General features: G+C 39.9%; 1 protein-coding gene and 1 pseudogene across 1 annotated transcript; one reads left to right on the forward strand and one right to left on the reverse strand.

Moving 5' to 3' along the window:
- Positions 1 to 28,702: 28,702 nt before the first annotated feature.
- LOC127646288 (uncharacterized) lies at positions 28,703 to 37,080 on the forward strand. The gene is made up of 4 exons (XM_052129813.1): positions 28,703 to 28,825; positions 29,099 to 29,452; positions 34,355 to 34,461; positions 35,944 to 37,080. Exons 1-4 carry the CDS (start codon positions 28,762 to 28,764, stop codon positions 36,142 to 36,144), a joined length of 726 nt encoding a protein of 241 aa, XP_051985773.1. The 5' UTR covers positions 28,703 to 28,761; the 3' UTR covers positions 36,145 to 37,080.
- Positions 37,081 to 37,337: 257 nt separating this feature from the next.
- On the reverse strand, positions 37,338 to 60,492 carry LOC127646103 (mitochondrial Rho GTPase 1-A-like; annotated as a pseudogene).
- Positions 60,493 to 61,126: the final 634 nt, after the last annotated feature.

Below are 61,126 nucleotides of genomic sequence, written 5' to 3' on the forward strand. Positions count from 1 at the left end.
CACCTCATAGATGGAAATTGGCCACATGAGGCGGGGGAGCAGTCCAAACTGGAGGCACCAGAGCTTCAGTTTCCCTGGGAGAGCAGTGCTGTTGATCTGCTTCAGGCCACTGATGGTATCCTGCTTTAGTTGTTCCACCTGTTCAGCGTCTTTGAGCTCTGTGTTGTACCACCGACCAAGGCTTTTTATGGGCTTCTCCAGGATAGTTGGTATCGGCTCGTCATTGATGTGGAACCTCTCATTTATTAGAAATAAATAAATTGGTAACAATAATTTAATGTGCAATGTCCATGTCCTTTTTAAAGGAACCACCTTACAATATCAACATTACATACAGCGAAGACTGCATTTATTTATATATATAACCAGTGAGATCTTTAAGTAATTACTAAATGTTGCTTTTAAACCAGGTTTGAAAATACTGTACTGTATTACCTAGAGTGAAAATAACAATGTGTGTAACTTGTGTCAAGACATTATTTTTACTATTATAAACTGTCCATTTATACCCCTTTCATTTTTGTGAACCTATTTATGTCACAGTATATCTATGGTGTTGCTGTTTATGTCTCATTTCATGTATTGCATGTATTACGTCTCATTGCTTGCAATATTTCCATGCCTTCAGGCCTCTGCATTGTCATCTGGAATCTTTTTTTGTTATTTGCCAGGCTTGTTTACTTGCATTACTGGCATTTATTACATGTGATCAATTTTCCTTTTGCCTGCTCTGAGAATGTCATCTTTATTTGTAATTTCAGTTGATCCCCTCTGTGTTTATGATTGCATGTGCTGCATTAGAAGCCATTGCCAACAAACTATATACACCCTCCTGTGGCATCAGTATTACTGTGCTGCTGTGTTTTTTTTTTTTTTTTTTGTCTTGTTAAAATTGTACATAATGCTGTTAAATAACGACACTCTATGGTGAAAAAGTATTTTTAGCAATAAAATATATATAAAATATTTTTTGTTACTGACCATTTTATGAAATCTTTACAGCTTTTTGTAGTAATCATTTTATAACAGCTGTAAGCTGCTCTGTTTTATAGCTCAACATAAGTTGTCCTGAAATTACTGGCCACCATGGCTTTACAGGACGTATTCTGTCTGTCTTAGCTGATACTACTCTGGCAACCCTACATTTTCTGGTAGCTTTAATGTAATAATATACAACCTGGCTGTGAGTGTTGACCGTCAGAAGACATCTTAACTAGTGTGAATTCTTTCTTTGAATTGTGAATTATTGAATTTTATTGAATTATTGTTATAACCATCTATATTATGAATTATTGTCATTCCCTCTGAAGCTGCATTTTTTTCTACTACTGTTTTTACATTACACTAGACTTCTGCATTGTGCATTTGAATTCTGACTAGAGTCTAAACTGTTAAGCTGCATTTTATTTTGTATCCCTCCACACAACAGACAAACACTTGCTTTACAAACCTGATTCTTTCAGTATCTGCAGAGCCATCATTTTCCGCTCTTGTGCCATTTCCAGGTGTTCCAAAATGTAAAACTGGAACACCTGGAAATGCCCTCACTATTGCCCTGGCCATCTAAACAATTTAATTACATTCTGTCCATTTAAAGAAGTGTTCACATATTCACTATAAAAAAGTGTTAAGAGTTTTAAATAATTTGTAAATAAGATTTAAATTAAAAAAATGTAAACGTGAAATTCAATAACAGAATGTCTTGTACTTTTGTAAGTGACACTGTGAGATGGTGTCCTCTCCACCCGAGGTGAAATTTGTCTGTAGACAAAACATCTAATATTTGAGTTTTGGGGGGCTCTTATTTTGGAATACAACATCAGAATGTCCTGAAAAATTGTAGTTGACACCTTGAGAAGGTGTCCTCTCCACCTGAGGTGAAATTGGTCTGTGGAAGCTAGGACTTTTATTTTTATGATTTTCTGAATGTATGGACAAAAAAGGTAATATATGAGTTTTGGGGGGGCCCTTATTTTGGAATACAATATATCATGCAGTGACAGGTTGTGAGGTGTGCTAAAATCTTTCTTTCTTTCTTTCGTTCTGTCTTTCTTTCTGACAGACAGACAGACAGACAGACAGACAGACAGAATAAATGAATGAATGTGAAATTGCCTTCGCAGGAATTTAACCTGTTTTTAGTTCTGACGGTCATACCGCAATAGCCAGTGTATACGCGCACCACGAAATATAGGGGCGGCTAGTTTGACCGCTCATTTCAACGTGGCGGCTGGCTTGACCGCAGTATAATTTTCATGAGGGCAGTATCCAAATGTGAACACATTGGACACAGACAATGGCTTAAAAAAAGTGGTAGAGATAGCATATGCAATGTTTATTGCTTCTAGGGTAAACAACTGTCCTGTTTTACATTTACGTTTGTAACCCTGGTGATTTTCCCCTAAAAGTTAAGCAGGAGTATTAAAGACCTGTTAGAAATAAAAGTCTTCTAAACGATAGAATTATTATCAACCTTAAGAACCTTCACTACCGTCTTTGCGTCTTCTTTTCCACACGGAAAAGCCTCAGGCCACTTAGTAAATCGATCAATAATCATGAGCAAATACTTGTGATTTCCACATGGAGGCATGTGTTTGCGCACACACCAGGCAAGCATCCAATATCAACAAAGTATTTCTTCGAACGTTTGCAATGCAGTATGATTGATTCAAATTTTGTATCACTTTCTCTTTTGACACATGTGATACACCTTGTTAAAGCAATCAGTTCTGCGACTTGTGCTGATTTATGTGGCAGTGAATACGCTTCAATTACTTTATTAGGCAATTCAACAATAGCATAACCACACAAATATGTACTGTCGTTTGGCTTAAAGCAGGATCCATCAATATACCAATGGATTCCCTCCTCCAGGACAGACGTGGAAACATCTGGCCTGCAAGCAGTCGAAATTTGGATCCTGTTCAGGCAGTCGTGATCGTCGCTCTCAAATTCACCTTGTGTCAGCAACCTATGCAAATGTACAGTAGGGCCATGAATAACAGAAGTTACTTTCAACATTACATTAGCAGTAGCTAACAATATAGCCTCATAGCCGGAACGGCATTGGGCAGTCATGTGTTGAGTCGAAATATTATGCATAATGGCTCCCACCTGATGAGAAACATGTACAATGAGAGGATGTGACAAAACAACCTTTTTTCAGCATCCTGTATCATGATTGCTGTGGCAGCCACTGCACGCAAACATAACCACTGAATCAAGGGTCTTGGATAAATAAGCTATTGGACAGAAAGTGCCCCCATGCTCTTGGCCTGCGGCTGTGCCACCACTTTCGTACACGTATAGAAAATTGATCACGTTTTCTTTACGTTCGTCCCGTAGTTTATCAAAAACTTACGAGGTACTCACATAACTACAAAAGAGGAAGCTCATGTCTCTTTTGTGTTCTTCCCGCATTTCATTAGAAACACGAGGAAAATCCTCCCGCATTTATCAAAAATACGAGGAGACCGTACACCCCTCAACGATAAATAAACTTGATCATGTCCTTTATCGCCCTTCCCGCATTAATTAAAACACGAGGTGTCACCAATCCCTGGTGACCATACGGTCTTTCAATAACGCAATACGGCACTATCATAACATTATAATCATATACTTCAAAATGATTTCTCAGCAAACAGTAAGAATCAACCCCTCATTAAAAGGAAAATTAGATTCTTACCGTTTGGAGAATCCCGGACGAGCCCCCAATTGTTAGAAATAAAAGTCTTCTAAACGATAGCATTGCCTTTTCTCTCCGTCTTTTATTGAGTCGTGAATGAATCAGTACAAAGCATCCAATGTTGAGGAGTGAATAAAAAGTAGCTCGCTCTTCCACTATATGGCATGCAAAGTTATACTGCAATAGTCAAAGGGGAGTTCATAACTCTAGCCAATAAGAGCAGACATTACCTCATACAGATATCACAGATAACAATTCCATATGGCAAAAGTAGCTTGTGAGCCTGCTCGGTCCTGGAGAGCCTGTCGGACCCTTTGCCATACACACTAATACAATATACACAAACAGAGTATAGACAGAGAAAGAAAAGGAGGGGGCTCCTTACAACTCCAAGTTAATATGAAACAGATGTTTGATAATGCACACACAGCATTTCTTTCCTGGACAGAGCTGAGATAGAAATAACATTTCTATTTCTTACAAGACCCTTTCTAATAATGTTTCTTGGGTAGCCTACTAAGTTCATATTTCTTTACGATGTGTATATGGGATCTGCCCCTTTAAGAGCATCGTTCTGTGGTAGAGATTGGTTGTAATTTACATGTGCAAAACGTGGGTTTTACAAACCAGTTAGGGTTTGTCCTTTATTCATTGGAGCATAATTTACTAAGCCCGCCTGATACCTATGTAGCCTAATGTATGTATGATTGGTTCTTGGAAGTGGGGAAGGGAAAAAGAGAAAGGAGAGAGTAGGGATGGATGAAGGTGTGTATTGAAACGCGTGTCGAAGGTGTGTATGTGTGAGAGAATCGTGATTAATCCGACCAGGATTGGTTGATTTTATTTCTGATTAAAGACAAGCCTTTAAGCAGTTTATTCAGCAGAGATTTTGTTTAGCAAGGGTTCGCTGGCTGTAAGCAGAAAGCTGAGTTATCTTTTAGTTTGTATACACTTGTGTGAGTTCCATACGAGTTAGTGCTAACTACAAACGAAATAGTGACTGAGTATTTAAATACTAAAGCGGATTTTATCAACGTGAATAACGGTGATAAGGAGGAGCTGCACGACTGCACATCCAGGTACCGCCCTGAATCGCCGATGGGTTCAGGGTTCCCCTGGCAACGAGGGATCATAAGGAGGCCAGGACGCGAGCAACGATACAGGCCTGCAACGAGGGGTAAACCATCATGCTCAACGAATTGTGGATTTTTTTTATTTTTATTTTAATCGGATTACAAACCACCTGTGATTGTGGTTTGGTTACAGCGCAAGCATACGAGGGAGAAGATTAAAGATTCTTGAGCAGGATATAGGCAGTGTAATATTGGCAATATTTTTTAAAAGCTGGCATTAGAGTAGCAGACAGCAGCTAATGCCAGAGTAGAACATGATTATACAGGCACATTAATGGTCATATTGCTTGGCTGCTTCTCAAAACATTGATTATTGTTGACTATAAACCGAAATAGCAAAGTGTACGTTGCCAGGTTGAGTCCTCACAAGGACTTTTTTTTTATTATTGTTATCCTTTCTCTCTATGCTTCAGATGGGGACTGGTGTTGCGAGCCCCAGTGCCGCTCCTGCCAGTGCAGAGACACAGTCTGCCTCTAAGCCTCTGTTCCCTAGCTCTGCACAAGTATGCACTAGTAGTTTATGTACTTCTCTGAACAGCAGTGCAGCATGCAGATCAGACACATTTATTTCTGCTCTTAGTAGATATGCATACGCATACAGAGGTGTGGTGTTTATGTGGCTGATTAGGAGGGCATTTAGGTGTATGGAAATTTTGTACATTGGATTTGGTCCTTTCATTTGGAATTTTAGCCAATTTTTTAATTCAAACTGAAATTAATGTTGACCCCATTTACTGTATATGTTTTTGTTCATATTGTGAACAAATTATCTTCATAATCTTTCAGCAATGTAAAAAAAAATTAACTATAACTTGCTATGACTTTGCCATGGAAGCCGGTTTCCGCCACAGTTAAATAAAAAAAGGTGATTTTGTAAGTCAATATAATAAGATACTAAGTCATTATTGTTATGAATGGAGGCAGCGAAGCAGACGAGGAGAAGCGGATCCAAAAGCAGTTTAAACTTTATTAGAAAAATAAACAAGGCGGGTACACAAAACACGGGAACAAAGGAAAAACCCTCAATGGGGAAATAAAACTAGAAAACACGGGCAGGGAACACATACCAGGCTAACAACAACATTCAACGAACGACCAGGGGTGAACAAAAAGCAGGGCTTAAATACACAGTGAGTGATGACTGAATGAGATACAGGTGAAAACAATGAACAAAATGGCAGTGAAGATGGCAGGTGGATTCTGGGAAGTGTAGTTCTAAACAATGACAAGTGAACACGAAGGCTAACCAAAAGACAAAAGTGAAAACTAAGGAATGCAAAGGTGGCAAACAAAGGGCAACAGTGAAACAAGACAAGGAATTCCAAACATAGCCCCCCCTCAAGGATCGGATTCCAGACGATCAACATAAAACAAAAAATGTCCATTGACTGGGGGGGGAGCTTGTGGTGGGCAGACAGACCAAGGGGGGCAACGACGGGCAGACAGGCAGTCCAGGGGGCAACAAAGGGTAGACAGGAAGTCCAAGGGGGCACAAAGGGCAGGCAGGAAGTCCAAGGGGGCACAGATGGCAGGCAGGAAGTTCAAGGGGGCACAAAGGGCAAGGACAGGTTCAGGTGGTCTGGGAGCTGGCCACCGGGCAAGGACAGGTTTGGGGAACCTGGGAGGAGGCCACTGGACAGGGACTGGGTCAGGAGGCCTCGGAGGAGGCCACAGGACAGGGACTGGGTCTGAGGGCCTGGAAGGAGGCAACAGGACGGGAACAGGGTCAGGAGGCCTGGGAGGCGGCCACAGGACAGGCACTGGGTCAGGAGGCCTGGGAGGAGGCCACAGGACAGGGACCGGGTCAGGAGGCCTCGGGGAAGGCCACAGGACGGGAACAGGGTCAGGAGGCCTGGGAGGAGGCTACAAAGGCGGTGACCTGGAAGGCTCTGGCGGTGAAGCCGTAGGAGGCTCGGGAGGCGGAGCCGCAGAAGGCTCGGGAGGCGGAGCCGCAGGAGGCTCGGGAGGCGGAGCCGTAGGAGGCTCGGGAGGCGGAGCCGAGGGAGGCTCAGCTGAGGGAAGCTCTGGAGGCGGAGCTGAGGGAGGCTCTGGAGGCTCAGAGGCCTCAGGGGGTGGAGCCGTGGGAGGCTCAGGAGGCAGAGCCGAGGGAGGAGGAACCATGGCAAGCTTGGGAGGCTCAGGGGGCAGAGCCGCAGGAGGCTCGGGAGGCGGAGCCGTAGGAGGCTCGGGAGGCGGAGCCATAGGAGGCTCGGGAGGCGGAGCTGAGGGAGGCTCTGGAGGCTCAGAGGCCTCAGGGGGCGGAGCCGTGGGAGGCTCAGGAGGCAGAGCCGAGGGAGGAGGAACCATGGAAAGCTCGGGAGGCTCAGGGGGCAGAGCCGTGGGAGGCTCAGGAGGCAGAGCAGAGGGAGGCTCGAGAGGAGGAGCCCTGGGAATCTCGGGAGGAGGACCCCTGGGTGGCTTGGGAGACTTGAGAGGCGGAGCCCTGGGAGGCTCAAGAGACTTGAGGGGTGGAGCCCTGGGAGGCTCAAGAGACTTGAGGGGTGGAGCCCTGGGAGGCTCGAGAGGCTTGAGAGGCGGAGCACTGGGAGGTTCGAGAGGAGCCCTGGGAGGCTCGGGAGACTTGAGAGGCAGAGCCCTGGGAGGCTCGGGAGACTTGAGAGGCGGAGCTCTGGAAAGCTCGGGAGGCGGAGCTCTGGAAAGCTCGGGAGGCGGAGCTCTGGAAAGCTCGGGAGGCGGAGCTCTGGAAAGCTCGGGAGGCGGAGCTCTGGAAAGCTCGGGAGGCGGAGCTCTGGAAAGCTCAGGAAGCTCAGAAGGCGGAGCTCTGGAAAGCTCGGGAGGCGGAGCTCTGGAAAGCTCGGGAGGCGGAGCTCTGGAAAGCTCGGGAGGCTCGGAAGGCGGAGCTCTGGAAAGCTCGGGAGGCTCGGAAGGCGGAGCTCTGGAAAGCTCGGGAGGCTCGAGGGGCGCAGGCTCTAGGACGGGCATGACCATTGGCGCTGGCTTTTGGTCAGTCCAGGCTATTGGCATTAGCCCGGGAACGGTCGAGGCTACAGGTGCTGGCTCAGGGACGGTCGAGGCTACAGGCGCTGGCTCAGGGACGGTCGAGGCTACAGGCGCTGGCTCAGGGACGGTCGAGGCTACAGGCGCTGGCTCAGGGACGGTCGAGGCTACAGGCGCTGGCTCACTGACCTCTGAGGCGACAGGCACTGGCTCACTGACTGTGGTATGCGCTGGCTTGGGTTCGCTGACAATGGCTGACGAAGGCTCTGGCTCACAGACCGGGGCAAGCGAGGGCTCTGGCTCGCAGACCGTGGCTGACGAGGGCTCTGGCTCGCAGACCAGGGCAGGCGAGGGCTCTGGCTCGCAGACCGTAGCTGACGAGGGCTCTGGCTCGCTAGCCGTGGCAGGCGTGGGCTCTGGCTCGCTGGCCGTGGCAGGCGTGGGCTCTGGCTCGCTGGCCGTGGCAGGCGGAGACTGGGGAGCAGAAGCCTTTCCTCTTCTCCTCCTCCGCCGGGCAGACGAAGTGGACCGTGCAGGCTCACTGACCAAGGCAGGCATGAAGGGACGAACCACGGGCGAGTGGAGGGTTATTACTGTGGGAGGAGTGGCAGAGTTCTCCTCGATGGCGCCCACAGTTAACGGCGAACCGCAGGCCAGCAGAGTCTCCTCCACGAACGCGTGGAGCGTCCAGCCGCGCGTTGCCTGTGGCAACCGCTCCTTGAGCGCACTGTTCAGGCTCGCCCAGAAAAACCCCACCAGGTCAGAGTCAGGGAATTCGGTGGCACTCGCAATCGCGAGGAAATCGCGGATGTGGTCCTCCACCAGACGATTTCCCTGACTAAGGCTGAGCAGCTGACAGCTCGCTTTTCGAACCGCTGGTTCCATGTTTGGTCGTTCGTTCTGTTATGAATGGAGGCAGCGAAGCAGACGAGGAGAAGCGGATCCAAAAGCAGTTTAAACTTTATTAGAAAAATAAACAAGTCGGGTACACAAAACACGGGAACAAAGGAAAAACCCTCAATGGGGAAATAAAACTAGAAAACACGGGCAGGGAACACATACCAGGCTATCAACAACATTCAACGAACGACCAGGGGTGAACAAAAAGCAGGGCTTAAATACACAGTGAGTGATGACTGAATGAGATACAGGTGAAAACAATGAACAAAATGGCAGTGAAGATGGCAGGTGGATTCTGGGAAGTGTAGTTCTAAACAATGACAAGTGAACATGAAGGCTAACCAAAAGACAAAAGTGAAAACTAAGGAATGCAAAGGTGGCAAACAAAGGGCAACAGTGAAACAAGACAAGGAATTCCTAACAATTATTATGAGAAACTTTCTCATAATAATTACTTAGTATCTCGTAATAATGACTTAGTATCTCGTAATAATGAGAAACTTTCTCATAATAATGACTTAGTATCTCATAATAATGACTTAGTATCTCGTAATAATGACTTAGTATCTCATAATAATGACTTAGTATCTCATAATAATGAGAAACTTTCTTATAATAATGACTTAGTATCTCGTAATAATGAGAAACTTTCTCATAATAATGACTTACTGTGCGCATGCGCAATGTGCTCAGTCAGACGAATTGTGTGTTTCAGATCGAGACGGATCACACAAATGACAACAGCACAACTCTTTTGAAAGTAAGTATAGTTTTATAGCAAGAGGTTTGCAAATAAGAACAATTTAGCGCGATGTAAGTGCTGGGCAAGTGTGTTGACTTGCGAATCGGTTTCACACCACAAGCGAGGTGTGCATTATTAAAATAAATATATAATAATCTCGTTTATAATACCACAGTTGTTACACCTCAAGGCATTTTCAGGTTTTAATTCCTAAAACGCTCTTGTGAGTATAACTACGTTCTTACGCCAGGGATTCAGGGGGTGAACCTCATTGCGCGCTGTTTTTAGTTCTTCACCTAGGGTCTTGCGTACAAAGTCTCCGTTACGGATTCGAAAGCGTCACTTTAGACCTACTAACGGAGGTTTATTGGAGTAACGCGTGTGTGCGTGCGTATGAGCGCTGGAAAGAAAGTGTTCAGACCTGCGTGTGTACCTGTGGGTTCGAGCTGTTATGAATCAACTGGGGATCGTTTTAACTGTGGATGTGCGCTTGCACACTGTGGTAAAGTTAGTTTTACGTATACTGTTACAATGTGATATGTAAATAAATAATAAAACAATGTGACAAGCAATACATCTTGGAAAAATTAACCTAACATTTATATACTTGCACTGTTTTAAAAAGATGCCCATCCAAAAACGTAGGTTTACATTCCATGTTTAAAAAAAGTTACTCTGGGTGCTTTTGGATGTTATTTAAATAAAATACTTGATTTTAAATTTGTTATTTAGGTGATGGCTTAAATTTCATAACTGACATATGTTTGTCTACAGGATGGAAGATCTAAAGGGATTCTTGAGACAGAGGAATGTCCCTGAGGAAACAATAGAGACACTGGAACATGAAACGGTGAAACAGATACAGATTAACACAGATAATGTTCATAAACGTTTAAAAGTATTTTGTTAGAGATTAACATTTTAGCTCCAAACTCAAATATAAGCCGCCAAATCCATTCTTGCACTGACATTGGTAGTATTACAACATGTTGCACAAGTAATTGATTAATCGAGTACTCGTTCAGCTTTAAACATTCGACTAGAAAAACTTGATTTTCATTTGTGCCAGCTGTGGGCAACAATGAAACTGCTTTTCTCACTAAAATCTTGCAGTTACAACTAAATGTATTGGCTGGCACTGTACACTCCTGAGCACAAAAAAAACGGGTCAAGCCCAAAATGTCAAAACATTAAGTGAGGAATATTAGCAAGAATTAAACAAATGCTCTCCTGAGACCTTCTGTGCCACCATTTGCTCATTAACTGTTTGGGGAAAAAGCTGGAAACGGGGAAATGCACTTGTTTTTTTACCAAATTTGGGGAAAAAAAAATTATATTTCTTGTTGCTTAGTATCTCAAAAATATTATCGGTGAAGAAAAAACATATGTGTGAAAAACACTTTGTTGTCAAGTCACTTCATAGACTTCAATGTATTCTGCAGTGCTGATGCGAGTCATGTGAAAGATTCTTAATGTGTATAAATATCACTCACTTTTGCACATTAATCATTGTTCTTCAGAATCACAAAAGTGACAGATTGTGGTTTCATAATGTCGAATTTCTCCGAAAGGTGAGCAGTTTAGATCCCTGAAATTATTATTATTATCATGCATTTATTTATTTTGTGGAATTTGATCATTTTCCACGGCACACCTGACAATCTTTCACAGCACGTGGCACAGTGGTTGGGAAACACTGACTTAAGCCAATTCAACTTTGAAAACATCAACATCAGACATCAAACAACATCAGCAAGATGGACAGTGCTGTTTTGTCACAGTATAAGCTTACATTAAGCAAAAAAATAAACGGTAGAAAGGAATAAAGGTAAATCGTCCTCCACCTGCAGCCTTGATCTGTATTTGCTTTTAAGCAGGGTCAAAGCTGAAAACCCGCACTCACATAAGTAAGAGGAGGGAAGGGATGAGGAATTTCATAGCCTTTCGAGAGAGCCTGCTGGAGATACGTAACAATATTTATTTCACAAAAATGTAACCTGAAAAATTTAATGAAATACAGAAATAAAGAAAAGAAAATCTTAAAGAAAGCCCAAATGTTAGTTTGGGATTTTTTTGAAGCATTTACCTAACTGCAACAAGAAATATAAAAAAAAAACTATTTTGAATGTCTCAATTTACATGCTCATTTAATTGCAATTAATGTAAGTAATTTTTTGTACAATTAATCGCACTGAATTAATGCAATTAATCGCATGCCCACGGACCATAATAAGGAAGATTCCTGAGAAATGCAAGCTTGTAGTACCACCTAGTAAGTGAAATTTCAGCTGTATGAGCAACGCACAGTTTATACAGTGAAGAAAACAATTTAGTAGGCAGAACAACATGCGTTAAGTTCTTAGTGCTCAAAACACTTGGAGCGCAAATGCAATCTAAGGGATCTCAAGACGTGTTTAAAGATTGAGTATTAAACTATATTTAACTTGACACAGTGACCTAAACATTTTATGTTTATGATGCAACACACCCGAGACATCTGATGTAGGTGTAAATTAAAAATTTTGTATGGTCTTATCTATGATTAACTCTTCTGCTACAGGAATGTAATGCATTTTAATTATCTGAATATTTGTTTATTTTATATATATATATTTTTTTTATATTTAAAGATAACTATGTATCATTATTTCATCATTATATATTGAATTATTGTTATATGAGGGGCTTTCTCAGCAAATATTTGTAAATGCGATTAATTAATCGGGACACCATGTAATTAATTCGATTAAAAATTTTAATCAATTGACAGCCCTACTTTATTTACATCGTTACTGATTTGGAGTGCACACAAGTTAGTTTCGTTGTGTCTGTTATTTATATTTGTTTCAATTTGAGTTTAAGTTTACCGGTGATGAGTGGCGATGGTCTTCAGACAAGGATGGCAGAAGCAGCATATTGTGGTGACGAAAATTAGAGTCCGGGCAGGATGAGGAATTTAAGCATTATTGGTTCCGTCCACACATACCATTTTGCTCAGATTGCATGGGGGAGGAGGAAAACTGATATCTTTATTAATTGACTTCTTTAGTTCTATATTTATGGTATCTTTATAAAATTTGCTTTTCTTCAATTTTGATTTCATAAATGTATTTGTTGATTTGATCATGATTTAAGTAGAGTTAATTGTTAAATGTAAAGTTACTTTGTTTTCCTTCTTGTGATGTAATGGGCCCATCCTTTCCTTTATAAGCTGTTGCTTTGTTCATTACAGGGGACAGCTTTAGTTTGTTAGTTGTTTTCTATTGAATGTTGTGTTATCTTATTTTCTTTTTGTTTGTGGATTTTGTTATGTTGTTAGAAATTTATGAGTTTGTAAGTCCTTTTTTATTTGGGTTCAAATAAAGACCAATCTTTTCAGTTAAGAGCTTGTGTTCTTTGTTTCTGACCCTCTGTCCCTCACAGTAGGCAAGTTCACAGTAGTTTAATTCGCTTCTTATCATTCAAATTCTGTTAAAATTCACCTCTGGTGCCGTTCTAAATGCATGAATGTGAACCGAACTATTGAGCATCTACATCTGAGATGCTGTTCTTGAGTAGCGCCCAAATATTGCGCACCACTGTGAAGGGTAAGTGACATTTTTGGAAAATGTTATCAAGGTTTTACATTTGCCTATAGTAAGACTATATAAGTGAATTTCCCCATTTCCAGCTTTTCCCCCCAAACAGTTAATGAGCAAATGGTGGCACAGAAGGTCTCAGGAGAGCATTTGTTAAATTCTTGCTAATATTCCTCACTTAATGTTTTGACATTTTGGGCTTGACCCGTTTTTTTTGTGCTCAGGAGTGTACAATGCCAGCCAATACATTTAGTTGTAACTGCAAGATTTTAGTGAGAAAAGCAGTTTCATTGTTGCCCACAGCTGGCACAAATGAAAATCAAGTTTTTCTAGTCGAATGTTTAAAGCTGAACGAGTACTCGATTAATCAATTACTTGTGCAACATGTTGTAATACTACCAATGTCAGTGCAAGAATGGATTTGGCGGCTTATATTTGAGTTTGGAGCTAAAATGTTAATCTCTAACAAAATACTTTTAAACTTTTATGAACATTATCTGTGTTAATCTGTATCTGTTTCACCGTTTCATGTTCCAGTGTCTCTATTGTTTCCTCAGGGACATTCCTCTGTCTCAAGAATCCCTTTAGATCGTCCATCCTGTAGACAAACATATGTCAGTTATGAAATTTAAGCCATCACCTAAATAACAAATTTAAAATCAAGTATTTTATTTAAATAACATCCAAAAGCACCCAGAGTAACTTTTTTTTAAACATGGAATGTAAACCTACGTTTTTGGATGGGCATCTTTTTAAAACAGTGCAAGTATATAAATGTTAGGTTAATTTTTCCAAGATGTACTGCTTGTCACATTGTTTTATTATTTATTTACATATCACATTGTAACAGTATACGTAAAACTAACTTTACCACAGTGTGCAAGCCCACATCCACAGTTAAAACGATCCCCAGTTGATTCATAACAGCTCGAACCCACAGGTACACACGCAGGTCTGAACACTTTCTTTCCAGCGCTCATACGCACGCACACACACGTTACTCCAATAAACCTCCGTTAGTAGGTCTAAAGTGACGCTTTCGAATCCGTAACGGAGACTTTGTACGCAAGACCCTAGGTGAAGAACTAAAAACAGCGCGCAATGAGGTTCACCCCCTGAATCCCTGGCGTAAGAACGTAGCTATACTCACAAGAGCGTTTTAGGAATTAAAACCTGAAAATGTCTTGAGGTGTAAAAACTGTGGTATTATAAACGAGATTATTATATATTTATTTTAATAATGCACACCTCGCTTGTGGTGTGAAACCGATTCGCGAGTCAACACACTTGCCCAGCACTTACATCGCGCTAAATTGTTGTTATTTGCAAACCTCTTGCTATAAAACTATACTTACTTTCAAGAGTTGTGCTGTTGTCATTTGTGTGATCCGTCTCAATCTGAAACGCACAATTCGTCTAACTGAGCACATTGCGCATGCGCACAGTAAGTCATTATTATGAGAAAGCTTTTCATTATTACGAGATACTAAGTCATTATTATGAGAAAGTTTCTCATTATTATGAGATACTAAGTCATTATTATGAGATATTAAGTCATTATTACGAGATACTAAGTCATTATTACGAGATACTAAGTCATTATTATGAGATACTAAGTCATTATTATGAGAAAGTTTCTCATTACGAGATACTAAGTCATTATTACGAGATATTAAGTAATTATTATGAGATACTAAGTCATTATTATGAGAAAGTTTCTCATTATTACGAGATACTAAGTCATTATTATGAGATACTAAGTCATTATTATGAGAAAGTTTCTCATTATTATGAGATACTAAGTCATTATTATGAGATACTAAGTCATTATTACGAGATACTAAGTCATTATTACGAGATACTAAGTCATTATTATGAGATACTAAGTCATTTTTATGAGAAAGTTTCTCATAATAATGACTTAGTATCTCATTATATTGACTTACAAAATCACCTTTTTTTATTTAACTGTGGCGGAAACCGGCTTCCATAGCAAAGTCATAGCAAGTTATAGTTAATTTTTTTTTACATTGCTGAAAGATTATGAAGATAATTTGTTCACAATATGAACAAAAACATATACAGTAAATGGGGTCAACATTGATTTCAGTTTGAATTAAAAAATTGGCTAAAATTCCAAATGAAAGGACCAAATCCAATGTACAAAATTTCCATACACCTAAATGCCCTCCTAATCAGCCACATAAACACCACACCTCTGTATGCGCATGCATATCCACTAAGAGCAGAAATAAGTGTGTCTGAGCTGCATGCTGCACTGCTGTTCAGAGAAGTACATGAACTACTAGTGCATACTTGTGCAGAGCTAGGGAACAGAGGCTTAGACCTGAAAATGTCTTGAGGTGTAACAACTGTGGTATTATAAACGAGATTATTATATATTTAATTTAATAATGCGCACCTCGCTTGTGGTGCGTCAGCTCTGCGTGGTTGAAACCAATTCGCGAGTCAACACACTTGCCCAGCACTTACATCGCGCTAAATTGTTGTTATTTGCAAACCTCTTGCTATAAAACTATACTTACTTTCAAAAGAGTTGTGCTGTTGTCATTTGTGTGATCTGTCTCAATCTGAAACGCACAATTCGTCTGACTGAGCACATTGCGCATGCGCACAGTAAGTCATTATTATGAGAAAGTTTCTCATTATTACGAGATACTAAGTCATTATTATGAGATACTAAGTCATTATTACGAGATACTAAGTCATTATTACGAGATACTAAGTCATTATTATGAGATACTAAGTCATTATTATGAGAAAGTTTCTCATTATTACGAGATACTAAGTCATTATTACGAGATACTAAGTCATTATTATGAGAAAGTTTCTCATTATTACGAGATACTAAGTCATTATTATGAGAAAGTTTCTCATTATTACGAGATACTAAGTCATTATTATGAGATACTAAGTCATTATTATGAGAAAGTTTCTCATTATTATGAGATACTAAGTCATTATTATGAGATACTAAGTCATTATTATGAGAAAGTTTCTCATAATAATGACTTAGTATCTCATTATATTGACTTACAAAATCACCGTTTTTTATTTAACTGTGGTGGAAACCGGCTTCCATACTTTGCGGCTGACATCGCCAAGACTTATTTTTCAATCTCTTTCCTCCAGTCATATAGAGACTAAAATCAAGTCCCTGCCAACGTTTTGTGCTTGTTAATGGTTTCACTCAGAAATACCTCCCTATAATGAAAGTGAAATATAGTTTCATGTTGTTTTCAACATTAGTTACTACAACAATAGATTATTTATTGTTTCATCACATAACACAGCTGCTCTACCTCTCATAGAACGCCAGACTGAACTGTGCAAAAAAATGCGCTCCCCCATAAAAGGTGCTCTTCACACATGCGCAGTAAAAGAAACATAACTTAACAATCTCCCTTTTTTCTTTAAAAAAAAAAACTGTTCAAGTTTAGAACATAAGCATTTGTTATAATTATAACAGGATAACAGGTTAACTTAAGTACCTCTGTTTAAATGACTAGACATTGACAAAACATAAGCAAATACATTCAGTGCTCAAGATAGCAAACACCTGTGCTGAGGGCTTTCAGAAGGCCAAGTGCAGATGCGCCTTTTTTTGTCAAGCAGTTAGCTAGCTGCTCTTTAGTGGCTGACCACAAGATCTGCTGAATAGTTCCAGAATGTATAAGCTCCTTCATACTACTGATTTCTAGACACAGCCTCTTTTCGGTTACAGATTTTGTCGATTTTAGAGCATCAAGATGAGAATGATTGTCTATTACACACACAATAGGCACATTGATGCATGAGCAGCCACCAGTGGTAATCTCAGAGTATAGTGTAGCGAGGAAAACTGCACTGTCAACTCCATCTGCAAGTGCCAAAGTCTCTCCCGCTAAGGTACTCCGTACAACTCTTCTGATCCGTTTTGACTGCCAAGATATAGGTGAAAATTTTCCATTTTCCCCCATAAGCATGATGAAATGACCACCCTGTGTGCCACCGTCCGGAAGATTTCCCATTGAGGAATCACTGTACACCACCAATTTAACCGAACTGTTTTCCCCTAAGTACTGGAACCTCAAGATGACCTCTTCTGATTTTAGTTTTCGGATAAGTTTATTTGCACAATGCAGGGTCTGAACAGTAGCATGCTTTGTGTTAGATGCCAACATGGATATGTCATATATAATGTCAGGTCGACTTTGCCATGACATTATATATCCATTTGTCCAATCTTTGATTTTAGCATGCCCATCTCAACATCTGTCAATGACGCCTCACGTTGTGTTGCTCTGGTGGGATCCACTGAGATGGGTTGCAGATTTTTTATATATGTTCCTTGTTGTACTTCTATTCCAATGTAGCTGAAACTGTCATGTTCTTCCCGTCCAACTTGAAAGGCAGCTTTCAACTGAGGAATGATATTTATGGAGAATGCATCTGTACCACTCCAAATAAAGTCATCCACATGTGACGCAAGAATCCCCGTCACCTTGCAGGAATCATCCACCCAGTAGAATACTGCTGGATCTACCTTTGACATGGTAGCTCCCAATTGTTGCATGGTGTCTTTTACTCTATTATACCAGAATAAAGCAGCATCTGTTAGGCCATAAACACATTTTTTCAACTTCCATATGGTTCCTTTGTTCTGCACTTCTTGTGGTGGGCGAATGTAATTATCTCTGGTTAACTCTTTACCTTGTAAAAAGGCTGCTTTAATGTCCATGGAGTTTAGCTGCCATTTATTTTGACATATTACTGCCATGATCATTTTAAGAGACTCTGAGGCACATGTAGGTGAGTCTTTGGGAAGGTCTTGAGTGTTAATTTCTTCAAAGCCTCTAGCCACTAGTCTGGCCTTATGTACAACTCCAGCAGTTGTTTCTTTAAGTGTGCACACCCGCCTCGTGGAGATGCACTTCTGGCCTTCATCTTTCACTTCTTCAAAGACGTTATTTCTCTTCCAGGTGCTAAGTTCTGTACTTTTTTCATGTATGAAGAGATCATCATGTACTATCAATATATCATCTTCATTATAGTCAGTGCTCAACTTAGCATGTTCGGATGGAATCACCTGAACATTGTCCATTTGTCCTAGATTGACTGATGCAGTTGTGCCAGCAGTTTCCTCAGGCTCACTGAACTGCAAATTGTACCAGTTTTTGTGTTTGCTGGTTGCCTTTCCTGCTCGGCCGAGAATTTTCCCAGTATGGATTTGTCCACTTTGATTATCTGTGTATTTAACTATTTGATCTTTTTTTAGGTTTAGACCTTCGCAGTTCGTGGATGAACAGGTTTGTGGCTTGTGGGATTGATAAAGACTATCACCTCCAGGTAGCACTGATGCAGAAAGTTCACTGACATCTTCAGCATTAAGGGGTTCATCATTTTCTGGTGTCATTTCCTCATTTTCACTTTCAGTGTCATTAAGATCTGCTGCTGGTGTTATTGTGGGATTGTCATATTTTTTTATTTGTTCCCTTTCTGTCTCCTCCAGGTTTGTTTGTGGGTCATCCACATTTCTTAGTCTAGACTGATGCACCCGAACATAGGTTCCACCATGCCTGACAAATACAACCACACTATCTTGGCTTATGACCACACCTGGACCTTTCCACTCATTACAATCTACTCGCTTATAATACACTTTGTCCCCCGTTTCATATCTGTCATCAACGGGACGCAGTTGCTTACGAAGGGATCTTCTAATTCTCTCTGAGCATTCGGCTTCTGTGAATGCTGTTCTCATTGCATGTAGTGTGGTGATTTGTTTAGCTATCCAACTACTCATACTTGTTTCTAGAGCTGGAGGCTTATTGGTGAGGACTGAGGGAAGATTCGGGTTCTGCCCAAACACTAACCGGTAGGGACTATAACCATGCACATTGTGCATGGAGTTCTTTGCCATTAGTGCCCAATCTAGAGCTGTCTTCCAGTCACAGTTGTTGTCCCTCTTCAGTTTCAGCAAAATTTCAGTTAGAGTCAGATTGTGCCTTTCAACAAGGCCATTGCTCCATGGACTGTACGCTGCCGTTGTTTTGATTTCAATGTTAAACTTTTCAGCCATGTCCTTCATTTCGTCATTATTAAATTCACCTCCATTATCACTAAACAATCTGCATGGGGGACCATGAACACTTATCCAGCAGTGAATAAAGTGCTTCACCATCTCTTTTGGGTTCTTTGTGGTGACGATACTCCCTGCACTGAAGCGTGTGAAATGGTCAATAGCATGCAAATACCATACTCCAGGCTCAAGCTCATGTAAGTCCACAGCCACAGTGTTAGCGTTCGTGTTCACTGTCATGTCCTCACCTGTGTCTTGTTTGTAATCATCCTGCCTTGTGTGTATATAACCCTGCCCGTTCCTCCATTACCTTGTCGTTTGTTGAATGTTGTTGATGTTCGCTTCTATGCCCGTGTTCCTAGTTCCAGTGTTCCAGCGTTTTTGTGATTTGCTTTCATTTTTACCCATCGTGGTTGTTTTGTTCAATAAACTCGCATTTGGATCCTCAACCTTTGTCTGCCTCCGTCCGCATTCATAACAGAACAAACGACCAAACATGGATCCAGCGGTTTTACAGGCCAACTGTAATGTTCTCAGCCTGATGCAGGGAGATCGTCCGGTCGAGGAGCACATCCGCGATTTTCTCGCAATTGCGAGTGCCTCCGACTTCCCTGATTCCTCCCTGGTCGTATTTTTCCGGGCTAACCTGAACAGTGCGCTCAAGGAGCGGTTTCCACCGGCAACGCGCGGCTGGACGCTCCGCGCGTTTGTGGAGGAGACCCTACTGGCCTGCGGTTCCTCGTTCAGCGTGGACATCGTCGAGGAGAACCCCGTAGCTCCTCCCAAAGTGGTAACCCTCCATTCGCCCGTGGTTCGTCCCTTCACATCTGCCAGCGAACCAACCTTCATGCCTGCCGTGATCAAGGAGCCAATGCTGCCAGCTTCATCCGCCCGGAGGAGGAGAAGAAAGGCTTCCGCTCCCCAGTTCACGCCTTCTACGGTCTGCGAGCCAGAGCCCACGCATGTCTGTGAGCCAGCGCCTGTAGCCTCCGATGTCAGTGAGTCAGCACCTGTAGCCTCCGATGTCAGTGAGCCAGCACCTGTAGCCTCCGATGTCAATGAGCCAGCGCCTGTAGCCTCCGATGTCAGTGAGTCAGCACCTGTAGCCTCCGATGTCTGTGAGCCAGCGCCTGTAGCCTCCGATGTCAGTGAGTCAGCACCTGTAGCCTCCGATGTCAGTGAGCCAGCGCCTGTAGCCTCCGATGTCAGTGAGTCAGCGCCTGTAGCCTCCGACAGCAGTGAACCTACGCCTGTAGCCTCCGACAGCAGTGAACCTACGCCTGTAGCCTCGACCGTCCCTGAGCCAGCGCCAGCAGCCATGACCATCCAAGAGCCAACGCCTCCCGAGCTTCCCAGAGCTCCGCCTCCGAGCTTCCCAGGGCTCCACCTCACGAGCCTCCCAAGGCTCCGCCTCCCGAGCCTCCCAGGGCTCCGCCTCCCGAGCCTCCCAGAGCTCCGCCTCCCGAGCTTTCCAGAGCTCAGCCTTCTGAGCTTTCCGAGCTTTCCAGAGCTCCGCCCTCCGAGCTTCCCTGAGCTCCGCCTCCCGAGCTTTCCAGAGCTCCGCCTCAAGAGCCTTCCAGGCCTCCGCCTCTCGGCCTCTGAGCCTCTCGAGCCTCCTACGGCGGCACCTCCCTCGGCGCCACCTCCCTCGGCTCCGCCGCCTGAGTCTCCTATGGCTCCGCCTCCTACGGCTCCGCCTCCCGAGCCTTCCAGGTCTCCGCCTCTAGAACCTCAGATGGTGCCACCTCCATCGGCTCCGCCTCCAGAGCCTTCCAGGTCTCCGCCTCTAGAGCCTTCTACGGTGCCACCTCCATCGGCTCCGCCTCCAGAGCCTTCCAGGTCTCCGCCTCTAGAGCCTCCTATGGCACCACCTCCATCGGCTCCGCCTCTAGAGCCTCCTACGGTGCCACCTCCATCGGCTCCGCCTCCAGATCCTTCCAGGTCTCCACCTCTAGAGCCTCCTATGGCGCCACCTCCATCGGATCCGCCTCTAGAGCCTCCTATGGCGCCTCCTCCCCGGTCCCCCAGACCTGTCCTTGCCCTGTGGCCAGCTCCCAGGCCACCTGACCCAGTCCCCGTCTTGTGCTCCCCTTGGACTGTCTGTCTGCCCCTTGTGCCCCCGTGGACTGCTCGCCTGCCCTCTGTGCCCCCTTGGACTGTCTGTCTGCCCCTTGTGCCCCCTTGGACTGCCTGTCTGCCCTCTGTGCCCCCCTTGGTCTACCTATCTGCCCCTTGTCCCCCCCTGGATTGTCTGGTGTCCCCTTGTGCTCTCCATGGTCTGCCAGTCCCCCCCTCATTCCTTGGACGATTCTGTTTTTTTTTTTTTTGTATGTTTGTTTTTAGGATCGTCTGGGATCCGATCCTTTGAGGGGGGGCTATGTCATGTATTACCCTGTCGTGTTTCACCTTGCTCCTTAGTTTTCACTTTTGTCCATTATTTAACTCAATAGTCTCCTTGTTAGCGTTCGTGTTCACTGTCATTGTTCTCACCTGTGTCTTGTTTGTAATCATCCTGCCTTGTGTGTATATAACCCTGCCCGTTCCTCCATTACCTTGTCGTTTGTTGAATGTTGTTGATGTTCGCTTCCATGCCCGTGTTCCTAGTTCCAGTGTTCCAGCGTTTTTGTGTTTTGCTTTCATTTTTACCCATCGTGGTTGTTTTGTTCAATAAACTCGCATTTGGATCCTCAACCTTTGTCTGCCTCCATCCGCATTCATAACAATTATAGGCTGATGCCATAGGCAAACCCACTACAGGCTTATGTTTTGGATTGCTGTATCTGTTACATGTATCACAGTTTTTAACAAAGTTTTTGAGAATTGTGTTGCTTTCATCATCGTGATTACCTGAGCAGGCCAGTAATTTTTGCAGTCTATCAGCTGAAGCATGTCCAAATTGTCTGTGTAATTTCAATAGGACTGTCTCTTTTTCTTTTGTTGTCATGTTTTCTGTCACAGCAAGAATTTCATTTTCATTTTGTGTCTTGTTCTCACTTGTCTCCTTTTCATCTGGATGACTGTCTTCTCTCAAATTCACACAGTAATGTCCTGAAGATGTTAGTTCAAGTTTAACAGGTTGTTAACATCGTTGCTTTGTCACGTGCAATGTCCAGAACTGCACTTGCTCTTTTCAATGAAGTCTTGCTTAAAAGCATTGGTATTTCTGCAGGAACAACTTCTGTCTCTATTTTGCACCGGGTATGTCCTATCCTTGCTGGAATGGTAACTTTCCTTGTGGAATAAACAACTTTGCCATCACCAAATCTGAAACGTCTTGCACTTTGTTTGTCATCTATTTTTAGTAACTCACTCTGTGGCAGCCCACTTGTGTAATCTTCAAGCCATTTTTCTCCACACACAGTTCTTGTACAGGCTGTGTCAATCACAGCTGATCCTAAAGCCTCCACCATGAAAATTTCTGTGTTAGACAAAGATTCATTTGAAAACAAAGTGATGTTACATTCTTCAACCTCATCTTTTAGTCCTTCATCTTTTGTCAGTCTTACATTTTCCTTTTTATTTGGACAGTCCTTTGCCCAGTGATACGTGCTTTGGCAAATTGCACATTTCGTTCTTCTTCCATATTTATCAAGAGGGTTTGTGCCTTGAGCTATGGTTTGGGGTTGTTGTGTAATGTTAGACTTGTGTCCCCGTTTTCCTGAATATCTCGTTTAATAGGCAGTGTCACCATCTGTGTTTTGCAGTACACTGCCGCCCTCTCGTGGTGAAGTAACGTTATCTCCAAAAATTCTTTTCAAGGCTGATTTCATATCAGTGAAAGAAACGCTAGAGCAAGCTGTAAGTGCTAATTGTTTATCTTTAACAGTAAGTCCGGCAGTATCAAGTAGCTTAAAGGCTAGTACGGCAGCAGGAAGCTCCATTTTGAACTTACGTAGCCTGTTGTATCGACGTTCGAACTCGACGATGTATTCCACCATAGAAACACCGCTCTCTCTAGTGATCCGGTCAAACTCCGTGTACGCCTCGTACTGCCGATCTTTTTCTTCTTTTAAAAATACAGAGTTCAATTTCGCTATGAGTGTTTGCATTCCCGTGTCATTATTCAAATCCTCAGCGGAAATTTCCAGAGTCCCTTGCTCTCCCCGTTAGTGACAGAGTAACTGCCAAGGCTTGCTTTTTCTTTTCCAGGTCAGTAACACGTCTCCAAATTTCAATCTCATTTTTCCAACTTTCATAAGCCGTCTTCTCGTCAAACGGTGGAGGATTTTTGTAACTTCCAGCAGCAGCCATCCTCTGCTACCAATGTTAATTCAATAACTACAACAGTTATCAGACAATAGATTATTTATTGTTTCATCACATAACACATCTGCTCTACCTCTCATAGAACGCCAGACTGAACTCTGCAAAAAAACGCGCTCCCCCATAAAAGGTGCTCTTCACACATGCGCAGTAAAAGAAACATAACTTAACACATGATACCTACACACTTGCTAATTTTAACACTATTTTAATCTATGGAAAAATAGATTTGTATTGCATTTTTAGCTAAAAAATTATTTATTAACATTCAAATATGTGTAAAATGATTTGCTCAAATAATTGCTCTTGTGTGCTTATGTAATCTGAACTGTGAAAAGGTGACGTTAGTGAGGTTTGCTAAATAATATTAGTTGTTTTATTGTGGTGTTGATATCATATCAATGTTTTGATGTCTTTACACTCAGTTTATAAATTTGCTTCCAGAGAATTTAAAATGCACATAATTTTGCATGTTAAGACACGTTTATTTGAACTTTCAGGTCAGTATGGTGATCCTCCTCAGGGCATGCCTGGTTATGTAGCTGGTGGCATGCCTCCTTTCGGACAGAGCGCCCCAATGGTGCCCTCATACCGAGCTGGCCCACCTGGGCCCCCATGTGCATAAGGCCACCTGTAATGTCTCCAGGCAGCCGATACTGAAAAGGCACTTTCATCTCACTAGGTTTGGAGGTTAAACCTTTTCTCATCGTGCTTTTAATGTAGCCAAACCAATGAGCGCTAAACCCACTGCTGAAGAAAAACTACATACTGGACATTTGATATGTATCACTTCTCGTGCGTTTTGTTGTGAGATATAGTTTGGAGACCAGACAGAGTTGTCAGGGATTCTTCCTAATGAAATGTTTTGTAATGCATGACCCCCTGTCACCAATCCCTCATGTAATGTGCAAACAACAGCAACTTCTAGATGCTCTATTATATACAGACAGTTGTGTAATGTGAACAGTACAGCAATTCGATGACTTTGCATGTCGTATAGTGTGTGGGTGGCATAAGGGTTTTCTTAAAGGGGCCACTTATTTTATTTTTATTATTATTTTACCTGAGGTCCACTTTTAATGTTAGTGAAGTTTGTTTTGCACCAAACAGTCATAACTGAATCATATATAATAATTTTCCACCCTGTCTCTGGCCCTCTGTCTGAAATGCTCAATTTTAAGCTCTCTGGCCCTTTAAGACTTCAATGTAAACGCCCACTATTTTGATTGGCTAATATCATGCAGCCCTTTCAATACACCCCTATTTGATAGTCAGTCTGATAAAAATTAACAAACTCCACAAAACATTATAAAATTATTTTTCAACATACACCCAAAACATTTCATCTGAATGGATCAAACTGTTCTCTTAAGCACAGCATAAAATATCAAACAGTCATGACATTTAAAAAAAAAAAAAAAACAATATTTGTGAATAAAATTTGTTACAGTTTATCATCCAGTAGTCCAATTTTAACTGCCCATTTTTCAATAACAAAGCTTGAATCATATTGTAACCATTTTACAAGCAATCCATGCTGAAATGTTCTAAATACACAAAGAACAATCCATGGTAAATGTTGGGGTGCTTCAATTAGTTTCAACAGGCCAAAGCAGAGACACTGGTCTTCACATCTCACATATTCCTGGATTATTTACACACAGGACTACATGTGTTTCAGTCAATGGCATCAGCAGAATGAGACGCTTTTTTAAAAGTTGTATCTCTCTTAAAACACTGCGCTCATCGCCAGAAACGCATCAAAATGATCAGACTTTCATGTAATGCATGCTTACAAAAGACCTTCAAAAATGGCACTGATGGGTGCAAAAACAGTCCAGGACACATTCAAAATTGTACATCAGCAAGACACATGAAACGCAATGGGGGATCCTTTTTTGAGTTATAACTTGACATTGTGTCTTTTAAAAGCAGCCCTAGATGTATGATAATTGTCAAAGCAGTGCACGTTTATGTAGAAAAACATTTCAAACCAGATAGGCACATGAAAGTTTCCTCAATAAATCCACTTTGGATGAATCTCTCATGACAGGCCCATCTCTCTCCTCTTCATCTCTGTGCAATGGGTGGAATGATGAAACAGGTGTTGTCTTGCTGAAGAGGCAGTCATATACAGATGTATTTGGTCATTGTGATATCACAAGTTCCACAAATTCCAAACGAGACCTGTTTGCAGCTTGGTTTAAATTAATTATCTTTCTATTAATGAAGAGGTTTTCAGTTCAGAATCTTACAGTATGCTTTCATAGTACAGACACCTCATACAGTGCATTCATTAAGTATTCTGACCACTTCATTTTTTCAAATTTTTTATGTTGCTTCCTTATGATCAAATGCTTTAAAAAAAAAAAAAAAAAATCACATTCTGTACTCCATACCCCATAATGACAAAGCAAAAAACAGATTTAATCTAACTTTGCAAATTTATAAAAGAAAACTGAGATCACATTGGCAAGTATTCAGATCCTGGTCTTGGTACTTAAATGAAGCACCTTTAAGCAGCAATTACAGCCTCAAGTCTTTTTGGGTATGATGCGACAAGCTTTGAACACCTGGATTTGGGGATTTTCTGCCATTCTTCTCTGCAGATCCTCTCAAGCTCTGTCAGGTTGGATGGGGACTGTCAGTGGACAGCAATTTTCAGGTACAGAGATGTTCAATTGGGTTCAAGTCTGGGCTCTGGCTGGGCCAGTCAAGGACATTCACAGAGTTGTCCCTAAGCCACTCTTGCATTGTCTTGCCTGTGTGCTTAGGGTCATTGTCCCGTTGGAAGGTGAACCTTCAGCCCAGTCTGAGGTCCTGAGCGCTCTGGACCAGGTTTTCGTTTAGTATATCTCTGTATTTTGGTGCATTCAGCTTTCCTTAAACCCTGACCAGTCCCCTAGTTCCTGCTGCTGAAAAACACCCCAACAGCATGATGCCACCACCACCATGCGTCACTGTGTCTTGCACTGAGGAGAGGCTTCCGTCTGGCCTCTCTGCCATAAAGCCTAGAATGGTGGAGTGTTGCAGTGATGCTTGTCCTTTTGCAAGATTCTCCCATCTCCACACATGATTTCTGGAGCTCAAGCAAAATAACCATCGGATTCTTGGTCACCTCTCTTACCAAGGCCCTTCTCCCCCGATTGCTCAGTTTTGCCAGGCCTAGTAAGATTTTTGGATGTTCCAAGCTTCCATTTAAGAATTATGGATGACACTGTGCTCTTTGGTTTTGTAGCCTTCCACAGATCTGTGCCTCGACACAATCCTGTCTCTGACCACTGCAGACGGTTCCTTTTGACCTTATGGCTTGGTTTTTGCTCTGATATGCGTTTTCAGCTGAGACCTTAAGTAGACACGTGTGCCTTTCCAAATTAATGTCCAATTAATTGAATTATATTGTAGAAATATCTCAAAGATGATCCAAAGAAATTGGATGCACCTGTCCTAAATTTCAAGTGTCAATGTGATATTTCACTTTTTTTATTTTTAATACATTTATTTTAAAAATCTGTTTTTGCTTTGTCATTATGGGGAGTGTAGATTGATGTGGAATTTTTTTTCTCCCATGCATTTTAACATAAGGCTGCAACATAACAAAATGTGAAAAGAAAATGAACGGGTCTGAATATTTTATGAATGTACTGTATGTCAAAAGATCAAGGAAAAGTGTATTCCTAATGCCATGTCCCCTTTAAAGTGATTCACCCAAAAATAAAAATTCTCTCATTATTTTCTTACCCTCATGCCATCCCAGATGTGTATGACTTTCTTCTGGTGAACACAAACTAAGATTTTTAGAAATATATTTCAGCTCTGTTGGTCCTCACAATGCAAGTGATTTATATTAAAAAAATTTGTAGGTCCAAAAAGCATATAATAGCAATGTAAAAGTAATCTATACGACTCCAGTGGTTAAATCCATGTCTTCTTTTATGCTGCATTTTGGAGCTTCAAAATGTTGGTACCCATTCACTTGCATTATATGGACCTACAGAGCTGAGAAATTCTTCTAAAAATATTTGTGTTCAGCAGAAGAAATTAAGTCATACGCATCTGTGATGACAAGATGGTGAGAAAATGATATGAGAATTTTCATTTTGGGGTGAACTATCCCTTTAAGGATTTTGTTGCATCTAGCTGCTAATGGACTTGCATTTGAAAAAATTAGATTTATCCAATATACAAGGAAAAAATATTCTTCTAGGGTACTTGCAGAATATTTATCTGTTGGTACATTTTGTGAATCAGTTGCCATTACAAAGATAATTTGAGTAGCTGTTTTAAGACCCATCATATGAGATGACATAATTTAAACATTGAAAATATAAACTTGAGATTGGGTCAGAAACTTGTTCCTTCTGTCTGCAGTTGCTGGTTAAAGCATACACTCACTGGGCACATTATTAGGAACACCTTTATACCTACTAATTAATGTGATTTATCTAATCAGTAACCATGTGTTAGCAGTACAATAATCATTGAGATATGGGTCAGGAGCTTCATTTAATGTTCACATCAACTATCAGAATGGGGGAAATTTATTTTGACTTGATTGTTGATGCCAGACAGGCTGGTTTAAGTATTTCTGTAACTGTTGTTCTCCTGGGATTTTCATAACAGGCTCTAGAGTTTATTCGGAATGGTGCCAAAAACATCCAGTGAGCAGCAGTTCTGTGGATGGAAACACCTTGCTGATCAGAAAGGTCAATGGAGAATGGCAAGAGTGGTTCGAGCTGAAAGAAATGCTATGGTAACTCGGATAACCGCTCTGTAAAATTGTAGAAAGCAGAATAGCATCTCGGAATGCACAACATGTGGAACCTTGAGGTGTATGGGTTACAACAGCAGAAGACCACGCCAGGCTGTTTATTGGGATCATTGTGTTTCTAATAAAGGGCTCAGTGAGTGAATAAGATCGGAGAGGGAATGCTCCAGTTAGGATGCTTGTTTGTTATGCTTTAGCCTATTTTTTTAATTTTTTGCCATAAAACTTGTCTGATCCATCCAGCAGCCCTCCTTTTAACTCGGACATGCTGTGATTTTGCTGTTGTGTGAAGAATCTTGGGTAAAATGTTGTTTTTCACCTATGAAAACTATAACTGTTTTGTTAATTGATGAAAGTCATAATAGTCTTTTTTTAATGATCCAGTCCTACATTTGTTTATTACTAAACCATACCAAGGTGACTCAATGTGTCCGAAGGAAAATGTAAGTGATTTTCATAACAGTTTCGAAATTATTGTAAACTTGTGACATAGCTCAATAGCTTCCTTTTCCTCTTTAAAGGGCCCCAAACCCCACGCCCCTTCAAGGTGTAGTCAAAACTTTGTGCTCGTTATTTTCATGCAAGATGATGTCTTGGTTACATAGTTTGACGTTTCAGTCTTACTGCGCTCACTTTTTAATTTTCTTCAATGATGTTAGGCTTGAAGTATACTCTGGTTAATCTGTTGTTTCTTGTCATCAACTCTGTAACAGGTAAGTTCTTTTTATATTTATATATACCAGTTTTAACAAAGATTTGCTGGCCAATTTATACATCGATGTAAAAATATTTCAGCATTGGGAAAACATTTTGCAGAAATTTTTGTCCATGATATATTGTAGTCAGACATGTACATGCAGGAATTTCATTGCGTTTTTATTATTTTAGAAGCTTAAAGTAGTTATTTTCAGAAAATGTGCAAGTGTTTTGCAATGCATGTGATTCATCTGCAATAACGTGACTAACTTTGAGCCATTTCGTCTCAGCGCATGTGGATTTAATTTATATCCCCAGAGTAAGAAATTCATCTGTTGACATTTCCTGTGAATCAGCAAAGAAAGAGGTAAACCTGTTTGCCTTTTCACTGAAACGTAAGTTGCTTCAGTCCAGACAAGTGCTGTATCTTTCTAAAGGCTTAACAGCGATCATCAATGAATCTGTGGACAAAGGTCGCATCACTGTCCATGATGAGTTGGATAACCATACAGTCCATCTAAGCATCTCAAACCTTCAAGGATGGGATACAGATGTGTATTACTGTGAATTCCACTATGGGGATCTTCCATTTGATACAAATATTCCTGGCACAATGGAGTTCTTTATCTATGTTGAAGACTTGTGTAGGTGACCCTTACAAGTACTACATAATGCTTTACTCATGTGATTTTGGTTTGTATTCTGTCTACCACATATTCAACTGACCTTCATCAAATAATATGTGTAATCTATTTAATTATCAGTATGTTAGCTAGCATCACCAAGCCCTGATAAACACATTAAGTACTGGGCCATTCAATCAACTACAAGACCCTGGCTCAATTTCTTGTTTTTAATCATTTATTTACTGGTAAAGTATGAACCGAAATGATAATAAAAGGCAAAATATGAAATGTCATGCACCTATATTTACTAAGTAAACATTATTTTGCAGAGGGGTTCAAAATGAAAATTCTCGCCAATGATTTTGGTGCAAAACTAGGTGAAAAAAAGGAAACCACTTTTATTTGGCATAAAATGCAACAAGGGTGAGGTCAACTGATTTTAGTAATACCTGCTAATCTCCATGTAAAATAGAATAAATATGCTGCCACCTTTCTACAGTTTTGTTTTTACCTGTAGGTTTGCTATAAAATCATAGCTACAAAATAATGGATTACTCTGTCAATTTTGATCCATGACATATATTATTTTGGTTTTCATTATTTGGTTATTTTTCCTCAGAAAAAGTATTGACAAAATAAAAACAAAAATCATCCAGGGGAATTTCTTAAATTTGGTCGATTAGACATGGAATAACCCTATAGTAATTGCTGCTATTTTCAGCAAGTATAGTTTGTAGGAGTGCATGCTTCAGAATTTTTCAATCGGCACACTTTGGTCCTTTTAAACTGGTTGGAAATAGTCTGTAACCGTTAATTTATTAAATATACAAGCCTTATACACTGGATTCACACTGCAAATCCCTTTGTGTAATACCTCAGTGTGGTATAAGAAAAAATATGTCTGTGAGTGAAAGCAGGTAGAGAATCTGAAGCTGTAAAAGTGAGAAATATCTCAAAAGTTGTGATTTAAACAGACCACTGAAGGATTTATCCATCCTACACAGGTCAATGCATATTATCTAGAAAAAATATTGTTCTTATTTAATTGCTGCAGAACTTTAATCAATTAAACATGAAAATGCAAAGAATTGCAATTAAAGATGACTAAGAAGACTGTTTTTTGGTCAACCTTTTATATACATAGTTTTCTCTGCATTTGCTCTCTTTTACTTACATTTATTCATTTGGCAGATTTTCCAAAAGCAACTTACAAAAGAGGAAAAAACAAGCAAATCATCTTCAGTGGTACGAAATGTGCCGTATTACAAAGTTTCACTAGCATCAAAATTGTATTCAAAACAGATTAAAGTGCAAATATTTTTTTTTGTTTGGAAAAGATGTTTTAAGTCATTTTTTGAAGACAGAGGGGGTCGGATTCACGGATGGAGTTGGGAAGGTCATTCCACCAATGTGGTAAGATGAAGCTGAAAATCCGGGAGAGTGTTTTGGTGCCTCTTTGTGTTGACAAGGCGACATTCCTTAGCTAACCGCAGGCTTCTAGTGGGTGTGTACCTCAACAGAATTTATTTTAGATATGCTGGAGCAGACCCAGTGACTGTTCTGTATGCCAGCATCAGAGCCTTGAATTTGATACATGCATCAACTGGCAGCCAGTGGAGATAGACTAGGAGTGGTGTAACATCCACTCTTTGTGGATCATTAAAGACCAGTTGTGCTGCTGCATTCTGGATCATTTGCAGGGGTCTAATTGCACATGCAGGGAGGCCTGCAATGAAAGCGTTACAGTAGTCCAGTCTTGTAATGATAAGTGACTGAACATGCAGTTGTGTGGCATGTTCAGATAGGAAGGGTCTTATCTTCCGGATATTGTAGAGTGTAAATCTACATGATCTTGCGGTCTTTGAGATGTAGTCTATTACCCCTAGATTTCTGACCATTTTGGAAGGCATTACTGTAGTTGCACTCAGCTGCACCGTGATGTTGTGTTCAACAGCAGGGTTGGCTAGAAAGACAAGGAGTTGCAGGGGGTGTCCCTTCATCCAGGACGAGATGTCTGCCAAACAGCCAGAGATTCTAGCAGTCGTTGGGCTGGAAAGACAAGTAGAGTTGCGTGTCATCGCCATAGCAGTGGTAAGAGAATCCATGTGCCTGAACAATGGGTCCCAGTGATGTTGTGTATATAGAGAATGGAAGTGGCCCAAGCACTGATCCCTGAGGTACCCCAGTAAGTAGCTGATACTTCATATCAGTTGTGTTTTATTAACTTTGTTTTAATATCCATTGTCTGGCCATATCTGTATAAGGCTGGAGAAATTATATTACTTTTCTAAATTGCACATCTGGCATGCACACTTACTAACGGAAAGATATTATGATGGTCAATTACTTGATTTAGCAAATCAACTGTGCACACATCTTTTTAAAAATGTATTCAAGATCACAGTTGTCACATGAGCGAGTTGTTCCAAGGGCTATATCTCAGTAGGTTTTGAGTCAAAGACCAATTACACAAATGTGCATCTTCCCAAGCAGTGATTTTGTATGTTGATTTCAAACACCTAATTCAAAACCCTCCACAATTAGAATAAATCTTGACCTAATTTTGTGTAGAATAATTCTATCCTTCTTAAGTAATATTCCAATATCCCATTTTTTGCTATAACTCTGGTAAACAAGTTAACATAAAGTCACACGCAAGTGTTGATAATAATTAAGTAATTTTAATCTAAATAATTAAGTGTTTTTAATGTTATTGTTGGCCAAATATTTTTTTGCAATTTAAAGGCAGGTTCCACTGTGACAGCTTACCCTTAAGTAAGCTATTAAATAGCATTTCAAAGGCCTGTTACCCCTGAAAGGGAACATATTCCCCTACTGTATCTATTTTCCTGGGCAATAACAGTGGAATTGTTCAATAGCTTTTTTGGTAGCGAAGACTTTAAGGGATACTCTCTGGCCAAAAGTATGTGGATGCCCTCTTCCAATTATCAGGTCTGTGCGGTATATAATAATTCCAGTAAAAACAATTAGCGTAATCTGACACCATACAGTGCCATTCTAGACAATTATTTGCTTCCAAATTTGTTGGAGGTTTGGTGAGGGCCTTTTCTGTTCCAGCATGACAATGCCCCATTTTCACAAAGTGTGGTTCATAAAGAAATGGTTCTTGTGTGGAAGAACTTGACTGGCCTGCACAGGGCTCAGTCCTGAACTACTATTAAAAATGTTTGGGATGAACTGGAACAGCCAAGGCTAAAGATATTTGTCCTCACAGAAATGACTGTAATCATTCTTTAGAAGGGGGTGTCCACATACTTTTGGCCATATAATGCATGTATAGTCAGGTCCATAAATATTGGGACATCGACACAATTCCTAATCAGGTGAACGGTGTAGGAATTACAACAGTTTGTATATGTGCCTCACACTTTTTAAGGGACCAAAAGTAATGGGACAGATTAACAATCATAAATCAAACTTTCACTTTTTATTACTTGGTTGCAAATCCTTTGCAGTCAATTACAGCCTGAAGTCTGGAACGCATAGACATCACCAGACGCTGGGTTTCATCCCTGGTGATGCTCTGCCAGGCCTCTACTACAACTGTCTTCAGTTCCTGCTTGTTCTTGGGGCACTTTCCCTTCGGTTTTGTCTTCAGCAAGTGAAATGCATGCTCAATCGGATTCAGGTCAGGTGATTGACTTGGCCATTGCATAACATTCCACTCCTTTCCCTTAAAAAACTCTTTGGTTGCTTTCGCAGTATGCTTCGGGTCATTGTCCATCTGTACTGTGAAGTGCCATCCAATGAGTTCTGAAGCATTTGGCTGAATATGAGCAGATAATATTGCCCGAAACACTTCAGAATTCATCCTGCTGCTTTTGTCAGCAGTCACATCATCAATAAATACAAGAGAACCAGTTCCATTGGCAGCTATACATGCCCATGCCATGACACTACCACCACTATGCTTCACTGATGAGGTGGTATGCTTTGGATCATGAGCAGTTCCTTTCCTTCTCCATACTCTTCTCTTCCCATCACTCTGGTACAAGTTGATCTTTGTCTCATCTGTCCATAGGATGTTGTTCCAGAACTGTGAAGGCTTTTTTAGATGTTGTTTGGCAAACTCTAATCTGGCCTTCCTGTTTTTGAGGCTCACCAATGGTTTACATCTTGTGGTGAACCCTCTGTATTCACTCTGGTGAAGTCTTCTCTTGATTGTTGACTTTGACACACATACACCTACCTCCTGGAAAGTGTTCTTGATCTGGCCAACTGTTGTGAAGGGTGTTTTTTTTTTTTTTTTCACCAGGGAAAGAATTCTTCGGTCATCCACCACAGTTGTTTTCCGTGGTCTTCCGGGTCTTTTGGTGTTGCTGAGCTCACTGGTGCGTTCTTTATTTTTAAGAATGTTCCAAACAGTTGATTTGGCCACACTTAATGTTTTTTCTATCTCTCTGATGGGTTTGTTTTGATTTTTCAGCCTAATGATGGCTTGCTTCACTGATAGTGACAGCTCTTTGGATCTCATATTGAGAGTTGACAGCAACAGATCCCAAATGCAAATAGCACACTTGAAATGAACTCTGGACCTTTTATCTGCTCCTTGTAAATGGGATAATGAGGGAATAACACACACCTGGCCATGGAACAGCTGAGCAGCCAATTGTCCCATTACTTTTGGTCCCTTAAAAAGTGGGAGGCACATATACAAACTGTTGTAATTCCTACACCGTTCACCTGATTTGGATGTAAATACCCTCAAATTAAAGCTGAAAGTTCGTTTCATTGTGGTGGTGTATAGAGCCAAAAAGATTAGAATTGTGTCGATGTCCCAATATTTATGGACCTGACTGTACATATACAGAAATTGACCCTGATATTCACTGGAGTAAAAAGTGTGACAACTAGCCTTGGTCTCCACTTCTTACGTGATAATATTATTGATTTTTACAGCTCGTGAGCCTTGCAGTTGTTCAGGGTACCTGTTACTGCTGTATGTGATCTCAGGAGCTGCATGTCTGCTGGCTGTTCTGGTGGTCACCCTCGTCACAGCTTATTGTGTAAGTATCTCTTTCTGTTTCACAATTGCTTTAAAATACAGTGCTTTTCAGTTCTGTTCAAATCAGGTATAGCTGTTGTAATTGTTATTTTGTTGATTAACAAACATGTTCACCCACTAGAGCCGCTAAGGTAAGAATGCACTCAGATGGGGTGTTGATGCAGTAAGAAAGTTTCGGCTAAAGTTAATTTCTTAAATTTCACAGTGTAATTATTTATTTGTAATATTGTTTGCACAAAATAGATATAATTTTTTTTAAACAGTTCAGAACTGTTGATCATGTATTTGAAATTATTTATATTTAAGCGATATCACTCACAACGGTGCTTTTGTTCCATATATCGGCACACTGTGATCCGGCTATAGGAATGAGACCACAGGTAATCACAGCTGTGCTGATATATGGACCAACAGCACAGGTGTGAGTGTGTTATTGCTTTTATTCAACAGTGCAACAAACATGTAAATAATAGTTAGTGGTATTTTGTTCCAAACTAATCAGTCAATGAGTCAATGACTGAAAGACTCATAACATTAAAGACACATATTGTTCACTGCCTACAGGCGAAAATATGCAATCTCCAGAAAATGAGCCATGAATCTAAATCCCCACCATTATTTTGAAAGCCATGTTATACAAGAAGCAGAGTGATACAAATAGTGAAGCATCCCAGGGCTGTTGGACTGTAGATCAGCACTCTTGGAACTTAGCTTGTCCAATTAAATCTAAGGACTGAAACTAACTTTTTTATAAAATTCTTTAACAAATTAAAATATTTATCTCAATCATTTGACCTTTATGAAAATATGTTTTTCAACTTCATGACCCAGATTTTACATTGTGGCAACCCAACAAAACAATAAAAAAAATGTTGTATCTTATTAATATAACCATTAACTGCAAAGGCCCTACAGTTTGAAGTTATTAACATGACATAGGCCAAAAATGTTTGACAATTTTGTAAATGCACAGTAAAAATGAAAAGTTACTCAAGGCACCATTTGGGATTCCTTAGCTGCCACACAGATTGAAGAGGATCTCCAGAGAGTTTCACCAGTGTGGCCATTGAGAAACCCTGTACCTTTTGTTATTTAAAGTGGCATGAAGAACAGCACAAATGTGATTGTTCAGCTTTACACAGAACAAACACTGGGCTAAATATTGTATTATTATTAGCCATTTTACAAAGTGACATGAATTTGCGCAAACATACCATGGAGTTTGAATGAATGCAGTGCATCTGATACAAACAACACTCCCTTTTTAATGTTGATAAGCCTATTTATTTAGCAAAGTTTAATATGCAGGATTATATGGTTTGTTGTATTTTATTATGTCCTCCACCCATTCTGAACAGATCTGCAACCCACCAAAACTGAACTACTGTTTTATGTTGTCTTTGAGACCATATATGGTACATCCAGCTACTTATTCACTGTTTCAGTTAACCCCTCCCTTCTACCAACTTCCTTTTACATACAGTGTAAATTGCCCAAAAGTAGAAAACCACAACCCACCGTTCCAGTATATGAAGAAATGGCTGGGGTGTGGCCAGCCAAAGGAAAAGCCACCAGCCGTCATGTAGATATCTCAAAACTGGAGGTGGCAAATGGCTCAGTGTTGGCCTTACTCGGCAAGGAAAACCTCTACGTGAAGTCTGATTCTATGAAATGTAGTGAATAAGGTTGTCACACTGAACTCACTCTTCTTGGGCTTTACTCATGGTGTGACCACTGCTAACCCACTGTGCATTACTAAATCATTGCTGGCAGATTTAACAGTTGAATGTTAGAAGAAAAATTTTCTTTTCATCTCTCGAGTTTTATACCTCCATAATAAAGTTACTCTTGAGACATTTTTATTACAACAAAAATAGAATGTGTCAGCAATTATGTCTGAATTTTTGTCTGTAGCACATCACTGTAACTTCCAGGTAGTCAAACATTTTGACAAGACATGATACAAAAGAAAGAATTTATTTAGGTGATGAGAATAAATTAATTTTCATCTTTACTCAACCTCATAAAGCCATTTGACTTTATTTCTTCTGTGGATCACTAAAGTTGATGCTAGGCTAAATATTAGCTACAGTAACCATTCATGTTCATAGCATCTTTCCGCACATTGAAAAAATGGTGACTGAGGCAAATATTTTGCAGAACATTTCCGGTGTTCTATGGAATAAAGTAAATCTTTATTTTGGGTAAACTGTACCCTTTAATTTCCCTAAAATGTGTGATTTTACAAAATACACTGTTGCAAGATCTGTTTATTGAAAAGTTTGTAATTGATGGAAACTGACAAGGGGAAAAGACTGTTCATATCATTCAAATATACTTCTATTGAGACTTTATGTATCACACTGAAGCATGCAAATTAAGTCCAGAAGATTCAGTGTTTTTACACCTTTACATTTACACAGACTGAAGCTGCAGCTTTCCTGGCTTGTATCTCACTTGATTATGGATAAAAAAAAATGTATTATTACCTTTATCATTCCATCTCACAGTGTGAGATAAAACTGTATGAATAAGCAAAACAAGTGTATTTTTTAGGTGTTTAACGAGTTGACAAGATATGAATGCTGTTTTCATTTACATCACATCAAATAAATATTCTTAGCAGTTTGTTTGTGTCTTTATTAAATAGCATTTCAAATTTAAAGCACATAACCAGGGTTTATAATCTTGTTTTAAATCTCAGCATTTTGGGATTTCCTTTAGTGAAAAATGTACACATGACAATAATTAAATAGAAGTATAAATATAGCAGCTATGTTTCTTCAGGATTTTTTTTTTTATTAAATATTCCCCCTCTTTCTTTTGGTTCTCTCTGCAGACAGGAGACAGCTATGACTAGGGACATTAGGTTTTAGCTCATTGAGATCTGAGGAGAGCCCTGTACATTGCAAAGCCAAGTACAGCACAAATTGTGGCTCCAACACTCTGAGCCAAAATGTAGAGCTCTTCAGGTCAGCATGGGTAATATGCCTGGAGAGAAAGGCAAAAAAGATTAAATCAATGTTAACTAGCTTTAATTTACAGTACATCTATGTGGCTACTAAAAAATGTAATTTAAGATTATATTCTTTGAAAAGTCCTGTAGCGATATACAAGTAAAACTGAAAAACGCAAGTTCGGTGGAGGATGATGATTGAAAATTGGCAAACTGAAGATGCTTGATGCTTGAGTTTCAATTAAAATGGTTCAATATTATTCAAATATCATTAATTTCATTCAAAATACTCCAGTGTGTGTGTGTGTGTGTATATATATATATACACACACACACACACACACACACACTGATCTGCCACAACATAAAAAACACCTGCCTAATATTGTGTAGGTCCCCCTCGTGCCACCAAAACAGCGCCAACCCGTATCTCAGGTTCTGAGATGCTAATCTGAGTTACCATAGACTTTGTCAGTTCAAACCAGTCTGTCCATTCTCGGTTGCCCTCTCGTCAAACAAGGCATTTCCGTCCAGAGAACCGCTGCTCACTGGATTTTTTTTGTTTTTGACACCATTCGGTGTAAATTCTAGAGAATGTTGTGCATGAAAATCCCAGCAGATCAGCAGTTACAGAAATACCCAAACCAGCTCATCTGGCACCAACAATCATGCCATGGTCCAAATCACTGAGATCACAGGTTTTTCCCCATTCTGATGATTGATGTGAACATTAACTGAAGCGCCTGACTCCTATTTGCAAGATTTTATGCACTGCAGCCATAAAATGATTAGATAATCACATGGATAATTGTTGGTGCCAGATGGGCTGGTTTGAGTATTTCTGTAACTGCTGATTTCCTGGGATTTTAACACACAACAGTCTCTAGAAGTTACTCTGAATGGTGACAAAAACATCCAGTGAGCGGTGGTTCTGTGGACAGATATGCCTTGTTGATGAGAGAGGTCAACAGAGAATAGCCAGACTGTTTAGAACTAGTGATGGGTCGTTCGCGAACGAGTCGGCTCTAAGAGCCGACACCTGCAGGTGAACGTTGGGAGCCAGCTCGCATATCAGAAGAGCCAGATCTATAAATACAAATATTTAAAAAATTAATACATGAATAATCAAAAGATTTAAATGAATAGAATTAACTAATTCAAAGAACAAAAAAAATTATAAAATAATATAGGCCTAAGTGCTAAAGTGCACACACATTCGTTGTGACTGTCTGCTCAAACTAACAGCCTCAAGTGTTGTTCCTGTCAATCAGACATGCAGCGTTAACCAATGAACCAAAGATGTGTGAGGAAGGACGGAGCCAACTTATTATGTTGTTCAGATTGTATTTTGTTTTGAATTGTTACATTTATATGCACTTTGTTTATATACATTAAAAATGTATACTTTAAATGCACATGTGAAATAGCATCCTTCTTTTTTTACATTTCAATTTGTGGGATGCTGCAGTTTTGCAAATTGTTATTTTTTTTTTCTTTGATATGGTGCAATATTCTATTATCAGTACCACCGCTCCCTACACGCATACTACGCATTCTGCTTAGGCATCAACTCCCTAGGGGGGCACAATCTTTCCCTAGGAGAGCACCAGAAAAACCACCGGCTGCCCTTACTCGCACACAGAAGATTGCTTCACGCTCATATCATATCGAGCCGTTTGGGAGCCAATAGAGCCGGCTCACTTAAAAGAGCCAGAATGCCCATCACTATTTTGAACTGAAAAAGTCTATGGTAACTCAGATAACTGCTCTGTACAATTGTGATGAGAAGAATAGTATCTCCGAATGCTATTCGGAGTTGCGGGTTGGTGCTGTTTTGGTGGTAAGAGGGGGACCTATAGTACACAATTTTAGGCAGGTGGTTTTTGTTGTGGCTGATCAATGTATATAAACATGAGTAGACAAAGAGAATGTTCAAGGTATAGAAACAGTGGTATTACAACAGTTTGTTGTGACACAGAGTGCAGGAAATAATACTAACACTAACTGTTTCACCAAAACATTACAAAACTCAAAAATCTATTAACCAGAAAATGGAAAAGAGGATATTTCAATAACAGATGGAGAGCAAAAATAAGCTTAAAAGAGGAAAGAATTTGGTATCCAGATCACAGTCACAACTTAAAACATGTGTGAGAAAGAATAAGAAACTACAAGCTAAAAATCAGAAGACGATAAAAACAGATGTTGAAGATTAACATCAAATTAATTCTAGAGGAATGTAGGATGTCCAAGAAAAGTGCTTAAACAACATAATGGCAGTTCAAATACAGACTGAATTTAAAGTACCCAACATTTTTAATGAAAGGCTTGGTGACCATGCAAAGGTCTACAGCCCAATACTGAATGGAGTTGGCAGTCCGCAGATCATTATAACTGCAGCAGCTCTAAGCATTCCCATTTATATATTAATTATATATTTATTATATTGTAGTCTTAGCCCAAATATTTGTTTTTTTATTATAATTTTTTTTAGATACATCAAGGGCCGTAGGCAATATCTGAAAAGTATGTGTGTGTCGGATGTGTCCAAATTATAATTCTTATCATCTTAGCAGTACGTGACAAAGACATCAAAAAGGAGTGATTCTCAGAACCTGCTGAAGATGACGGTGTAGAGTTTGGTCCGAACCGTCTGCACAAGCTCAGAGTTGAGGAAGTTCTGACAGAGGCAGAAGGTGCACCTGTTACAGCTACACATGCAACGAAGATGTGCATGGCTGCCAGCACACATATACAAAGAAAATAGGCAGAAATTAGCTATAAATAAGAAACAGGTTGTAAAATAGCACACTTCAGAGTTAACAGGAAGAAGTGGAAGAATCAAAATGACATTAAATGGTTTTGAGAGAATATTCAAATTTAAACCATTAAAGGTGCAACATGACATCATGACGTTTGGTCATGAGACACAATGAATACCAATGAGGTTGGATGTTATCGATGTAGCTGCCATATTTAAACACACTATTAATGATAATACAAAGACATTGCTTCAGAAGACTTGGATTATAGTCCATATAATTTATATGCAGATAGCCGTATTGATCACTTTTACTGTGGTTTCATGGAGCTTGACAGACCAGTCATATTTCACTTACCATTATGGCAAATAAACCCTGTGAAGACTTTTTAAAAATTAATCTTTTGGTGTTAGCTAAAGAAATTCATACTGGTTTGAAGTGACATTAAGGTGATTTATTGATAGAATTTTCATTTTTGAGTAAACTATTCTTTTAATGAGAGATTACATGGTTTGTGGTTTCTGTCCATGTACATGCAAAGTGAAGTGTCTCTCTTGTGTCTCACACAATGAAGGAGAAACAGTAAAAACATGATTTATAATCACATGTTTTAGATTACACAAACTGGACTGCTGTAGATAGTGTGATTGCGGTGTGACACTGAGTTTTTGTTTTGGAAATGTTGCTCCCATGGCAGTGTTATATTGAGTAAACCACCTGGCCCCAGGGGTGTAAAGTAACAAATTACAAATACTCACATTACTGTAATTAACTACATTTCCCCAAGAATTTTACTTTTTTTAAGTAGTTTAAAAATTGTATACTTTTACTTGAGTACATTTTAAGTGCTGTAACTGTACTTTTAATGTGCTATTTTCCCACCGTCTGTGTTCGCTACTTTCCTGTCCTGATTTTATTTTTACCTATCAACATGATTGTCTAGGGAGAGTCTCATGACTCCCGTCAAATCAAATCACACATAAAAAACTTGAATGGCAGCTGCAGATCGGGCTCCAACTGTTATGGATGTGGAGGTTGCCTCAAGCACAGTTCAACACCTGAACATCACAGCTCCACCTGAAAGGGATTTTCAAAGTGAAAAAGGCCAATTGCCTGACTGAGCAAGTTTAACTTGCTCAAGCCAGATATCAGCATTAATCCTGCCTCTAATTTGAAGCAACATATCGAGGTAAATTTCATATTTTGTGTGCCTATAATGTAGCTATCTATCACTGAGATTATTGGGTTTGATGTGAGAGATTAAGGCAATGTTATCAATAGGGCTGGGCGATAAAACAATATTGATGTTTATCTGAGGAAAAAAGAGAGATGTCCGTGATATTGATGATAAACTTTTGAGTAATTTTCTATACTTATCTTATATTACTATATCTAGAACAGGGGTGTTCATTACATCGATCGCAATAGCAAGACAACCACTGGATGGTTGATCTAGATAAAATATAAAAGATTAACTTTTTATTTCCTGACATCTGTCGCTGCATGCTGTTTGATTGACAGGCGCTAATGTTTGAGCGCCATTGTGGGTTCGCGCAAAAACGATCAAATACACTTTAATAAGTCTTGATGAAGCATTAATGTAAACGTAGTCGCTGCATGCTGTTTGATTGACAGGCGCTAATGTTTGAGCGCTATTGTGGGTTCGCGCAAAAACAATCAAATACACTTTATAATAAGTCTTGATGAAGCATTAATGTAAACGTAGTCGGTTTGCTCGAAAGTGAACGTATGTTGTTGGACATATCAAATGTTGGACATGAAGTGTACATGTAACTGTATTGAGCACTGTCTAGTAGGCAATGGCATATAAAGGCTATTAATCAAACAACAATAACAAGGAAACGAGAAAACTACTCAATAACTTGAGAAGCTATAAAAGTATAATGTAATTAGGGTTGCAGCGGTAAAGCGGTTTCACGGTATACCACGGTTTGAAAATTGATGGTAATCATTCCATGTACATTTGCTTATCTACGGTATTTAGAAAAAATGCAACCGGACGGAGAATCACACATGTGCGTGAGCATCTCCTTTATTCCTTGTCTGCCTGTCAGAGTCATCAACTTGACACGCGCGTGCGCGCAGCGGAGAAAATGTCTGAGAGAAGCAAGGCGAGGGGGTCTGACATGAGTGTATGTGTGAGTTAAAGCAGTGTTTCTCAACTGGTCTATTCGGACTGGGTCACGGACAGCAGGGAAAGAGCAATGCCATGGTTCTCCCATTGAAGATATTTCTGCAGCCGCCCAAGGTATAGACTATTGCGGACTGCCGACGTAGATTTAATGATAATCTCGCAAACAGCTAAAGCAGACATGGTTTAATGTGGCCCGCAGCTCATTTATCATAAAAGCGTTTTTATTTTTCATTGGATATTTCAGTTAACTTGCATTGGGACCTAACACGTCTCCACAAGCATTTAACATGCTCAGGGTTGCCAGATAAGAGACAAAACACCCCAAGTTTGAGATTTATACTTGTGCAAATTGGAAATATTCCGCCTATACTTATTTTGTGCAATCTGGCAACCATGCATGTCTCGCTTTCTCCTTTGAACAAATTTAGCGATCTGTAGTGCAATATTCTGCTCAAGGAAAAGTGTTATACGGCTACTCTGTGTCCATTCTTGAGGCTGCTTGTGATGTTTACAGACAGGAGCAGTCTGGGAGTGCTGTCGTGCACCTACATTATATGTTAACTGCTAATAATCATAGGACATTACTTTAAAAGCTCACACAGCTGATGTTATTTTTCATTAAGTAGTTCATTGAACATGCAATGATAACATGTAAATTAACATGCTTTAGTTATATAACATGTTATAGTTACATGATATTTTTTTATCATGTTTTTAATTCTGTTTATTACAATTCTGTTAGCTTTCTTATTTTTTCTATTTATTTATTTTCAAAAGGGAGTTTTAACGCATATGTACCAAGAGTGGATGCCGCATCATTCTTAAAAGTGTAACAGATACTTCAATAAAATAAATGGTTTCAAGTTTCAATTATAATAAAGTGTTTTCTCAAAAATAAATAAATAACCCTTCTGTTTTCACTAATAATAGTAATTGTGTAATACCGTATACCGTGAAACCGTGATATTTTCTGAGAAGGTTATCATACCGTGAAAATCTCTACAACCCTAAATGTAATATAATACATTTAATAATAATATTTTTTATTATATTGTTCGTTTTTATTAATACCGACCCCTGATGTAGAGAGTGTTATTTTGTATAATAAATTACCAGGAAAGTAGAGATGATCAAATAATCTATAATATATATACATATATGCTTAGCCTTTATCATGTTTTTTCTAATGCCTGATAGAAAAGTGTCAATCTTTGTAGAGCAATACTTCAGGTAGAACATTTCACCAGTCAAAAACTTCAAATTGTGCATCATGCATTAGAATGAGAACACAACTTTTGCAGGGCTTAAAAGATACAAGAAATAAATCAATGTTGAACATTGTATCTCAAAAGGAGGACAATGTGGTCCCCATGTGCTACTTAAAGAAATAGTTCAAATACTCAAAGATGAAAATTCTCTTATCATTTACTCACCATCATGCCATCCCAGATGTCTATGACTTTTTCTTCAGAACACAAATTAAGATTTTCTGAGGAATATTTTAGCTCTGTAGGTCCATGCAATGCAAGTGAATGGATGCCAAAATCTTTACACTCCAAAAAGTACATAAAGGCAGCATAAATGTAGCCTAATCCATGCGACTCCAGGGGTTAAATCCATGTCTTCAGAAGTGATCTAATAGGTGTGGGTGAGAAACAGATAAATATTTAAGCACATGTTTTGCTAGAAATTCTTCACTCTGTCCAGTAGATGGCGATATGCATGAACAATGTTAATCACCAAAAACAAAATAAGAAGAAAGTGAATGTTAAAGTGGAGATTGACTGAGCAGGTAGGAGAATTTCTTGTAAAAATGTTACTTAAATATTGATCTGTTTCTCACCCAACCGATCACATCTCTTCAGAAGACATGAATTTAACCACTGGAGTCACATGGATTAGGCTACTTTTATGCTGATTTATGTGATTTTTTGGAACTTCAAAATTTTGGCACCCATTCACTTGCATTGTATGGACCAAAAGAGCTGAAATGTTCTTCTAAAAATCTTAATTTTTGTTCTGCTGATGAAAGAAAGTCATACACATGCAGGATGGCATAAGGGTGACTAAATGAGATAATAAAATGTTTTGTGTGAATTATTCCTTTAAAGCCTGATGTGGGCCCTGTACCAAACAACTGCTCTACCACCTCTATTGTGCCAAGTGACCCCGCTTTTTTAGAGGGATTTGTTTTTGCATTCTTGCATTGATTTGAACATGTTTTATGCACAACAATAAATCTCTCAGTCGGCATTAAGGGAAATTTAGACTCTGCACATAAACTAATTTAAACGTAATTGTCCATTATGATAATGAAAAAACTTTATCATCTTTTCATTTGTGTAATTACATTTACATTTATGTCGCCCTTTAATTTATGTATTTTTTAAATCAGATTCATGTAGTGTTTACATTATCATAGACAAGTGATGTATTTTAAAAGTTGTCAGTCACAAACACCTATAAAATACCTATATTTTTTATTCTTTCTGGCAAACAACCATAAAAGGTAAATTAGGGTATGTGTGCTACATTTTTAAATTGCCCAAAACCGATTAGATTGCTTCAGAAGACATGGATAAATATCACGGGAGTCTTAAGGATTACCTTTATGCTGTCTTTATGTGCTTTTTGGAGCTTCAAAATTCTGGTCACCATTCACTTGCATTGTATAGACCAACAGAGCTGAATTTTGTTTTGTAAAAATCTTAATTTGTGTTCTGCAGAAGAAATAAATTAATACATCTGGGATGGCATGAGGGTAAATGATGAAAGAATTTTCATTTTTAGGTGAACTATTCCATGAAGTGTAAAATTTCAGCTGTCCTTGTGTGGATATTGTGGATAATGAAAGCACACTTACGGGTACATGGCCATTGTGGTGAGTTTGATGAAAATGTCTTTGCTGGGAGCTGCAGCTGTGTTACAGGTAAAGGACTGAGGTGGAGGCATCTTGTGCTTGCGGCAGAATTCCAATGGTGTCATACAGTTTTGCTGTTTTGTTTCTGGCAGGTCTGACTTAGCAGCAATCAACATACATGGAATCATACTGTCCATAAAGTATTGCTGGTAAATAAAGTAAAACACAAATGTAAATCAGATATTTCACAATGGTAGTATTTTTTATTCAATATTATGAACACACTTTTTAACTAATACATTTCCATTACCTTTTTTAGGCATTTGGGCTAAGTGGATAAGGATTTTTAAAAATCATTTTGATTCAGAACGATTTGCCAATGAATTGTTCAGAAAGATTAGAAAAAATATATTGTAAAAAAAACCCTCACTCAAGAGTGATTCACTCACAAATGAAACATAAGTATGGCTTATGAACAAGATTTACTATATTTAATTATATTTCTTCCGCTAGATATAGCTCTTATGTAGAGCAAAACATAATGACAAAAATCAATATTCATTATAGAACTTTCCATGACTTTTCCAGACCTGAAAAACAAAATGTAAAACTGTATAGCTATTTGCAGGTGTTCTATGACCATGGGAGTCCTGATTACAATAAATGCATAATACAGTATGTGTCAAATTAAACTGGTTATAAGTTTAAGATAAAGAATAAACAATGTCTTTAACTTTGTAGCGTGGTAAAAGCCATTAAAAATAATCAAAGTAGTAGTCAGGTTAGAGTATTCTGGTCTTATGTGTCCATTTATACTAGACTTTTTAAGTATTAGTTTTGCTCCTGTAGACCTGAAAAATATGTGACATTAAAGTGTAAAGTAATAACCTTCATAAAGTGTTAGTTTAGTGTGACGCTCTTGTTCTACCCGCTCCGTACGGGACTCGAACCTAGGTCTCCGGCGTGGGAGGCGGGTGCTCTAACAAGGAGGCTAAAGGCTACAGCCACACAATGTCACATGCAAGATCTGTCTCAGGCAGAAAATCAAACTCTGGCAAGACTTCATGGAGCTGAAGACAAGAAATAATTTATTATATATGGTATATGAGGATATAGCCCATGGCAACAAATATAATGCTATCTTAAGCAATGTTTCAGTAAAAGCTCTATTGAACTTTGTGACGAGGGCGGCGGGGCCGTGACAACACAAACCCAGTCCCCAATTGGGCTAATCAGTCGAGGAGAGGAATAAGTGCAGCAGGATGTGGCAGTTCGTGTGAGAGAGAGCCACATGCAGCTGCCATGTGAGCGTTTATGTTTTTGTGTCTTTTTGTTTAAGTTCCTATTAAAATATTACTTTGATTATTCAGCCGGGTCCCGCCTCCTCCTTTCCCATGTTTGAACCTTGTTACAAATGTATTTTATATTTTTAAGATGCATGCTTATGCTCAAAGACATTTTGACACTTCAAAATGGTCAGAGGAACTGGTGATTGTTTTCTCAAACTGAGAATGTACTCAGAATAAGTTCCACAGTCTAATACAAACTCTTATGCGCAATATCCTGTTAGACAAACAAATAATTTACCAATAAGTACTTGTCTTGTCCATACCCGTGCAGTGCTGATTGCATAATAAGATTTATGTTCTTCTCTTATTGCCCTCTGACACTGTGAAGAACAGACAATAAACAAACATCAAAAATTAAAAAAAAGCATTCATGTGTCAGAACTGAAGTCAACATTTGTAAAATTTGATAAAAATTAAGAATTTTGATAGACAGAACTCAAATGAATCAAAACTGTAAAAGAAGAACAACTAAATGCCCTGGTTTCAAAATCATGTTGCAGGCTGTTCTTTTGACTGTGATGCAATATAACACTGCACAAGACAAACAAGTACACATGTTTCTTTTATTTCGTTTTCCAAAACTGCATGCTCATTTGAAGTGTTCAGTATAGTATGTATTATGTGACACATTAGAAAGGTTGTTTTCTACTGTAACTGACCATGAGGTTTCTGCCAAGAAAACCCTGCAGGAAGCTACTTTTGCCACTTCCAATACCACTAAACACATTACAGCAAAACACATTCCGCTGCGTCTGTTTCTTCTGAAGACCAATGTTCTTATCGCGAGTCACTAGCGATATGTGCCAATTTCAGTCAGTACCACAGTGATGGGGTGTCATTGTGCACTTTAAATTTAAGACAAAACCCCTTTACAGTGCTTGGAGGTTATAAAGTCTCTGTTCATGATATGACACACTGAGTATTGAAACAAGAAATGACAATTTATGTGCTGTGCTTTGAGTTTTGATCTATGCATCTGCATAAATAGGCTCAGTGATCTATGAAAAGAACATTAATGAGACATATTATTAGAAGCTACGGTGGTGCAAAGGACCTTATTCAGAGCAGCGCCATCTTTAATTTTGACAGGAATGTCAACGAGGCTGTGCTACTGTGAATAAGGTCTGCCACATTTTTATTTCAAGAAAATATTTTTTAACAACATAATTAACTAGTTATTGTAATATAATATTTCTTTATTACAAGAAAACATCATAGTTACCCTATAATATCATGTTATTACTAGATCATTACTAATATCATTACTAGAAAATATATATATATATTTTTTAATATAAAATAAAATATGCTATAATATACATATTATATAACATTATCTATTATATAATATTATTATAATACAATATAGAATATAATTAGGGTTCCCACATTTCCAGGACATTTTATGTGCCCAGGGTAATTCTCATGAAAAACTGATTTCAACAAGGGCACACAAGAGTTTTTTGAAAGTTAAGGATTTAGTTACGTTTCTTTTGGAACATGAAAATGGAAGTCTGAAATCACTGTAAACAGTAAAATCACTATATATTTTACTATTTTTACACAATTTTGAAGACATTTTCTGGAGCATGTCCTCAAAAATTCTCATTATCGCAACACACAAATCAAAGTGGCTGATTAGTTTGAAAATAATTAAAATAGATTTTAACTTTACATGTCAACCTTTATTAGATGCTCTAAACAAATAATCAGTACTCACAAAATTGTATTAAAAAAATTATTATCTCATTAATGAAAAAACTACCAATTTCACACCTTGTATTTTTGTGTTTTTCAGATGAACCCAAACAGTTTTAAAAAAGGTTTATATGTAATGATTGGTATAAACCTTTAAGGTATTACTGTGTTTCGGTAATGATACAAAAGTTTCGGTAATGAGAATTCCATTTAAACGTTTGTTAAATTCCATTAGAAAATTTATTAAGAAACTTCCATCCACCCTCAAGCACATAAATCATTATTTATGCACATTAGTGGCTTCTAATATAAATATGAGAGCATTTTGTCCATAGGCGTTGAGTGAACAAACTAGAGGGTAAGGCTACAATCTCTCAAATATAAATATACTTATTGCCATCTGAAGCCAAATATATTCAGTCAGGGCTTTAATTGAGCTGCAACGGTCTGGCACCTTTGCTTGTTTGTCAATGTATTCTATTTCTTTTATGCTCAACCACTGTATTTGTTTGGCACATTTCAAACTTTCTGGCTCCATTTCACAAGTATGCTTGCTAAGAAACCTATCAAGTTCATTATGCTTTGCTCTAGTCAGTTCCGCATGCTGGTAGAAGCAGCTACTCAAGAATGGTGCGAGACTACACGCATACAGTCGGGCGTTCCGCTTCTCTATTGTTCTGTGGTCTGATCTCTTAATTCATAGAAATCGCAAATACATTATGTGGTTTTACATTACTGCTCACACATTTCTGAGATCAATATGAAGTAGTAATTTTGCTTAGTTTATTTCAAAGCTGTATATCCCTTAAGAAAGTGCATTTACTTTAAAATTGTAAAATAACTGGATAGTTTAGCATGTTCAAAGGCAAGATAACTTACCTCGGGCAAGAAGATAAACTTGTCCCAGCTGTCCATCTGATTTTTATAAAATACATCTGATATCATTATTAAATTTTTTTGCCCAAGCACAGGAATGGCACATGGGGACAAAGATTTTTTTTTTAGGAGAAATGTCCTCTGGTATGATAAAACAAAAATGTAACTCTTTGGTCATCGTTATGTTCGGAGGAAAAAGGTTGAGTCTTGCCAGCCGAAGAACACCATCCCAACCGTGAAGCATAGGGGTGGCTGCATAAGGTTGTGGGGTGCTTTGCTGCAGGAGGGTCTGGTGCACTTCACAAAATAGATGGCACCATGAGGAAAGAAAATTATGTGGATATATTGATGCAACATCTCAAGACATCAGCCAGGAAGTTAAAGCTTGGTCACAAATCAGTCTTCCAAATGGACAATAACCCCAAGCATACCTCCAAAGTTGTGGCAAAATTGCTTAAGGACAACAAAGTCAAGGAATTGGGAGTGGTCATCACAAAGCCCTGATCTCAATCCGAATTTGTGGGCAGAATTGAAAAAGCGTGTGCGAGTAAGGAAGCCTACAAACCTGACTCCGTTACACCAGTTCTGTCTGGAGGAATGGGCCAAAATTCCAGTAACTTGAGAAGCATGTGGAAGGCTACCCAAAATATTTGACTTGTATGTAAACTTCTGAAATATGCTCACTATATGCTTCTAGCTTCGAAATATGCCCACTGTTTTGCAAACTTTATGACATCATTACAATGAATTAAACACAAATGCATTAAAATACTGAAAGAGTGGATTTTAAAACATGCAACATGTGAGAGGTATTACTTATCTTTTATATGTTCTGGTTTTGATCCTATCGGATGATGGCAGGAAATTCAAGAATACAATCCATGGTAAATGTCCACGATTGAAAGTAGATGACCATTTTATCCAAAACAGCAAAAATTTTGGAGAAAAAAAAATTACTGATCATCCTTTCCTTGCATTATCACATAAATGTAAATGTCTAATATTAATAAAATATTGATTATAAAAATAATTTCATTAATCAGCATCAAGGTCTTGAGCTCTCCGTTATTCCAGTGAAACGTCTGCGTTGTTTGTGCCCACCCTCTAGTCTCTCTGTAATTCACAGGTGGAGCGGTCAATCAAACCAGATCAAAGGCTCCATGGCCTCTACAAAATTTGCATTGGCTGTTTCAGTGAATAGATGCAGCCAATGGATCACTAGTCAAGATTTGATTGACAGCAATTGGTGTGACATTTCTATGGTTACAGGGGTTGGCCTTGCTCATTCCAGAACAGTGACGTCATCCTAGTGTTTGTTTGGATAGAAAACCTAAGGCCACCATTACAAGAGGTGGGCAGAGTTGCCAAAAACTTTACTCAAGTAAAAGTACAATTAATCAAGTAAAAGTGCCAACTTAAATAATTACTTGAGTAGGAGTAAGAAATGATCCAATTAAAAGAGTACTCAAGTGACTTTCTTCTGCAGAACACACGTTAAGTTTTTTAAAAGAATATTTCAGCACTGTAGGTCAGTACAATCCATGGGTGCCAAAATTTGTATGCTCCAAAAGCAAATTCAGGCAGCATAAAATTAATCCATATGACTCCAGTAGTTAAATCCACATCTTCAGAAGTGATATGAGAGGTGTGGGTGAGAAACAGACCAATATTCAAGTACTTTTTTGCTAGAGGTTCTTCTCCCAGCCCAGCATATTGCGATATGCAGAGAAGAATGTGAATCACCAATAAAAACACAAGAAGAAGAAGAATGTGGAAGTGATCTGTTTCTCATCCACAATATTTTCAGATCACATTGCTTCTGAAGATATGGATTAAACCACTGGAGTTTTATGGATTACTTTAATGCTGACTTGTGTGCTTTTTTGAGCTTTAAAATGTTGGCACACATTCACTTGCACTTTATGGAATAAAAGAGCTGTGAAATTCTACTAAAAATCTTAATTTGTGTTCTGCCAAAGAAAGGCAGACACATACACATCTGGGATGGCATAAGGGTGAGTAAATGATAAGAGAATTTACATTTTTGGGTGAACTATCCCTTTAAGGGCTCTTGACAGATCTGGATGAATTTGTCAATAAAATCAGAGTTTTGGAAATCTTTCTAGTAATTATTACAGTGAAAACGTCCAACAGGGAAATATAAACCAAAGCAAGATCATGTTTGATTAATGCCTCCTTTCGCTATTTCATAGCTCATAGTTGTTAGTTCAATGTAGTTACAGTTTTCAGAATTAAAAGAATTTAGATTATTAGTTCTGTACAGCAGTACCGGCGCTCCCTAAACGCAGAGTACACAGCCAATGAAATGCTGTCTGTTCGCACTCCATTTGTCAATAACATGAAGGGCAGAGCAAAAGGCATTTACACTTAACCTGGATTTTTAAATTTATACAGTTAATCCGCCCAAAGTAGCTGCAATAGTTTCCAGTATCCCCACGAGGGCAAGGGGTAAATGCGTAAATACTGCTTATGACATTCGGGATGCAGGACAAAGCACACTGATATATTGCTGCAGATTTAAAAATGTACGCTTAAAAACTGTCACAAGAGGATATTTTTACAGAATCATCCTGAAAACATGCTGCCTCAAGTTGGAGCTGCAATTTGAATCTTGAAATATCCGCTTGACTTGGTGGTAAACGAAGACATTGCATGACAAAACTATTTTTTTCTTACTGTGCAGAGTGAAGAAAGTGTTTCAATTAGTTATAAGAGCATGATGCAGCAGCAGCGATGGACTTGGCTTGAGTGACAATCTGTGATAGCATGCACAGCTGCATGAAATTTAAGTCATAATTGTCTCATTCAATATTCTCGAGTACTCTGATGTGGCAGCAATGATCGATCATGAAAACAATGATCAATGGTGATCACGCATGATGTGACTTTTCGCTTAATTTGTATTTCTGTGACACTTACCTGAAAACTAAACACAAACGTGTCAATACGTCTCATAGAAACCAAACTGATATGATGCTACAATGCTATCCTTACGATAATCAAAACAAAGAGTGTTTTGAACACCTGTGTCTGCAAAACCTTATTAAACACGTTTTATTATCATTTAAATGTAAGAACTTTGATTTGTTAATGGATATTATTCAATAAAAGTGAATGTTTGTCACTGACTGTAAACCTCCCTGCCCTAAGTGAAATAACACACACCTACATATCATCGAAATGGGAGTTGAAGATTTCCTCACCAGTTTCCAAGTTAGAAGTACGACATGAAGTTTCATTCCATTGCACTTTCCCCAGTTGAATGGTGGAAATTCATACTCTCCAAGTTGAATGGAACGCTTCATGAATTATTACAGCAACAACAATACGGAGCATCGTGGCTTTCCCCACAGGAGCGAACACTTGGAAACACACAGGCATGAGTGGCAGTGGACTCAATGCATATACAGCATACGAGTGTGTGGCAGCGGGGGCGTGGTCAAGAGCCCGTCGGGGAGAGGAAGCAGTAAGGGCGCTTGCACCTGAGCTAAATCATGTCTAGCACCTGTCTCTAATTCCAGTGAGCACGGGGAGAGCGGCATAAAAGCAGCCACAGAACCTCCAGAGCGGGGGGAGAGAGTGACAAGGGAACCCCATGTTCCCGAGAAAGACTTAATGAAAGTGCTGTACATAAAAGTGTTATAAATATTAAAAACCCTGTTACCTGTGGAGTTATCACAACCCTGTCTCCCGGGTTTCGGCACCAGTGTGGAACGCTCTCACTCAGAGGCGTTTCCAGCATTGAAGGACATCGGGGGTTAGCCCAGACAATTTTATTTTCACACTAGCAACCACTTCTCTGTAGTCCAAAGCTGGTGAGAGGGTATTCTTTGAGTTTTGCTCTTGCTGGGCCTGTTTCTACAGTTCCTAAATCTTCCACTCTAGTACTATCCTCGACTAACTCATCCTCTGTGATGCAAAAGAACAGATACAGCACATAACTTATTGCAAATCAGCTACAAACAACTAATTCATCAAGTGCTACATATTTCAAATTGTAGACCAATACCATTGAAGTAAATGTATTGGGAAGAGCAGATCAGTGGGATTGCCCTAAGATCTATCATGATTCTTGAATTTTCATGCACATTACCATAAAGTCATCACAAAAGAGTTATATTATAGTAAGTAAAGTGAGGTAAAAATATACTGAATATAAATAATTGATATTTTTTGACATAAATAGTCAAAATTATGTATAAGATCCTAAGTTAAAGCAATACATGAATAACTTTAGTCTAAGTTAATTGACACACAATGGCATCGAACTGTATATAATTCTCATCATCTCTATGAGAATAATTCATCTGTCAGAATCCTTTCATTAGGATCATTGGGATAAACAAAAAGTTTCACTTTTAATTTTCTCTAAAGTAAAGTGTCTAATTCATTGTTAGCAGTTTCCATGCCTGATTCTGGCACAGCTGCTGCTGCTGGCTCCTCACTCTGTTGCTCATCTTTGCTACACTCTACAAAACCATTTAATCAAATCAAAGTGTATATTTACTACAAACTAATATCACAAAACAAGTCACGCATACATTTTATGCTAATGTTTATTGGTTATCCTTAGCTAAAACAACACCTGATAAACAAGAAACGTACACTTCGAATGGGACTCGAACCGCGGTCTCCAGCGTGAGAGGCGGGCACGCTAACAAAGAGCTACCCAGTTGCATCAATCTATACAAGGAGGCTTGAGGTTTAGCTTACTGTGGGTGAAAGCCAGCTAGATGATGATCTTCAGACTTTAAGGACAAAAACCAATGTGAATTCTTACCCACTGACTTCTTTCGGAAAAATCCCCAAAGCCTCATTTGCTTCATTTTTGCTGTCTTTCCTGCTAACTGCTGTTAACTCGCCACTAAGTAACGTTAGTTGATGTCAACGACTGTGCAAGCTCCACCCCTACCTGCTGCATATTCAACAGAGAGGAAGAAACGGAGTCGCCCATAGGCTACCGACAGCAAAGAAACTTATTCTATAGGCTAGATTATGCCTATGTCTATTTTTACAGGCTGTATGCAGTATGTGCAAAGCCAAAGCACAATGAAATAAGGCAACTTATGATTTCGGGGGTTTACATAGGCTTTTGTCTGGTCTCATATTTGTCAGTCAACTTTTCAAAATACATTCGGGGCTACACTCAAAACATTAGGGGCTGAAGCCCCGGCAAAATCGGCTGCCGCCGCCTCTGCTCTGCTCTCACTTCGAGAGAGGGAAAACACAGGAGACAGGGTTGTCTTATCTGTTGCTTCTCAAGTAAATGTATCTTGTTTTAAGGATTTTTAGACAATTTTAAATGGAAAACAAGACAAAAACACTTGATAACAATAGGATTTTTTTGCAGTGAATTTCTTTACTGAATCAGACATAATAAAAAAAAGATTGTTTCCTTTTAATTCAGTGAATGTCATTTAGAGGCATTTTTAAAAGATGATTTGTCCTCTATTGTTAGTATGCATGGTTAATACAACCTTTTAAGTCAGGGTGCAAGCTGAATAATCAGTTAAGAGCTAATGATGATTTGTTGCAATAATTGTCGATTAGTCGAATAAACCTTCTAATAATAATAATGTTTTGACATTACTCTCTTACCTCTGGATAAGCAGTTTGCTACAAGATCCAGTGTAATAATTATTAAACCCCAAAAAGCTTGTTTAATTATATAAACATACAGTCTTTATGTGCTTCAGATATCTCTGTCATCTACTACACAAAGACAGAGCATGTGATGGTCATGATCCAGTGTTTTCAGTGTTTGAGTGTCCAGCTACACACATTCAATTTGAAGGATGCAGCACATGCAGATTATATATTTATTTCATTAAATCACAGCCTTTAGCGGTATAATAATCGCACCAAAACAGATTGAAATTTTTATTTTATAAATTGTGCATTAAAACATTCATATTATTCCCAAATGTTCCATGTTTTATAGCTAATGCCATTTTTGGATTTCATGATTCCATCGTGTAAGTGGATTTCGATCAATAAAATATCCAACATTCTTTCACATAATGTGAATTCATAAAAAAAATCAGCAGTCCCACCATCATCATTGTCTAAAATGTACAACTCAAACATATTTGTAGTTAACACAACAACAATGCTGGAACGAAAAAATATTTTACACTATATCAGTATTATTTAAACTGTTGCCTCGGGCAAAAGCAAAGATGAGCAGAGAATGCACGTGAAAGGGGTTAGTTCATGAGTCAACCACAGCCGGCGGCAGTGACGAAACGATACCAATTATTTGTATTTGACACCTATCCTAAGTCCCTATCATTGCAATGTTTTTGTACAAAACATTGTAAGTGACAAAACAAAAAAACTTTTCCAAGACATTTAGGTATTTTTTCATTACTTTTCCGTGCCTGGGGAAATGCATTGCAAAATTCCAGGTTTTCCAGGATGCGTGGGAACCCTGATAAGATATAAAAAACAATTTATATAATATAACATTATTAACAAAAAAAAAGTTACATCAATTTCCCACTGTTAATAATCTATTATTATATCTGTCAATCTATCAAATTCAATCTTACATGTCCAAGATTGACTCTTTGTATATTCTAATATACAGAGTTTGTCCTACAATGACCTGTTATGGCTGACATCTGAGACTCCTGCTCAGCAATAATAGAGTAACCAAGGTAACCGAGATATTCCAGACAGCGCTGCATATCCAGGAAAGTAGTTAACCTGTAAGAAGATAACAGTTTGATATCTGATCAAAAAGCTTGATAACTAACAAACTGATGAATCATTTACAAACAATTCAGAAAATGGAAATGTTATCTTCGCACATAAAAACGTCACATTTATTTGAACTCTAAATAGTTTTCATTAAATTAATGTTAATTTAATCTTGTACATTTTCAGCTAATGTACATCTTAAAGTTGTAGTTAAGTGCCATGACAAGTGCAGTTCTGTTTGATGACATGTTTGACATATTTCATACTGAAACAGGAAGTGGGGCGGGATATGGTTAAAAAAAAAGCCAAAAGGCTTTAGTTTACGTCGTAGAACTCACTCACACACCCACACACCCTGAAAACTGAAAACCGGCCTCAATACTGGCCTACTTTTCCACTTACTTGAGAGCTGAACAGCGGCGGTCTGCCAGCGAGCCAACCCCCACGCCTGCCTTGGTCAATGAGCCAGCGCTGCCAGCTTCGTCCGCCCGGAGGAGGAGGAGAGGAAAAGCTTCTGCTCCCCAGTTCACGCCTGCGACCGTCAGTCAGCCAGTGCCTTTAGCTTCGATTGTCAGTGAGCCAGTGCCTGTAGCCCCGACCGTCAGTGAGCCAGTGCCTGTAGCCCCGACCATCAGTGAGCCAGTGCCTGTAGCCTCGAACGTCAGTGAGCCAGCGCCTGTAGCCTCGACCGTCCCAGAGCCAGCGCCTGTAGCCGTGACCGTCCCAGAGCCACCGCTTCCCGAGCCTCCCTCGGCTCTGCCTCCAGAGCCTTCTACGCCACCGCCTCCCTCGGCTCCGCCTCCTGAGCCTCCCTCGGCTCTGCCTCCAGAGCCCTCCATGGCTCTGCCTTCCATGGCTCCGCCTCCTGAACCTCCCTCAGCTCCACCTCCTGAGCCTTCTGCGACGCCGCCTACAGAGCCTCCCTCAGCTCCGCCTGCTGAGCCTTCCTCGGCTCCACCTCCTGAGCCTCCCATGGCTCCGCCTCCAGAGCCTTCCATGGCTCCGCCTACCAGGGCTCCGCCTCTCGAGCCTTCCTCGGCTCCGACCCTCCAGTCTTCCACAACTTCAATCCCAGAGCCTTCTAGGGCTCCGCCTCCTGAACCTCCCTCGGCTCGGTCTCCCGAGCCTCCCACAGCTCCGCCTCCCGAGCCTCCCTCGGCTCTGCCTCCAGAACCTCCCATGGCTCCGCCTCCCTCGGTTCCACCTCCTGAGCCTTCTACGATGTTGACTCCCAGGCCTCCAGACCCTGTCCTTGCCCTGTGGCCAGCTCCCAGGCCTCCTGAACCTGTCCCTGTCCTGTGGCCACCTCCCAGGCCACCTGAACCTGTCCTTGCTCTGTGGCCAGCTCCCAGGCCACCTGACCCATCCCCGTCTTGTGTCCCTCGTGGACTGCCTGCTTGCCCTCTGTGCCTCCATGGACTGCCTGCCTGCTCTCTGTGCCTCCTTGGACCGCCTGCCTGCCCTCTGTGCCTCTTTGGACCGCCTGCCTGCCCTCTGTGCCCCCATGGACTGCCTGTTTGCCCCTTGTGCCCCCTTGGACTGTCTATTTTGCCCCTTGTGCCCTCCTTGGTCTGCCTACCACCCCCTTCACTCCTTGGACTATTTTGTTTTTGTTTATTTTGTGGGTTTTCTCTTTTTTTTTTTCAGGAACATCTGGAAGCCACTCCTTTTGAGGGGGGGTTATGTCACGATCCACTTTTGTCTGCCCTGTGTTTCACTTGTCAACTGTTTTAAACTACACTTCCCATAGTTCCCTGCCCTCATCACTGCCAGCAGTCACTCATTGTTCTCACCTGTGTCTCGTTTAGTCATTATTGTGTTTGTGTATTTAAACCTTGTTTGTTCCCCAGTCATTGTCGATCGTTGTTTGTAGATGTTGGATGTCGATGTTCAGCCCAGTTTACACTGTTCATGTACCCTTTGATGTACCCTTTGATGTTTTCATGTTTTTGTTTCATTTTTCCTATCGTGGATGTTTCCTTTGTTCCTGTCTGTCTTGTTTTCACCTTTTATAAATAAAACCCGCACTTAGATCCGCACTCCTCGTCTGCCTCCTCCTACTAACGTTACAATTACAGTTTATCGTAAATGTGCTGTTTTCTGCATTTTTTGGCAAAGTTTACTCTGAATTTAAAAATGAAAACTAATGGTTTATAACCACCATACTTACATTTATGCAAGTATGGTGGCAATACCTAAGAACAATTTCCAATTTGAGTAACAAGAAAGCTGTAAAGTGTATTGAAATATGTAAACAATTTGATATTTTTATTTAAACTGTTTATTTATTTATTTTCCTTTTTGTTGTTGTTTTAATATACCTCTTGGCTCTAGATGTAAAAGTTTTGTAAGCATTAATAAAAGAAATTATAAAATAATGTCTGACACAGGTGTAAATTGACGAGCCCTCATAATAAATCTCAAACTGATTGACAAATTAAATTGTGAAATGGATTGCTGTGAACTGTATGCCAGTGATTGACTTATGATCAATAATATGGTAGTAAACAATACATTGTATTCTAAAGCCACTTTTTGTATTGTCTTATCAATGATTAACTCTTCTGCCACAAGAATGTAATGCATTTTAATTATCTGAATTATATATATACGCAAAATTCTTTTTCCCGTTGCTACCTCTACGCATTCAATAATTATAAATGATTTTACTCAAGAGCTTCTTGACCTTTAGATTTAGAAAAGTATAACTACATAGTCCAAATAATACCTGCATCTAGTTATTTTTTGCAAATATATTTAATAATCCTGATAAGTGGCCAACCGATATATCACAGAGGCTAATAAATACATTTTCCCGTTTGGCCCATTTATTTCTTGATGTCGGCAAAAATTGCCTGCTTGCATGTGAAGGGTCAGAGACATGTAAACGACCAGTCATGGTTTTTGTTGTTATGTGCCATCGTGTTACTACAATAATAGACCGGAGTGCAATACAGTAATTTCAACGGTCCGCAAATCAGAACCGTGGCAGATGTGTTTGAGCTCATAATGTTAAAGTGCTCACTGTTACATTTCCTCAACAGTTCCCTGTAACTTTTAGCTGTCTTGTCTAATGATAAAATGTCAAACATAAATAAAACTATTTTCATACATCATCTTCAAATATGTACATATCTCATCTTAAACAGATGTAATAAACCAACCTCGCATAACTTCAGAAGATCCAGTATCATGTGGAGCGCTCATTTATTTACCTCTATAGTACATATTCTATCAGCCTCTCCTCAACAGTTCCCTGTAACATTTCTAATGATAAAAGGCAAATATCAATAAAACTCGTATTTAGGGTTGCAGCAGTATACCGGTTTCAAGGTATACCATGGTATGAATATTGATTTCTATTTTACTTAGCCAGACTTTTACAGCACATGGACATCGGAGCAACCGGTGTTCGTGTCCACCATCTCCAGACACTGTTAAAATATGAGATTCATGCAACAGCCAAGCTGCATGATGACCTACAGTAGTTGCTACGTGAAGGCCTCCAGTCCTCGGTGTTGCCTGATGCCGGTGCCCGGGGGAGGGGACGTCGTAAGCGGTGTGCGAGGAAGCGAAAGCGCGGCAAGAGGGCGGGGGTCCATACTAGGCTAAAAACAAACCCTAGCTGGCCAGCTCTCCCGTCTATCCTGCTCTGAAATGTTTGCTCTTTGGACAATAAACTGGACTACATCCGGCTCCAGCAGACTACGCGTCTTTGATTTCACGGATGATTTCATTTGATATTCAGCTAGACGGGCTCACCTCGTTTCGTGCCGACAAAATGCAGCTCTGTGCGGTACGACTCGCAGTGGTGACTTGTGTGTTTACATCAACACGGAATGGTGCAATAACTCTATGCTAGTCTCTAGTTACTGCTCATCACTGGTGGAGCTTGTTACTGTTAGATGCAGACCTTTTTATTTACCACGGGAATTCACCACTGTTATTCTAACCAGAGTTTACATTCCCTCCAGCGCTAACGCTAAGGAAGCGCTCTGTGAACTGTATTGGACTGTTTATTGTCACCGGAGATTTCAACCATGTGAATCTCAAGACAGTGCTCCCTAAATTCCATCAGTATGTGGACTTTGCAACGAGAGGGGCGAACACAATTGCTCTTGTTTACACAAACATCCCAGGTGCATACCGGGCGGAGCCCCGCCCCCACCTCGGCTTCTCAGACCACATCTCTGTTATGCTAATTCCAGCATACAGACCACTCATCAGACGCACAAAACCGCTCCTGAAGCAGGTGAAAACCTGGACAGCAGGAGCCATCTCTGCTCTTCAGGATTGTTTTGAGTGTACTGACTGTTCAGGGAGGCTGCAACATATCTTCTGACTCTACCAACTTGGAGGAATACACAGCATGAGTGACCAGCTACATCAGCAAGTGCATTGATGATGTCACCTTCTCCAAGACCATCACCACATGCTCCAACCAAAAGCCGTGGATGAATGCGGAGGTGCGTGCGCTGCTGAGGACCAGAGACTGCCCTAAGAACAGCGAGGGCCAAACTGTCCCGGGCCATTAGAGAGGCAAATCGCGCACACGCCCAGAGAATCCACAGTCACTTCCATGACAGCGTGGACATGCGGCGCATGTGGCAGAGCATCCAGGCCATCACCGACTACAGGTGATGTCACAGGCATCTTTGCCTGTGACAAAGATGCCTCACTTCTAAATGCGCTGAAGGAATTTTACGCTAGGTTTGAAGCACAGAACGACGCGGTGGCGAGGAAAACCACCCCACCTCCCAACGAACAGTTGCTCTGTCTTACCATGGCTGATGTGAGGAAAACTTTATGTAGAGTCAACCCACGGAAGGCTGCTGGACCAGACAACATTGCTGGCAGAGTGCTCAGAGGATGTGCAGACCAGCTGGCAGATGTTCTTACAGACATCTTCAACATCTCTCTGAGCAGCACCGTCATTCCAACGTGCTTCAAGGCCACCACCATCGTCCCCATGCCAAATAAGTCTTTAGTGTCCTGCCTCAACGACTACCGTCCCATCTCACTCACACCCATCATCATGAAGTGCTTTGAGAGGCTCATCATGAGGCACATTAAGTTCACGTATCGGCCAAACAGTTCAACAGACGAGTCCATTGCCACCACTCTCCATCTGGCCCTCACCCACCTAGATAAAAAGGACTCATACGTTCGTATGCTGTTCATATACTTCAGCTCAGCATTCAACACAATAATTCCTCAGCACCTGATTGGAAAGCTGAAACTGCTGAGCCTGGACACCTTCCTCTGCAACTGAATCCTGGACTTCCTG

The sequence above is a fragment of the Xyrauchen texanus genome, chromosome 7, assembly GCF_025860055.1.
Source record: "Xyrauchen texanus isolate HMW12.3.18 chromosome 7, RBS_HiC_50CHRs, whole genome shotgun sequence".
Taxonomy (NCBI): domain Eukaryota; kingdom Metazoa; phylum Chordata; class Actinopteri; order Cypriniformes; family Catostomidae; genus Xyrauchen; species Xyrauchen texanus.

What these genes read in the sequence shown, in the direction of transcription:
- LOC127646288 (XM_052129813.1), top strand. Translation starts at nt 28,762, where the DNA reads ATGATGTTAGGCTTGAAGTATACTCTGGTTAATCTGTTGTTTCTTGTC. An exon ending in TGTCATCAACTCTGTAACAG is followed by an intron (nt 28,826 to 29,098) that starts GTAAGTTCTTTT and finishes ATTTCGTCTCAG; the next exon opens with CGCATGTGGATTTAATTTAT. An exon ending in CCCTCGTCACAGCTTATTGT is followed by an intron (nt 34,462 to 35,943) that starts GTAAGTATCTCT and finishes TTTTACATACAG; the next exon opens with TGTAAATTGCCCAAAAGTAG.